General features: G+C 43.7%; 1 long non-coding RNA gene across 1 annotated transcript; it reads left to right on the forward strand.

Annotated features, from left to right (window-relative positions):
* The first annotated feature begins 359 nt into the window (after nucleotides 1-359).
* On the forward strand, nucleotides 360-15,066 carry LOC306807968. The gene is made up of 3 exons (XR_013775869.1): nucleotides 360-699; nucleotides 2,063-2,129; nucleotides 13,633-15,066. It is a non-coding gene; the product is annotated as an uncharacterized lncRNA (long non-coding RNA).
* The last annotated feature ends 57,023 nt before the right edge of the window (nucleotides 15,067-72,089 follow it).

The following is a 72,089-nucleotide window of genomic DNA, read 5'->3' on the forward strand; positions in this document are numbered from 1 at the left end:
AAAGCCATGGCATATATATATAGGATAGATTGTGAAAAACAAAGTAGAGAAGACTCACTGGTCAGAGAAGGCAGCACCTCTTTGAAAACATGCTTTCTGCAAAACATCACGAGGCACTCACACGGCTCGGTGCTCAACAGCAGGTGTCTGTCTGTGTTGCTCTTTCTTCCTTCCCTTGTTTTGTTTCGGAGAAAGATCCCCAGCATAGAAAAGATCCAAGCTGGAGCTGAGAAAAGTCAACAGCCTGGGAAAAAAACAGATTAGGTTTCTCCAGGAGCCTTCAGCAGTGTCCACAATTTAGTCCATGAGAGACTGTCCCCACTGCAGATACTGCTCGGTTGCCACTCTGACTGCTGTGTTACATTGGGGTGTGTGAGGAGGAAAAGTGGAGAATGACTTTTCCATGTGAAGCCATGTGAGGGCATTCAGCCAGACAGCATGTAATTACCCTAGCTGGAGCTGGGCCAAGCAGAGGATCTGTGGCTCCCCATCTGCAGGCTTATTTCCAGCACTTCAAATGAGGGATTTCGATGGAACATGTTGAAATTAATGAAACAAAGTTAGTTTCTCTCTGGATTTCTCCTCCATGAAACCCACATCAGAAACAACTCACCTGTCCTGGACTGCCCTTCAAAGGCTCATCTTACAAGCCCAAATGAAAGAGCTGCTGGAGGCAAGGATCCTTTCCTGCTCATTCAGGTGAATTGTGAAGTGGGTAATGAAAATGCTATTGTTTTCTGACATGGCCAGAATAGGTTATTCATAAAAATAAATTCTGCCTGTGATTCTTCCTCTTACAATACAAACTGTGGCTGTAATCCAGTAAAGCACTTTAGTTTGTGCTTAACTGGAAGTTTGTGAGCAGCCCTGCTGATTGCAAGGGATCAGCTCTCGTGCCTGAAGTTAAATATGAGGAGTGGGAGATGGCAGGTGGGTGATGAGCAGGGCACTGCCTTATTATCCCTGATTATATGGGCTTAGTGGTGGGCTGGATCCAGCCCAGTGGAACAAAGGAGCAGGATTAGCAGGCAAGCAAAGAGGGAGCAAAGCCAGAGGGCTCCAGCATTGTCGAAACACAACTTTGTTACTTTGACAGAATGTATAAAAGTGAATAGAAAGGATGTATGATTGCTGTTGCCACCCTGTTAATTGGGCTGAACTCATGCTTCATTAGTGCTACAATATGCTTCCATCTTAACAAAGCTCTACTGGGTGTATGAAGCCACTTTACTATTAGTAAAATGAAGCCTTATCAGAGAGCCCTGTAATTCATTTTGTAAGACAAGTCATGACATATATTGTGTTGAAATTGCACTGAAGAGACAGATTACTTGTTTAACACTTGCTTTTCCTAATGAACAGGAAGAGATGTTTCCAAAACTAAGTTATTTATTGTACTGGGAGCTCTTCTGACCTGGTGCCTAATTACATCACATAGTCCTTTAGCAGTGTTTCAAGTAGTTCCTAAATAACCCATATTGAACTGAGCTGCTTTTTCCCTTCATGTTCTCCCAGTGACACTGTGAAAACACCATCAAGCATTAAATTTCTTGTTTCCTGCCATCATTGTGAAGACTTTCGTGTATAAACAGCACAATTTCCCTGCGGCAGGAACGCAGCAAAAGCACTGGCACAATACACATTCCCTGCTTAAGCAGCACAGTGAAAACTTCGTGTTTGTAGGAGAGCCATGACAGATACTGACCTGGTGGTGATTTTTCTATGGATTCCCTGTGCTGGGAAGGAAGTTTGGATATAACCAGGGCACAGATCCACATTAGCCTCAACTGGAGAGCTGACTGAAGTCAGTCCCACACTAGCAATCATTCCTGAAGTGGGTTATGGATTCAACTCTACCCCAGCACTCAGATCTTCCTACCCAAATGATCTTAATTTGTGATTACTGCTCAGGGAAGGCAGATGTGTAGCAAAATCTTTTTCTTTTCATGCTTCTTCCTTGTACCATTCTCTAGCCTTTCTGTAAACATCCATGCTTACTCATGTTTTCTACAGGCGACCTAAAAATATCCTCCTTTCTCCATTTCAATGCTACCTACTGCAGACCTGAGATGACCCTAAATGAGAGATCATAGCAGTACAGTCTAATGGAGAAGAGAAATGGCAATGAGGTAATGTAGCAAAAACAACTGTCTGAAAGAGCATCTCTGAACTGCTCACCAATTCTTGTATTCTCATCCAGCTCCAGGGCTAAGGGCACTTCTTGGTGTTACCCCCTGAAATCCATGGATTTTATCCCAGGGTGGCTGCAGTCATTCAGGTGAATGTTGTGGATGATGGGCACAGCCTCACATTTGCTGCACATTTGTGCATCTCCAGTGAAATCAGCACCAGCCCTGAGGACCCAGGGGGCTTGCATGTGGTCACACTAAATCAGATCTGCCCCAGAGCTCTAAATCAGCGCAGTGGTGCAAAATTTGGAACAACAATTGGGAACCAGAACTGGTTTTGCAGAAAGATTGGTATTTACTGCTTGAATAGAAATATCTTGTTCTTACAGGCATGGAAAATGCAGTACTACAATATACTTGGAAACATCCTGTAAGATTTTGTTCCAAGACGGAATAATGGCTTTCTTAATGCCTTAGGGCCACCATAAGACACAGTTGTTGGTTTTCATCAGGGTAATTTGAATCTGGCACAGATCCCTTCTCTGTTTTGCCATGCAGCTGTAGAGATGTTTGACTGAAATGCAGGGATGGGACAGGATGGAGCAAGGCAGGACAGAACAGCTGTTTTGGTGGCAGAATCAGCTTAGAGTGATTTAAAGTGATCATAGAGCTCACATATAGAATAGGTGACAACTCATGTTCACACCTCTTTGTGATCAAGGACACCCCGTTCTCTAGTGTCTTAACCAAGTGATTTCCTCAGCTCATTTTCGTGTAGGTTACATATATAACCAAAAGTGAATAAAGAAAACTAATGACAATTGTAGGAAATTGTAGGGTTTAGTATATAGAGGCTGTAAGAACATCTAATTTCCCATTCTTCTCACTGTGTTTGTAAATGTGAATATGAAGTAAGTGACACGTTGTCGATGCTCTCCCACAGAATGAGTTCAACAACAGTGCAAGATGCAATCCACTTGCAAATGTCTAGCCAGGTTATTCTGTGGGGGTTATTTAGACAGCCTTCCTGGGGTAAATTGCACTTTTGTAGAAAGTGGATGGTTGAAATTTAGCATGTTGAGGAGCACAGACACCCCTTTCACTTCCCTGAGAGTGACCTGAGTTGGCAGGGGTGGTGGCTATTGTTTGGTACTGGGTATATTTTGCTTAACCTGTCATATGCCTTAACTCATCACAGTGTTTTGCATCTGGGTTGGCTGTATCTTTATCAAGCATTAACATGCATAAGGGTTTGCCAGTACTTAATAAAAATGCTGCTGAAAGCTGCTTTCTTTCACCTGTTTACTGAAGCAGATTATATTGTGTTTGAACTGTGTTTGAACTGAAGGTACACTCATGTGAAAACTGTTATATTCATAACCCACACCCAAGCAATAAGGAGCTCAGTTAATGAAAATCACTCAAAGGAAATCACTGCTCACCCCTTCCAAGATCAATTAGAAAGATTATTCCAGCACCCCTAATGCTGCCACACTGCTGTTGTACTGTTAAGCTCCTCTTCTCTTTGGAAGACTAAGGTAAGGAATGTGACAATAATGTGAAATAAAGTATTTATGATGCTGTTACTGTGGTAAAAAGTCTTAGCTGAAAACCATAAAACAACATTGCTAGAAGAGTTAAAAAGATTGTTGCTTACCTTATCGTTCTATCCACTCATTCGTTTGTTGGTTCTTTGATCAAGTTGTTATGTTCTTTTCCCCAGTTAAATGTAGTCCCTATGTAATTCAAACCCTGGTTTATTGTATTTCCCCTATCCCAGTTACTTCCTCCTTCCGCCCTTCCCCTTACCTCATTTCCGGCCTTACCATTTCCGCCCTTTCCCTTACCTCATTTCCGGCCTGCTGCTGCCTGCCTATCAAGTTAGCCACACCCTATATGTAAATCTCCAGAAGTTTCCCAGTACCACCATTACTGGAAGTTGTTGTTGAAGAAAAGATTCACAAAAATAGTCAACCAACACCGAACCCAAGTTCACAGATCATCTCAACTAACAAGCCAAGTCACCTGCAATATGTCCTTTGTAACTGTTTAATCACCACAACCTTAAGGGCAGTTAAGAAGAATGACACCCCCAGACCAATGAGCCACTATTGAGATCTCGGACGTGTCCGTGAGGCTGAGACTCCCATCCCTACGTTCGTCGGGATCGGCAGGACCTCCTCCCGGCGTTGCCTGGCAGCAGCAGCAGCAGGCGTAGGGCCTACTCCCTGTGACCCCCCATTAATAAAGAGCTGTTTAATAAAGGCCTTGGCCCTGCTACATTCGCTACAACTTGGGGGCTCGCCCGGGATAGGCCACGCCCAGAAGAGGACGTCGGAGGGGGCGGCGCCACCCCGAAGAGGCCCTCTGGGACAGCTGGCCACCCCGGACCCGGAGCTGCGCGGAACCAGGACAACGCCTGGAGCACCGGTAAGTAGACCGGTGGCGGGCACGGGAGGCGAGCGAGTGTGGTGTGGATGAGACGGGGGCTGGCAGCTCAGACCCCCGAAGCGAGTGTGGACCCCTGAGTACCGCGGTTCCGGACTCCCGCGAGGGGGCCGGCCGGGAAAAGGGGGAAGCGAGTGAGGCCTACCAAGGCCTACAGCGTGAAAGAGGCGCCTCCTTGGGGCCTAGGCCCAAGCTTGGGGAAGAAGGAGAACCTTCGCTAGGACCCAGCTTTCTGTCGGTTGGGGAAGGAGGGGAACCTTCGCTAGGACCCAGCTTTCTGTCGGTTGGGGAAGGAGGGGAACCTTCGCTAGGACCCAGCTTTCTCTTGCTTGGGGAAGAAGGAGAACCTTCGCTAGGACCCAGCTTTCTCTTGCTTGGGGAAGAAGGAGAACCTTCGCTAGGACCCAGGTTTCTGTCGGTTGGGAAAGAGGAGAGAACCTCACTAGGACCCACCACTGTGTTTATTTTCAAAGAAGGGGGGGTGCAGGAAGGGGCAGCCGGCGCCCCGCTGGGACCGAGCCCCCCAGGGACGAGGGTTTAGGAAGGGGTATCCGGGCCCCGCTGGGACCTTGCCTGACTCCCACTGGTGGAACTGAGAAGAGTAGAGGGAGGGGGCGACCGGGGCCCCGTTAGAGACCGGCTCTATCTCAGTTTAACTGTGGGCCAGGAAGGAGCATAGGGAGGGGGATATAGGTAAACCCCAGTAGTGACCAGCTCTTTCCTTTGCCCTGTTTTAGTTGCCCGTCATTAAATTTGCTTTGAAGTAGGGGCACCGTATATTTTTTTTTTTAAAGAAAGAAATTATACGTTAAGTTAGAAAGGGCCAAATTTTTTGTTGAGTGTGTCTTTAGTTGCCTGTCAGTTGTTTCCTTTCGAGTAGAGGCACAGTGAGTTTCTGTTAGGCCCGTTTGAAAAATCACTATGGGGTCTTGTATGAGTCAAAAGAGTAGAGCGAAAGAGAACAAAAATGTAAAGAACATCCCTCCTGATAGCCCTTTGGCGATAATGTTAAATAAGTGGGATACTTGTGAAGCTACTAAAAAGTTAGATAAAATAAAAATGATCCATTATTGTGTTGAAGTATGGCCAAAGTTAGATTTACCAGGAGCATGGCCATGGTTCGGTACCCAAGATCCATGGATGTGTACAATGCTGAATCAATATTTAAAGACTTGGGGAGGATCAAATGTGGAACAACTTGAATACGCAGCTTGTTGGAGAGGGAGTAGAGCAAAAGAAGAACCAATAAAGATATGTAAAGTAGTAGAGAAAAAGGGACAAAGGAACGAGGAAGAGAAAAATAAAAGTAAATGGGACCCCCTTGATTATCTTCCCCCTCTTCCCCCGCCTGTCAATAACCCCGATTACCCACTTCCCAACCTGCCTTCACCCCTAGTATCTCCACAAACCCCAATTCCTCCTGCCTTGGTTCAGGCCCCTCCACCAATAGGTGTCCCTTCACCTCCTTCCAATTGGGAACTGAGTCTATCTCCATCCAACAGTAGCTCTTCCTCCAGTAATCAACAGAACCCTGTACCGGCACAAGCAGAGGGACCATATTATAATACGAGGTCAAGGGCAGCAAAAGCAGAAAGGATGTTTCCACTCAGGGAAGTCCCTATGGGAGGAATAGAGGGCAGACTTGGGTTTGTAGACGCACCATTGACGGCCTCAGAAGTGAGAGGATTTAAAAAAGAAATTGGGAATTTAGTGGAAGATCCCGTAGGCATTGCCGAACAGGTAGATCAGTTCTTAGGACCTAGCATTTATACTTGGAGAGAAATGAATTCAGTTATAAATATACTATTCAACCCAGAGGAAGTTAGGATGATTAGAGAAGCCGGCCTACGCATATGGGAGAGGGAAAACCGGCAAGGACCACCGGGTGACTATAAACTACCTCTCACAGACCCGGGATGGAACCCAAACCAAGAAGAGGGGAGGCGGAATATGATTGACTATCGAGCTTTAATAGTGAGAGGAATAAGAGAGTCTGTTCCTCGCCAAAGTAACACCAAATTGGCCTTTGGAGCAGTACAAGAAAAAGATGAAACCCCATCCGCGTGGTTAAATCGGTTAAGGAAGAACTTTCAGCTGTACTCTAGTATAGATCCTGATAGTCCGGATGGCCAAGCAGTATTAAGAGTACATTTTGTCACCAAATCTTGGCCTGACATCCGAAGGAAATTAGAAAAGATGGAAGACTGGCAGGAAAAAGGGATAAATGAACTACTTAAAGAGGCTCTAAGGGTGTATCTGAGAAGGGAAGAGGAGAAAGCGAAATCGAACGCCCGAGTGATGGTAGCGATAGCTAGAGAATGTATAAATGCAACTGGAAATAAGCTAGAGAAGCCATGTGGATCTAGAGAAGGAGAACCTAAGATTGCGCCAGGCGCAGGAGGTTCTAATGCCAACCCTTGGCAGAAGGTCAGAAAATTTCAGGGCAGATGTTATTACTGTGGTGAAGTGGGTCATCTCAAAAGGTACTGTAAAAAGATTGCCATCGATGAAGCAATTGAAAAAGAACAGGAAAATTTAGAAAAGATTCTGAGAGGGGAAGATTAGGGGTGTCAGGGGCTCTTCCCTTTAGGGGACCCAATGAAACATCTAGATGAGCCCTTGATAAACCTCAATGTTGGTCCCCAGAATTTAAGTTTTGAGTTCTTAGTTGACACGGGAGCTGATCGGTCCAGTTTGAAAGATCTTCCAGTAGGAGTCCATATTAGTAATCGAACGTGCGAAGTAATAGGAGCTGAAGGGACACCCTTCAAAGCACCAATAATTGAAGGAGTAGACTTAAAAGGAAACTTTAAACAGTGTGTGGCAGAGATGATTTATTTACCACATTTAGAAAAGAATTTGTTAGGGAGAGATTTACAAGTTAAGTTAGGAATAGCAGTTATTCCAGAAAATGGGAGGATGGTTGTGCGTATTATGAAATTGACCGAAAAAGATATAAGTGAAATCAATCCCCAAGTATGGGCAGAAGAAGGGAAAACTGGCTTTTTAGACATCACGCCAATAAAAGTGCAAATGCAAGAAGGAACTACCCCAGTCAAGGTAAAACAGTACCCAATATCAGAAAAGGGTAGAGAAGGACTAGCCCAAATTATAGACCACCTTCTGGCGGAAGGTGTGTTAGAACCATGCATGTCCCCCCATAACACCCCAATTTTAGCAGTCAAAAAGGCAGAGGGAAAATATAGATTAGTCCAGGATTTGAGAGAAATTAATAAAAAAATCATCGCTAGACATCCTGTGGTGTCTAACCCTTACACTCTGTTGAGTAAAATTCCCAGGGAACATGCATGGTTCACCACCATAGATTTGAAAGATGCCTTTTGGGCGTGTCCGCTAGCAGAAGAATGCCGTGACTGGTTTGCATTCGAGTGGGAGTACCCAGGAGGGAAGAGAAAACAACAATTAAGGTGGACCCGTCTACCTCAAGGATTTACTGAGTCCCCCAATCTTTTCGGACAGGCTCTAGAAGAACTTTTAGACCAGTTCACCCCTGAAAATGAGACACGAATCCTCCAATATGTAGATGATTTGTTAATATCTGGAAAAGAACAACAGCTAGTTAGAACAACTAGTATAAAACTCCTTAACTTTCTGGGAGAAAAGGGTCTAAAAGTATCCCGGAACAAATTGCAGTTCGTTGAACCAGAAGTGACATACCTTGGTCATATAATTGGAAATGGATACAAAAAGTTAAGCCCCGAAAGAATTTCGGGCATACTAGCCATTTCGACCCCAAAAACTAAACATGACATTCGAAAACTTTTAGGCTTGTTTGGATACTGTAAATTATGGTTAGACAAATATACTCAAAGTGTAAAATTTCTTTATGAAAAATTAGTAAACCCTGAACCCATAAATTGGACTGCACAAGACGAAAAACAATTAGAAGAATTAAAAGAGAAATTATCTTCGGCCCCAGTCCTAAGTTTACCAGATCTCACAAAGGAGTTTGAACTATTCACGAACACTGAAAGGGGAGTAGCTTACGGTGTACTAACTCAGGAATGGGGGGGTTGTCGAAAGCCAATAGCTTACCTCTCTAAATTATTAGATCCAGTAGCAAAAGGATGGCCACTATGTCTCCAAGCAATTGCGGCTGCAGTAATTTTGATAGAGGACGCACAAAAACTGACATTTCAGGGAAAACTTAAAGTATATACTCCACATGATATTAAGACTATCCTCAGCCAAGGGGCCCAGCAATGGCTAACAGAAGCCAGAATACTAAAATATGAAATTATATTAATGAATGCAAGTAATTTAGAATTGGCCACCTCTAAAAGTATTAATCCGGCTCAATTTCTCTCAGGGGAACCCTTGCCAGAGCTAGAGCACAATTGCCTGGAGCTTATAAATTTCCAAACCAAAGTAAGGGAAGATCTACAAAGTACACCGTTGCCATATGGAGAAGTATTGTTTACCGATGGTTCATCTAGAGTAGTAGATGGAAAAAGGGTATCTGGGTATGCAGTAGTAAAAAGAGCAGAAGGAAAAGAGCTAGAAGTGATAGAAAAGGGGAAGCTACCATCCAATTGGTCTGCACAATGTTGTGAGATCTATGCGTTAAAAAGAGGTCTAGACTCATTAGAAGGAAAACCAGGAACCATTTACACTGATTCAAAATATGCATTTGGAATAGTCCACACATTTGGAAAAATCTGGGCAGAACGCGGGTATTTAAACTCAAAGGGGAAAGATTTGGTACATAAAACCTTAATAAAATCCGTATTAGAATCCTTGCTCAAACCAACAGAAATTGCAGTTGTGCACATAAGAGGGCACCAAAAGGGAAATACCTTAGAAGAAAGAGGAAATCGGTATGCTGACAAAGTAGCCAAAGAAGTCTCATTAAGTTCCGAAGGGCCTATAGAAGTCTTTAAATTAAATGAGATACCAGAGAAATCAGAAATTACAAAGCCCATTTTTAGTGAAGAAGAGTTAAAGATAATAAAAAAGTTAGAAATACATCAAGGAAATCAAGGAGAGTGGGTAATGAAAGATGGGCGCAAATTTTTAAACAAAAGTCTAGCCAGAAAGGTATTGGCAGAAATCCATGAACTGACCCACTGGGGTGTTCAAGGATTATGTGACCACTTCCTCAGAGAAAATTTTTGTATTGGGATATATAATCTGGCTAAATCAATAACTAAAGGGTGTTTAATCTGCCAAAAAGCTAATCAAAAAGTTATGCGAAAAATTGAATATGGGGGAAGGGAATTAGCATTAAGACCATTTCAAAGTGTTCAAATTGACTTCACCGAAATGCCCCCAGTTCAAAAATATAAACATTTATTAGTTATTGTGGACCATCTTACCCATTGGGTGGAGGCCTTCCCCACTATTAAAGAAACCTCAGAAGTGGTCATAAAAATAATCCTTGAACAAATTATTCCTAGATATGGATTAATTAATCACATCGATTCTGATAGAGGCCCACATTTTACGTCACATATATTACATCGAGTCATTGAAGCACTGGGAATGAAATGGAGGTTGCATACTCCATGGCATCCCCAAAGTTCCGGCCGAGTAGAAAGAATGAACAAAACCTTGAAAAATGTATTAACAAAATTAATTGAAGAGACCCAAATGAATTGGCTCAAATGCCTACCTCTTGCCCTATTACGCATTAGGACCAGACCGCGTGCAGACATAGGAGTTTCACCCTATGAAATGATGTTTGGGCTTCCCTTTTTAATTACCCCTTTTAGCTCTGCAAACTATCTAGAAGGAGAAGCTGCCACCCAAGAGTATTTAAGAATCATTGGAAGAACAATAGAGCAACTAAAGAAAAAAGGATACCTGCCCCAAACCTCTCCCTTAGATTCAAATGCTCATCAGATCAACCCTGGGGACTGGGTTCTTGTTAAATCCTTAAGTCACACATCTCTATCTCCTAGGTATGAAGGCCCCTTCCTAGTCCTCCTAACTACACACACTGCTGTAAGAACAAAAGAAAAAGGTTGGACTCACATATCACAAATTAAAGGACCAATTCCACCTCCCCCTGGTGAATCGGACTCCACAGTATTTCAGCCAAAGGCACCTGAATGGACCATTACAAAAGGAACTACAGACCTCCAACTTAAGTTTAAGCGAAAAGAAAAAGACAGCTGAAAAGACTTAGACAGTTCCAATTTGAAAGCAAAGTGTTACTGTACGCAGTTTATGTTAACTCTAGTTGTTGTTATAACGTTGTTGTTGCACACCTGCAGTAGTCTTTCAAGTTCCCAGTAGTTCACTAAAGTTCTTGTTGTTACAAAATTGTTGTATCATACATCCTTCTCCGATTGTAAGTATCATTCAATCCTCTGTCGAAATCGTCAAATTAGAAGTTTGCCAAACCATAAAGACCAATTCCCCTACAGAACACTTTCTAAAAACACCTAAATTAGTATAAAAAGGGGATGAGAGAACTCTGGGAAAGTAAAATCTTACCTAAGGGGACCCCCACCTCCAAGAGGCAAGCCCGGGTGAGACTGAAAGCAGTTCATACCGGACTCTTGAGAGGAGTGTTGCTGGCCTTGCTAACAAATAACCTGATAAGCAGCGAAGAGGTTAAATGCAGCAAGTGTTACCATCGGATATATGATGGGGAGACCCAAGAGTCCCTAATAAGAATTCACACCAACGTGAATCCCAGCTGTTTCAATCATTCCCAGATCTCCACTTGTCAAGAAAGTGGAAAAACGTATTGGATTGCTAAGAATACTGCCACTTTTCGGCAGCGGTTGCTCGGAGAATGTCCTATAGGGGAAGCCTGGTTTTGCTTTGAACATGAGAATAATCAAGGAGAATTAATAGATTTGATCAAAGAAAAACAATTAGTAATAAATACCAAAAAGGAAAACGAATTGGAAATACCTTTAGGGAAAAATTTATTCATAGATTTAGTTGAAAGAATTAGTAAAGAATTAAATATAACCAATTGCTGGGTATGCGGTAATACACAAATGTCTGAGATTTGGCCATGGGAAGGGATCAGTTTAAGCCCATTGGAAATTCTAAAATGGAAGCAAACTAACCAAACATCTCAATTACCTAAGCAAAAACGAAAGAAAGAACAATGGAATTTAAAATATAAACCTATTGGAGAAGAATGTATTAAAAGAGTTGGAAACCCATATAGAACATTTGTAGGAACTATGCCCCGCAAAAGGTACCTAACTATAAAAAAGTCAATTATAAGGTGGATACCTAAGGAGCCAAACAAATATTGGACAATACACCAAAAGGAAAAAGGATGTGTTTATCACGAAGGATATGATTTACATGAATGTGCTGGAAAGAAAATAAATCCCTTTTGGGGATTAAAGGAATTATCCAAGTATTGGTCATGTCCCACCGAAACCAACCAAACCTTTTGGACAGCACCCGAGTATCTATTCTGGATATGCGGAGACACTGCATATACCAATCTTCCAGGAGATTGGGCCGGGAGCTGTACAATTGGGATTATAAAACCTTCATTCTTCCTACTTCCCAAAAATTCGGGGTCTAAATTAGGAATTCCCTTGTACGATGATTTGAAAAGGGCTAACCGAAAGAAAAGGAGTATGATTAATTTAAGAAGTACTCAAAAATGGAAGGGACAAGTGTGGACACCTGAACGCATCATGGAAGTATATGGGCCAGCTACGTGGGCACAGGATGGGTCGTGGGGATACCGTACTCCCATTTATATGCTGAACCGAATCATCAGACTCCAAGCAGTATTAGAAATAATATCTAATCGAACAGCCCTCGCATTAGACCACATTACCGAACAGTTAACTCAGACCCGAGCAGTGGTCTATCAAATTCGGCTTGCAGTAGATTATTTATTGGCCGATGAAGGAGGTATTTGTGGAAAATTTAATACATCCGAATGCTGCCTGGAAATTGATGATAAAAGCGAAGTAATACGAAACATATCTAAAGAAATCCGAAAAATAGCATATGTAGGAAACCAACAATGGACCCCTCTAATGGACACTAGCTGGTGGGATGACTTCTGGTCCCTAAAAAATAAATGGTGGAAAAAAGTAGTGTTTTTAGTTGCAAGTGCAGTCATAAGCTTTTTATTTTTACCATGCCTACTCCCATGCCTAATTAGGCTTATAAATACCACTATACAAACCAGTATAAGGAATATGACTGATCAAACGAGAGCTAAAATTTTGATGATCGGAACCCAAAACCCAGAACATGATTCAGCTAAAGAAATCTTAAACCAATTTCTAGAACTACAAAAATTATACCCCCAAGAAACCAAAAATTGTGATTTGATGCGGGTCAAAGACCCGATCAAAGAGAAAGAGGGGGGATTGTGGTAAAAAGTCTTAGCTGAAAACCATAAAACAACATTGCTAGAAGAGTTAAAAAGATTGTTGCTTACCTTATCGTTCTATCCACTCATTCGTTTGTTGGTTCTTTGATCAAGTTGTTATGTTCTTTTCCCCAGTTAAATGTAGTCCCTATGTAATTCAAACCCTGGTTTATTGTATTTCCCCTATCCCAGTTACTTCCTCCTTCCGCCCTTCCCCTTACCTCATTTCCGGCCTTACCATTTCCGCCCTTTCCCTTACCTCATTTCCGGCCTGCTGCTGCCTGCCTATCAAGTTAGCCACACCCTATATGTAAATCTCCAGAAGTTTCCCAGTACCACCATTACTGGAAGTTGTTGTTGAAGAAAAGATTCACAAAAATAGTCAACCAACACCGAACCCAAGTTCACAGATCATCTCAACTAACAAGCCAAGTCACCTGCAATATGTCCTTTGTAACTGTTTAATCACCACAACCTTAAGGGCAGTTAAGAAGAATGACACCCCCAGACCAATGAGCCACTATTGAGATCTCGGACGTGTCCGTGAGGCTGAGACTCCCATCCCTACGTTCGTCGGGATCGGCAGGACCTCCTCCCGGCGTTGCCTGGCAGCAGCAGCAGCAGGCGTAGGGCCTACTCCCTGTGACCCCCCATTAATAAAGAGCTGTTTAATAAAGGCCTTGGCCCTGCTACATTCACTACAGTTACCACCATAAGTTTCTACAGCAAAGGACAGCATTTGGACAGAGTAAATATATAAGTTCTCTGTGAGTCTCCCATTCAAATGAGCACAAGAACAGAAGATTTGGGACCAGACAAAACTGGATTGGAGAATTGGAGCCACCTTTTCAGATAAAGGCTGGCAAAGTACTTTCCCAGGGGATTTTTCTCTTTGGAGGACACCTCAACAAGGCTTCCTAATGCTGAGTAGAGCAAGGATCATCTGGAAGATGGCTGTTTCTCCAAAGAGAGAAGAAAACATCCTTTCTGGCAGTACTCCAGCCCATTCAGATGCTGTACCAGCAGAACAGATGGAGGCTCTGCCAGAGAAGCAATACTGTTTCTGAGTTTCATGAGCATGGCAGTGTGGGCAAAGCCTTGGCTGCTGGGCACAGTGATGTTCCGCTGCCTTTGGAGACATACAGCAAATTATAACTGTTGGGAGCCTGGCTTTGCTGTGAGTGTTTCAGTTTTCAAATGTGTTTGCTTTCCTTCCCTTTTTTCTCTCCTCTGGTGTCTCTGCTGACAGCAACAGGTTTCTCTCAGAATTTATTTTTCCCACTGCATTAGTAAGTGGGCCTGAGCTTTAATGTACAGAGCTGCCTGCTTGAGTTTCTTAATAACTGGAAAAGGACTTAAAAGCTGAGACTCTAATATTTATCAATAATGAGAAACCTTCAGAACTGCTTTGAATATTTGTTTGATAGTAAATGTTCTGCCAAAAATAGTCAATTCTTTAACTATATGAAAAAATAGTATTGCCAAAGCATTGCTTCTCATTGCAAAAAATGGTCCAATCCTTCAAACAGCATTAGAGATATAATTCATTGACTTATGCAAATGAAAAATGTTCATAATCATTTTGGTAAATATTTCATCTAGTGTAAATACAGATCCATTTTAAACTGCAAATATATGCAAAAGCAGGTAAGTTTTATTTCAATCAGTTCACCACACAAAGAGCTGCAGCCTTTTTTGAGTGAATTTTCCTTCTATCCACATCTGGAGGCTACAAGGGAGGAAAGAGAAGAGAGCAAACTTTTTTTCTCCAATGGTTGTGACTAAATCACTGACTAACTACTTTTTTTGCCCTTTACAGCAGCGTTTTTTTATTCAGAGTGATTCATGTGCTGCACTATGAAGGGGAAAGTGCCCCAATCCAAAGAGCTAGAAAATAGAAGGGCTAATCCTCACTACCCCTGTGTTTAAATATGAGGATTTATGGAGCACAGTAGGAAAAAGTGAGGCAGTGGTTTCCTTTAAAGTAAACCCCCAGTTTTTGCTCTCCAGCCATACATACAATTCATTCACCTAACACATTCTGATGCATTAGTTTGCCCATGTTAATTCCTTTGAAATATGTTCTATCCCACTGTACCTTCAAAATCACAAAACAGTTGATTTAGCTGTTCATGCTCACGTGCTATGGGAAAGAGAGGACATTTCCCATTTGGCTTTGTAGCATCCATTAACCACATACTTCAGATTTCTTGTCTGAGCCTTTAATAAAAGCTTATGAACCTCTGACTTGTGTGATTACAATCAGGAAATGTCTTTTTTAAACACTGATATAGTTTTCTTTTGTCAAGCCAGAAAACAGGGAAACTCCTTCTAATTCCCTCCACTGATAATTTTTCATTCTGTCATCCCTGAATGCTGCCGAGTGCTCAGTGCTGTCAGTGGCTGCTGGAAACATCTCCAAACAGCTTCATCCCTGCTCTTCTAAGAGGTATCTCATTACCTGAAGTCCTGCACAAAGCCAGGAAGAAGCCAGCACCCCCTCTGTTCCCCCTTGCAGAGCAATGTGGCAAAGAAGCTGATGCAGGGTATGGATTTTCCCTCAGCCAGGAGTTCTGTGCAGCACAGCAGCAGGACCAGCAGCCTGCCTTGTTAGCATGAAACTCCCAGAAAGTGGGGAAGTGAAATCCTGGTCACCAAGGACATTTTACCAATAACTTCAGGAGGCTCAGGCTCAGACCCACCCTCTCCTGCAGTGAGAGGTGGGGTCCTGCTGCCCTGGTGCTTTGCTCAGCACCTTCAGGCTTGTAATCAATCATGTGTCTTCAAACTCAGCTTTAGTCTGTCCTTAAGATTTCCTGGAAAATCTTAGGCAAGCAGATAGTGTCTAGGTGATTTGTAACATAGAAGAGAACAGGCACATCTCTCCCATGGGAGGGGGAGAACTTTGCTGCTGTGGGAATTGCTTGGCTGTGGGAATCTCAGGACACCCTCAGTTTGCACAGTATAAACAATATCCAGAGTGCAGACCCTTGTTTGGATCTGCTGCCTGCCCCTAGCCAGGCACTGCAGCTCTGCCAGCTGGCACCCAACGTGGGGCAGCTCCTTTCCCTTCCCTTTCCCTTCCCTTTCCCTTCCCTTTCCTTTCTCTGCAGAGATGGATGGATACACAGCTTTTCCAATTTTAAAATATTAATAGAAGGATTAGCATCATTATTTGTTGATTGATAATCTCTCCCTGATGTACACATGTCAGAGCAGACACATGTAGACGGCCAGGATTTTTTTCTCTTCTATGTGGGGCAGCCCCTAATGTTCTCCCATGAGGGATTTAAGCAAGAAATCACTCATTTAATTGAAGCTTTATTTAACTTCAAAGTGCTTTCTACTACCTTAATGTGGTCAGCTGAGCTTTTCTGGTGACTGGAGTGGGATGAGGCAGACCAAGTTCTGGGTAAAGCCCTGCTCTGGCCAGGCTTTAAATGTTTTTCTTTTCTTATACAGAAGGATAAAGATATGAGCAGATCCCTTATTCCTGTTTGTGTAGACCCATCCAGGATTGCAGTATCTTGCTGTCCCTCCAGGTATCAGACCATTTTCTGGTCAGGGAACTGAGTTTGGCTGATGATAAAACCAGAGCCTCAGTGATCATCAGTGATAGTGCAGTCTTTACCACAAGGAAAAGAATTCCTGCATTTCTACATTCAGGTGAAAGCTGAGGAATTGTCTCTGCAGATGAGAAAAAAGCTGACAAGAGCATGAATCTCTCTGTTGTTCTTCCTTGTAGTTAAAAGGAGAGGTAGCTTGTATCTCAGTTGTTCCTCTGATGGTACCAAATCAGCCAACTACTGCAATAACATGAAAATGTCATTTCTTGCATGATAAATAGGGATGCTTCATCCTAGAAAGATACCCAAGTGAAAACTTGCCAGTGAGATGACCCAGGCTCGCTACCTATCAAAGTCAAGCTCGCTGGCAGACTGCTCATGGATTTCAGAAACAATCTAAAAGCAGAGCAAAAGCTCAGCCTGTACCTGAGATTGTCAAACCTGATGTGAACAGCAAAGCTGACAACTCCCTGATCTTAGAGAATCACTTGTGAGGGTTTTGCATTTTGTTGGAGTCTCCTCAGCAGTTTAGAAAAATAAATATAGATGTACTGAAGAGGTTTGCTTAGGCAGCATCCTATGCTGCTTGGAGACTCTGCACAAGATGATTCTTTTGGAGGTTTATGGACTTCTACTATGCCCATAATGATGGTTGCAGGGAAAGGAGAGGACTGGGAAGACACCACTAATAACCCAGTGCCTGGCAAAGGTGCTCCAGTAAGTGAGGTTCACCTCATAAAGTAAGTCTTGGCAAAACCACAGCATTATATTTCAGATGAGGAGGGGTGTGAGGAGGAATAAATTAAGAGGGGAAATAATAAGCACATGCAGTAGAAGGAAAATGTTTCACTCTGTAAAGGATTGCTCACCTGTAAGCAGATAACTCTCCTTTCTCTGATTAATCTTGCTCTGTAAATGTCATGGTCCAAGGTTCATTCTCAATCACCACACACAGGGAATTCCAGCTGGGGCAGAAGCAGCCAAGAATGACAAGGCAGCAGTGCTGGTGATCACCACAGGGCAGGCAGACTTATCCAGATGTGAGGCTGGATTCACATAAACCCAACTGGACCCAGACTCCAGAGAAACCCGTAAGTGTCTCCTGCAAAACTAGATGGGTAATGGCAGGTGCCAAAAAGATGCTAAAGTATTCAGGGATGTCAAGGCATTTGAAAGAATATTAAAATATTTGTTTAAAAAGTTGCCAATCTATACAAATAGCTCAAAATTTGCCTCTGCAGTGACTGAAACCTGAAAATGCAGGAAACTGCCTCAGGTTTGCTCTCTTATGAATTTTGACCTTTGACTCAGCTGCCCAGACACTGCTTGGATTTTACATTGGTTTACTTCATAATTGGATGAAGCTCAGCAGTTTCAGCTGAGTTTATGGGTTCAATCACATCATCATATATATGAACTCAGAAACTTACCATGTAAAACCTGTTGGGAATTCACATGGCAGCCCCAAACCCAACAAAACAATTCTCAGAAATGTTGAAGTGGCATCTTGTCAGCTGCCCAGAGGAAAGTGTTAAATATCTGTGGTGCTTTTGACATGACCCAGCATCCCCTGTCCCTGTCCCTGCCTCTGGCTTCCAGCAGTCCCCATCACAGCAGGAATTGTTTCCTGCTCCAAACTACTCCATGGAGTTCCTTAGCTTGCACTAAGCTTGATCTATTTTTTTGCCAAGCAGTGCAATGATTTAATCTCCTGGGGAAAGGCTGCATGAGTAGTCTTGTGTTCAGGTAAAAATTCAACTTTTTCTTGAAAACTTGCTTCTCTGCTCTGATGTGTGCAAGTAACACAGCAGGATGTTTATTCCACAGGAGCCTCCTGCCTGCAGTTTTCCATAGCAAACATTCTTCAGTTCTCCCCTGTCCTTGATTTCTGCCTGGCTTACATATGGGTGCAGGTCATCTGAAGAGTCACAGTAAAGGGAATTAGTTTTTTTTTAATACTGTGTCTTACTGGAAGTAGTAAGCATTTTGCTTTTTAAATTGTAAATTTAAATTTACCCTTTGTTATTCAGATGTACTTACAGAAGACTTTGGTCAAAAAACTTTGGGGTTTTGTGTGTTTTCTTTCTTTTTCTTTATTTCAAATAAATAATTTGAAAAATTGCTCTGTGTCAAATATTACTGTTGCATTTCTATTCTGTATGGTGATAAAGCATTTCAGTATTTGCATTGCTTGCTTGCAGCTCATGCTATGCCCCCAGAGGGTCTCTTAGCAGAAAAAGCATTTTCTGTAGAGGAGCCATATGTGTAGAAGAGATAAGATTTACAATTGCATATTAAAAAAAAAAAATACATAGGTCAAATGAGCAGCTGGTCTAACTCCTGTTCTCAGTGAGCTTCTCTGTGGCCAGGCTCAGCTCAGAGCATTTGTGGAAACGTGGAACCTATTGCAGCACTGGTGGCTGAGCTGTTACGAAGCAATTAGTAGGAAATAGCCCAGGTGAGAGACAAGGATCACAGGAAAAGCCTTGCAAGATTATTTAGGACAGTGAGTTTTTCTGGGTTAACAGTTTCAGTGGGTTACTGGGCCTGAAGGAACAGACTTGGCAGCTGGTGGTTTGAATTGGAAAAGTGAATTTAAAAGTTGGTGTTGCTCTGTTCTCATCTTTATTTTTCATGCTTGGGGCCAGGCAGTTTAGGAGTGCCACCTTGGAGTGGATGTGGGGCTGGGGAGCTCAGGGCAGTGCCCTGGGGGTCTGCAGCATCTCCCACCCGAGCACAGGAGATGGCACAGGGCTGTGACCTTGGAAGGGAGAGGAGAGATCTGCTGGTGGCTCAGATCTGCTGTCACTGTGCCTGCCATTTGAATTGCTCAGTCCTAAAATTACTGCTCTGGGTGTCATTGGTCAGAGGGGTTAATAGATTAGAGAGATTTTTCTGTGTGTGACTTACTGATTTTTGAATCACCTGAGCATCTCAGAGCTGAGCTGCAGGGCCAGAGATGGCCCAGCTGCCCATGGACACACCAGTTTGCACAGGGATTCACAATGCAGAATTCCTACAAATATTTGAGACTGTATGTGGTGATAAGAGTTTGGCTGGAGCTTTCAGTCCACTTCAGGAATTTGAATTACTCATGAAAAAGAATTGGAAACAAGAGGTCCAGCCCTCTGAGAGGTTGTCTGGAAATTGTGGCATCAAGGTTGCTGGAGGACAGATTTATGTGCTTTCATCACATGCCCCATTTCTCTTGTGCTGTTCCTTGACCAGGATCTCATTTGCTGAGATCCTTCTGATTTAGGATATGGATTGTTCATTCTCCTCCCAGCCACTCCCCTGCTGACAGTGACATGCTTTTTTGAGAGAATACCTGGGAACACAAATCCATCAGGAATTTCAATGAGAGTGGCTTGTTTGGAAAGCAGCAGCTCTAAGTTCTGTACATCTGTCTCCTTACAAATGCACTTTCTTGTGAGTGTCAGTGCTTCTCTGGAGAGGTGTTCACATACCCCCTGTCTGAGGTCTGTGCTCCAAAGGGACAGGATGGAATCCAGATCCCTTTCAAGTGATGAGATTCCTGCTGTTAGGTATTTCTACCTTTTTTCCACTTGCTTTTCTCTGTTTTGATGGTAATATGTTTATGGCACCTTCTCTATGATCTGTTTCTCTGCTCTTTTTCATCTCAGGACGCTAAATTCAGAGATGATGCTGCTCATTTTCTCAGATGAGAAGTGATAGCTGTGTATTGATTTATTTATTGCTTTTTACAAACTCAGGAAATGAGTGGTACAAGTTAATTGAGCTATACAGTGATGAGGGAATGTTAAATACCCCAAGCATTGTGTGCAAGTGGTTTCTTGTTAAAGGACTGGTCAAATTTAGGCCTTAATTGCTGGGTTAATAAGGCTGTTGTCAACAAGCTGGGATCTTTGGTGCTCTGTGAAGCTCCTGAATGAGGATGGATGAGGACAGGTTCCCTTGAGGGTTGTCTGTAGCCTGCCAGAGACTTGCCTGGGTGATCCAATAGGAAATGCTGGAGAGAGATGTTTCTGCATCCTCTTTGCTTGCTGGTGCCTTAAGCTCCTAATCTAAGGTGCTTATCTTGCTCTGCTTGGCTTCTCCTTCCAGCCCCAGATCCTGGAGGATGGATCTGGCTGGTGCTGAGGGAGGAGGCAGAGGTTCTCCTCTTGGTTTTGCTCACTGCTGTGGTCTGAACCTCAGCTAGGCATGGCAAAGACCAGGGGACAAGTCCTTGTGTGCCTGAGGGGATCAAACTCTGCTTGAATCCTCACTGCTTTGGGCTGTCCATCCCTTTAGTTGGTCTAACAAGGGAAGAGGTATGTGCTGAGACAACTGCCAGGCACCCTGCTCATCTCTTGTGCTGATATGAGGGGAAAAAAATGTATATTAGGGAGTGCTTCATCCCTAATTCATTTTCAGCTAATGGGTAAAAATAGCTGGCACAGCTTGAAAAGTGCAGCACGTGTAGTTCGGGCAAGTCTCAAGTCACAGTGGGAAGAGTTAAACTGCACTTAGTTAGTCTTGTTAATCTGATTTATTGTAAGCAAAGGCACTCCAAGCAAAACAACAAACCCTCAGATTTTTGTAAGAGGTCTGACAACTGTTGTGCAGAGGTATATGATAGCATTTAAGAGTACTGAAAAGGCATATATAATTGCCTCCTAGGAGAGATATTGTGCAGTGGAAGTTAGGAGAGTAGAAAATGGCAGATTTTATGAGTTACAGTAAAGAAAAGCTGAACTCTCAAAAAAAGTATTATGAAAGTATGATGTCTAAAGACTATCTTTATCCTGGTGAAATATTACACAAATATTTAAGGAGTAAATAATTTGTTTTCAAACTCAGAGACAGAATTTATTGAGCAAGAGACACAGACATCTCACTTTCTTGAGTAGCAAATATTGGACCTTATCTCTGTACTTCAGAATTCAATGGGCAGATAAGTAGATCAGATCTTAATATTAAAGATGGGGGAGAAGGTTTAGCCAGTGTTGTTTTATTTTATTTTTAAAAGTCCACTTGATCTTGAAATTTGTCAGAAATTTGACATTCATCAGAACAAAAAAAAAAAAAAAGTTCAGTAAAAAAAAACACTAGTAAATGTATTTTTCTTGGTAGGACAATGCATACTAAATTAGTCTGGGATGGGAAGAAACATGGACTTACTGGGTGTGCATCTGTGGGATGCAGGAATCCTTGGGGCACTGCTGCAGGGGAGCTCAGCTAACAAGGGGGTTGAGAAGATCCCCCACACATAAAATGGGAGATGTCTGAGCTCCTGTCTTCTAACTGTTTGCCCAAAGAGAGGATCTGTGGAAAAATTTCCTTCACCTGACATCAGATCAATTTTCTGAGCACTTAATATATGCAGTTTGTCACCCATTAACTTTCAGAGAGTCTGTTTAGCTCTGTGGGTCTGGCACACACTAATTCTTCAAAGGCCTTGAAACTAAATAGGCTACTCAGTCAGTGACATGTGAAAGTGCTGGAAAGATGGATGTGGTAAAGCCCGACAGCATCCACATTCTGTAGCTCTTGTGGAGGAGCTCTTTGAGAAGGCAGCAAGGTTGTGGGGCTAGAAAACCCTTTTTCATGGTGTCCTGGTTTAGAGGACAGGTTTCTGCCAAAAAAGGCAGGAGCTTCTTTTTGAGATGGAGAATGTAAACCCCCTCCCTCCAAAATTTTGAAATTAAGGGGCTCTCAGGCAAAGATAGGGGAAATAGGAATAACAGTTCTTTACTAGGAAAATTAAAATAGAAATGCAGTATTACAAAGAACAATCTCAAATGCTGATAGAGTCAGAACCCAAGCTGACACCTGTCAGTCAGTCAGGGTGTTGGCAGCAGCCCCATTCAATGGTGGCTGCATCCTCCTCCAGTGGCAGATGTGGTTCAGCTGGAGCAGTGCTCCTGCAGAAGGTGCAGATTTCCTCTGAAGGTTCAGGGATAATGTGGAAAGGTCTGGCTTTCCTCTGGAATCCAGTGGAAAGAAGGTACCTTGTTGTCCAAAATCTCAGACTTTTATCTAGGTAGGAAAGGCTTGGCTCCTCCCCTGGCTGGAGCATCTCCCAGTGGGATGATGTAATTTTATCAGTCATGCACTGGGACTCAATGGCCCAGGAGCAGATGATATCTCCTGGAGGGAGATTGGGCTGTGGAAAGATAAAGATGATTGCCCAGCTGGTTTAAAGATGGCCCATTAGCAGATGGTATGTGCCACGGGGATAAGGGTCACTGCCCCACCCACATCAACAGATGGTGACAGAATACACATTTCTGGTCACATCCTGCGTTGCAACCCAAGACACATGGGAGCACAGTGCCCTGTGGGGGTCCTGCAGATTTCCAGGAGCTGTCAGCACCCTGGGACAGGATTTGCCCTGGAGCTCTCAGCTGTGGGACTTTCAGGCTGGCAGGACGAGGGCTGAGCCCCACCCAAGAGCCCCTTCCACACTGTGGAGACCTCAGAATCCCTGTCTAGCTCCAGCTCTTTCCCCTGCAGGGAAGTGAACAAGTCCCAGGGTGATGATTTTAATTTTCACCTTGAGAAAGATGTTACTCAGAGTTGAGGTGGTTGTGTGTGGGTTTTGGTTTCATGGTTTTTCTTTTTTTTGTTTGTTTAAAACACAAGGTTCTCTTCCTTCTCTTTTCAGATTAACTCCACAGCATTTTTCTAAGGCTGAGGGAGCTGAAACTTGCAGGGACCAGTTGCACTTGATACTGCTTTGAATATCTTGAGACTAAGAAACACATAAAATGAAGATTTATGAATCACTTTAAAGACCTATGAGAGGAAAAAAAAAGGCGGTGAAAGGAAATTTTTAGTTGGGATTCTATGACTTGATAACACCTTCAACCTCTGTAATTTCTCTCATGGGTTAATATTTTTATACAAGTTAAAACTGTAAGTTCAGACATTATAATCCAAAAGTCATTATAGAAGAGGATAAATCTAACTTCCAACCTTTAATTTAAAATAAAAAAAAGTCCTAGGGGGAGTTTAATCGTACTGTACTAATCACTTTCATTATCACTGATATAAGCACAAGACTTTGCAAAGTTCTCTAAAGAGCAACTTAGGGCTGTGCCATCAGCTTTTACAGTTTTGGGTTGCTTGTTGCAGCCTCTGTGAATATGCTCTGTGTGTATCCTGGCTCTTTGGGGATGCAGCTCGTGCTTTATTTCTTCCTCCCTCTAACTCAGAGTGCTCTTCCAGGAATTGCCTTAATGACAAAACCTTGGAGGATCCACCAGAGTGGGAATTCTGAGGATTCTATAAAAATTTAACAGAGTTCCATAGAAATGGCTTGAAAACCCCCAGATAATGGGACTCTGTCTGTGGGGGGGTGGGGTTTAACCATCTAAAATAGGTCTCTTGTGGGAAGGTAAGTCTCAAACTCTACCCAATATTTTCCTATAAATTGTAGCTTTTCCTGTTGAGATCCTGAAGTACTGCCCTGTTCCACATAAAAGGAAACACAAGTATTTTATTCATCATCTCCTTGGCCCTTTCAGACTCAGGGTGCTGTGAACTGCAGTCTGCAGCAGAAGGCTCTTTCCAGGGTTTATTTTTCCCCTGAATGAGAGGACTCCAAGAGCTGCTGTAGCAGAAACACTGTGCAGAGCCCCACAGCAATACATGACATGCTGCAGACAGGGCTGCCTTCCAACACCCAGTACTCTGCACCACATTTCAAGTGGTATTTGAGTTCTTTTTCCTGCTGAAGCCTGGAGAATTGAGACTTTCAAAAATGGTAATGTCGTGTTGCGATTATGCACCATCCCTTAAATCCAGGGGTTCTAAGGCAGTGATGTTCAGCTCTGCAGGACTCAGGAGATGTTTAAGCTGCACCCTCACCAGCTGCAAGCAAGGTTAGCCCTGCTAGGTAGGGATGATGGCTAAAATCAACTATCTGTAAATTTTAACACTATATAGGGCATCACTCAGAGGAGCAACACTAGAAATATTTAAATGTTCTGCAAAAGCTGAGTTTTAGTACTGTGTTATTGTGCTCTTCAGTGTTGGTTTTTTTTTTCCTTAAACCCCATTTGGGGCCATTCTCCTCACTGGTGTGCATCACTCTGACTTTGTGAAGCTGTGCTAATTGAAAGCTGCAGAGGATCTGTGTCTCTTGTGTTGCGTTTAAAATATTCATACAATTAAACAGCGCTTTGAAGTGCTCCAGAGCTAGATGCTCTCTGCTTTACTTTGGGTGGTCAGGAGATGAAAATGGAAATGTTTTAATTGGATTTGGTCCTAAGAAACTGTGCCATGTCCTTGTTGGAATTCCCTTGCTAAGCAGTACTGCACCTTCTCCTCGCAGCTCGGAGCGCTCGGCCCTGTGCAGAGGGGACCAAGATAAATGGCTCATTTTAATCATCTCCACTTCCCAGGGAATTAGGAAGGAGGGGCAAGTTTTATTCACTGAGCTCTATTACTCCACAGAGAAGGATTTGTACCAAGCAAAGGACCCAAATGCATCTTGGCTGTAGGACAGGTTTGGATTTGTTTGTTTGTTTTGTGGGTTTTATTTTTCTTTGTATTTTTTTTTTTTTTTTTTTACAGTGGAAAAAGCCCATTTACTCCAACTTCTTGCAGCTGCATAATGAGGTGCCATTTTCTGATGTGTAATATCTAAAGGTCAGAGAAAGCCTTGCTGCTATAAAGCAATAGCTTATGCTCTCAGAGAGTGTGTGAGCACAAGAATTTACTCTCTCTACCCCAAGCCCCAGCCCAGGTGCAGGCAGGAGTTGTGTGTGGAGCTTTGGAACAATTCCCCCCATGGCTGTGCCTCTCAAGAAACTGCCATCACTGGTGACATAGCATTGAATTTTAAAATTTGTTGTGCTTTGGGTGAGTATGTTTGACACACTTGTCTCATTTCAGATTAATTTGTAAATCGTTCAGTCTGTTTTCACAGAGCTTTCACTCAGCTGTCACATTCCCAGGCTTTGTTGGGTAACATTTTGTTGGTGATATACCTCCAGCATGGCTGGGAAATAACAGCAGATGAAATGCATGTAGCTTTCCCTCTTTGACAACAGCAAACATTGATTTTCACAAAAAGCTTCTTTTTTCCTTCTGGAGTCCTAAAAATTTACATGTGTGTGTATATATATTAAAATAGTATGTGTATACACACATATATATACATCATACATAAATACAGTAAATGTCTCAGTAAATACCTCAGTAAAATTATGTATTATGTGTGAATATATACATTAACCTCTTGGTGATGTTTCTGGAAGGTTAAATGACATTGTAACCACTCAGAAGTTTACTTCCTTGAAAGTTTAAGCTGTAAATCTGCAGGTAACATTAAATCCACTGATTTTAGTCACCAAATGAACTTGCCCCTCAAATGTCTATTTCTGTGACACTCTCCTTCCACTGCAGGCCTGTTTTCTGATTTTATTTTCCTCTTTCATCTTTCAGCTCCTTATCTGTCCTTCCAGATTCATTACCTCTCCTTTCCTCTCTCCTTACTTCTTTTCTTCTCCTGCCGTGTTCCCATTTTTAATGATTTATTTTACACTTTATTTTATAATGTTTATATCTGCAGAATGAACTGGTTTTATAACCCCCCAAAATGAATGTCATAATTTATTTTGCTCACAGAGTTAAGGCTCACTGCTGCTGAGGAGACTCTTGCTGGTGGTGATGCACACCCTGGCTCTGCTGCCAGGTGACTCCTCTGCAGTTCCAGCCCCAGGTTTGGGCTGGATGGTGCCTTTGGGAGGTCACCAGGCTGGGGGAGGAACTTAAACAGGACCCATCTGAATCAGAGCAGTCATCCTTCCATCCCCAGCTCATGCCTTAAACAAGGTGCTTAAACAAGAGTATGATCCAGAGCAGCACTTCCCTAAGCATCCAGCTCCTCTGCTCCTTCTTGCAACCAGAATTTGGTGATTTTCTAAGCAGCAATTGCATCTTGATCATCTCATTTAGTAGCTGTTACTTGGTCCTGTCTTCTATAAATTTGTCTAATCAGCCAATGAATTTATCTTTCAGTCTCCATAATTCAATATGCATGGCGGGGAAAAAATATTTCCTCCTGACTGTTGTAAACCTGTAGCCCAATCATTTTACTGGGTGATTCTGAGTTCTTGAGATGTGGAAGAAGGCCAGGAACGTGCAATGCTGGGTTTATAGTGGATTATGAGCTTCAGTACAGTGTAAGGAACCTTTTTTCCTGCTCCTCAAGGCAGAAACACCTCATTGACAGCTGAAAACTGAACTCCATAAATGCATAAGCATTAGTGAGGGGGTATATGAGGGCTGCAGAAGGTGCATAAATCATTCTAGGTATTTTTAAATAATAGCATGTCTCACTACATTCATCTCCCCTGAGTTTATTCCTCAACCCCTAAGTACATTTTGACATTCAGAGTTAATCATACCTTCCAGTCAAAATATGCAGCACAGAACCATCTTGGAAGAGAGCTGCAGCTCCCCTGAGTCCAGGCTGGGGATCAAGAGGGCCAGGCAGAGCCAAGGCTGGGCTGGGGTTGTAGATTATGGCACTTATCTGGCACCAGCTTCTCAACATCCCTGGGACACCCTGGTGGCAAGCAGTACAGCTGTTCCCCTGGTTATCCCATGCCTGGTGGGAACAGCTTGGTCCTGCACTCTGTGTTCCTGCTTCCCTCTCCCTTTCTTTCAGCACAGTGGTCACTGAGCAGAGGATGGGAATAAGATGGTCCTGGAGACTGGTCCTTGTTCTTGTCCTGAGTCCCTGACCCCTGGCCAGGATTTTTGGGATTGTTTTCTTACTGGCCTGGTGTGCAATGAGAACTGTTTTATCTAAATGCAAATGCAGAAACATTTAGAAGCCAGAAGAAGGGAAGCTGCCTTCAGGAACAAGATGTGATTCCTGGTGGTCTCCACTTGAGTTTTATCAGAGGAGATGTTTTGCCCAGCCACTGTGACATGGTTTGATGGCAGAGGCAAAATGCACATGTCCCACTTGATCATCAATCAGCACTGAGCTTTGCTGCCAGAGCCATGAAAGAGAGACAGTGGGAGAGTGGGAAGAGCAGCAGGAGGCGAGCAGTGCACTTGCTTTCAATTTAGCCATGCAGGAGGAATGGGAAGAAAAGGATGATGAGGTGGCCTGCAGTGCTTTGTGGAAGGGAACATCTTTTTCAATTATCCATGTCTTTGCCTTGTGCAAAGTATCAGGAGTCCCAGTATGCACTCCCCAATATCCCACTTATGTCAACATAGATCAGCTTAATGCACAGAAATGTTATGTGATAGAATAGCTTACTCTGCACAGCAGGTAATTGCTGGGTGCTCCATCCAACCCACCAGCCAAACCCTGGGAAGACTCAGTACTTTGGCTGAGGCCCCTGGGAGTTATTTTAAAACTCAAAATCTCCTTTATCTCTTCCAATTGCAACTAGGAATAAGAATTATTTTCAGGAGTCATTGAGGCTAAAGAACCACTCTGTGAAGAGACTTTGCAAGGAAAACCGCAAAGGTGGGTGACCACCTCAGAAATATGGGATGGCAAAAGGAAAAGCTGTTGTTTGTGGCAGCATATAGAAACATTTCAATCAGAATTGCTCTCTTCTCTCTGTAGTCCTGGTCTGACACACACCTGCAGCTCTCAGGCTAAGACAGACAGAAATCCCCCTCTTGCAAAGCCCTGCAGAGAAGAGCATCCTCATAATATAGCAGTGTCTGGCAGAGACAAACTCTCTTTCCCCAGTGTTGCCTCTTGATTATATTGGTATATACTCCAAAATAAGATAAAAAGTCCTCTTAGCATCAAGGACACTATCTCCCTGGCAATTCAGTACTTACCATCCGGGGAAGCAAGAGCAGATGTGCTTTGTTGCTCTTGAAGTAGCAAAAAAAGCTCTGGCTGCAGGGTTATTAACTTAGGAAAGTTGTCCATCCACTGAGAACCATAAATAATCCACGACAGCCTCTCTGCCTGACTCCACATCCCATCTCCCCTGCTTATGTTGGTTTGCAGCCAGATGAGATTCTCCTTCTCACAGCTGCCCAGCAGATTATTTTGGGGAAAGATGAAGTCAGCTGGAACCACCTGCTGCCTCTTTGGTTCTTGTTATCTCCACACAGCTCTTGGATCTGGACTGGGCTGCTGCTCTGGGAGAAGGGAGGGTGTGCTGGTTGCACATGGAAGGGTGGGGGGCTGAGCCACTGGGGGGAATGGCTGTGCCCCCTCTGGGGGCTTCCCCTGTGGGATGAGGGGCCAGTTGGAGAAGGAATAAAGCATGGAGTCCACAGAAGACAGCAGAATGAAGATAAAGTTCCTGATGGGAAGAGATTGAAAAGATGCAACTGATGAGTAGCTGAAAACCTTTTTTGTGGGGCTATAAGGAGACTGTGACTACACTAAAATTCCTTTAAACTGTGAAATATACTTGGGGAGGTTTAAGTGCTTGAAAGGAAGACGTTTTTGCTTTGAGGAAATGGGGCTCTCTGTTTTGGGACTGGAAATATGGACAGAGACATTTAATAGAAAAAGAGATGAAGAGAATGTTGTCTTTCAGCATCTTGCCTTTAAAAGTGGTACCCCAAGTGTGTAACATAACCCATAGCACAGCTCTGGAAGGACTGTGGAGATGAGAGGAGAGTCATAATCTGCAATATTTCCTGGGTGGATGTAGATTGTGAAGGTGAAGACACCCCCTAAGCCTAAGCCAAAAAAGGGACTTTTCTCTCTAGAGTGAACTGAAATGATTATTTAAGTGGATAATTGACTGAAGTGTGTTCTGTATGTTGTTATTGTGAAATGTGGAATGAAGGAAGGGGAAGGAGGGAATAATCTAGAAATCTTATTCTGAATTCTTTTTGTGTTATTAATAAATTTCTTCTTATACCCTTTTAAGTTTTTTGCCTGCCTTGCCTCTGCTCCTGAATCCTATCTCTAAAGAAAACTAAATATATTAAAATTGGCAAACAAAAGTCACTCAGTGACAGAAGGCTGGACACACCTGATTACTGTCTGACATTCCTGAGGATGGCAGCCAGAAACAGGCACTCTGGTACCCTGAAAGGGGTTCTTGCCAGCTGGGAATTACATTTTGGCTGATTTGTCACTGCCTGGTTATCCTGGAGATGGGATCTCCCACCTGCTGCAAGAATGTTGGTGTCACCCACTGCTGCATCTCCATCTCTGGTGCTTCAGGGCTGGCAGCAACTTACAGAATTCTGATTTTAAAGAGATGTATGATGGAGGAGGGGAATAAAAATAAATATTGTGGTTTGATAAGATATTGTACCCACATAAATTTCTGCTCATCTCTGGTAAAACTATGATAGTAGAAATAGCCTGATTGTTTCTGTCTCAGTTTCTATTCCTTTTTCATGCCTGATGCTCAGACATGGCCTTACCTTGCCTGCATGCATATGTATCTGCTGAGATGGCACAAAGCCTACCTGCGTGTTAGCAACATGGCTCTTGCACTGGGAGAAAGTAGCTCTTTACACTTAATTACCTTAAATGAGGAGAGCTGCCAAAAGGGGCAGAAACAGCTTCAGCCTGGTTCAACCTTTGCTCCTGCCTTTGCCATGTCTCCCTGATCTACTTAATGTGAGAGACTTATAAAGGTTGCTGTGAAGAGGAAGAAAATTACATTTTCTTCTCTCCAGATAAAGTAATGGCTTAAATTTCAGCAAGGAAAATTCAGACTAAATAAGAGTAAAACCTTCTAATGGCAAGGATGAGAGTTTCCTGGGGAGGCTGTAGGGATTCCACAGCTGGAAGCCTCCAAGCAGAGGCTGGATAAATATTTATCAAAAGTGCCATAGCCATGGTTGAGTTTTCATAGGGGAAAGGACTAGAGAGAGTGAATTGCAGAGATGCTGAGGTTCTTTCCAGCCTTTTGCCTATTGAAGCAGGCAAGAAAATTTTCATATAAATAAATAAATAAATAAATAAATAAATAAAATGTTCCAGTTCTGCTGCTCATGCTGCTGCTGTAGGGCGCAGAGTCAGGATATGAATTACCTGTGCCAGGAAATGTGAGCTGAACAGAACAGAACAGGACAGAATCTGCTTTCCCAGCCAGTACAAGTCAGCAGCTGTGATATTACACAGTGGACCAGCTGCACTGTCTGAATGTCTTTGCTGTCCTAAACCAAGCAATAGGGCATTAAAAGAGAACAGAAGTTCTGATATTTTTTCTTCATGTGCTCATATCTTTTTCTGATATTTACTTTCTGGGATGATTAAAGCCATCCTTAGAAAAAATAGTTGACAGTTATTTGCTGAATTTACCTTTTGCTTCTCTTTGTATTTAAAACTTCCTGCTTTGGTTATTATAAGTCTTATATGCACCCCCTTGGTTAATATGCACCCCTGGCCAATAAATCTGAGATTGAGAATGGTATCAAAGCTATAAAACATCTTTCATGTTTCCAAAAGTCACAGCTATGCAGAAATGACTGCTGGGTGAACAACAAAAACCCATTGGGCTGCCTCAGGAGCAACCAGAGATGTACCCTTGACATTTCAATCTTCCTTCCTGTCCTGGGAGGGCAGAGCCGGCAGCTGTCCAGCACATGTTCTCCCAGCTCTCTGGGGCAGCTGGACCATCTGCTGCCAGTGAGGGAAGGAGCTAAACCTCTGCTTCTTGCAGGGAGAACATTTACCAGGTAGGGGGACCTGATTCTTTTCACTCCACAGCCTCTTATCTGAGGTGTGGGTGGCAGGATAAGGATGCACCCCCCAGCACAGAGAGCCCAAATTCCATCCTCAGTGAGCACTCCCATCCATGAATGCATGAGGTGGTTTATTTTCAGGGAGCTGGCACAAAAGGAGCCTGTGCAATTCACTCAGCAATCAGCACTTGTTTTTGGCAATGGCTGTTACCATAGCAGATGAGGCTTCCATGACCCCAAGACCATCCATCTTCTTGAACAGCAGAGATGCTGTGAGCACAGGGTGAGGTAACTGTTTTTTTTCCATTATTTTACCATGGTCCCAGCTGCTCACCAATTGCTGTTGCTCTTCTCTCAGTTGATTTGGAGCCAACAGCTTCTCATCCAGATCTTATTTCACCTGGAGAATGGCACTTTGTGGGTAAATCTGTGTTAGTTACAGGTCTGAGGAGAAGTGAGGAGCACTTGAAGGTTAGCAGGGTGTTGGAAACCTGGAAAGATTTGCAAATTTTTCTTTAAACAGACAGCCCACTCATGTGGATGTTGTCATTGCTGCAGGTCATGAATGTGTCCTGTCAGGTTGTGTGCCAGCCTGCAGGGATACTGATTTGGGACTGAAATAATGGCAGCTTTCTGGCCTTGGGCTTGACTGTGTACCTGTGTCCAAAGAGTCCACCAAAGGGGAAAATGAGCACTGCAAAATAATTGAGGGTAATGAACTTCTGCTTTATGAGGAGGGACTGGATTTCCCCATTGGGAGAGAAGAGAAAATGAGGGAAGAAAAGTGACTTGTACAAAATTACAAATCCAGAGTGAAGTGAACTCAGGGATTCCCAACATCCCACAGCACAGCACTGGTGTGGGAGATGGGCTCCAGGGAGCTTCTTCCATACTTCTCTTGCTTTTGTGGGCAGCAGTAGCAGTGCTTGGCTGTGTGGTGGGAGCCACTGAAGTTTTGCTGGGAGAAGGAAAGAAATTGCCCAATTTTTCAGCCAAACAGGGGCAAGCTGGGCAGTACTGGGCCAGATGGGAGTGCTGACAAAACCAGTATGGTCTGTATTGTGGGGGTGTGGAAAACAGAACAAAAGTTTTAAGAAGAGGAGCCTCCAAACTGCTATGCTCATGTGAAAACCAGTGCTGGAGGCCAAACATGTGTAAACATACTTAATGATAAAGGTTGATGCCATCCTTGATAGGATAAGTGATGGGAATGCAAGCTGAAAGCTTTCACTGTGGCTGTGTGTGGGATGCTGTGCAAACACAGCCAGTGATCAGTGTTCAGAAAGCTGGTCTTGAGTCTGTTCTTAATTTCAGTGTAGGCAGACAGGCAGACCATCCTCAAGTTAATCTGCCCCAGCACCATGGTATTGTCAGTGAATGAGTTCCATGCAGGCAGCAGCAGCTCAAAAATCTACAGCTTCAGGGAGATGATGTGCTGCACAGCTCACCTGCTTTAATATTCACTCCCTGAATTGCTCTCTTGGATGTGTTAATTCCAGCAGCCTTTGTCTGCTGTTCTGCCTCCCTCTCACAAAGCCAGGGAAGAATAAATAACAGTGTAATGCAATGTGCAACAGTATAAATGCCCTCCAAAGAACAACTGCTGAGACTGTTGACATGAGAGTTTGTAAGAGAAACAAAGGAAAATATGCTGATTCTGCTGCTTTGCTGCCTTACTCATGCTGTGCCTGACTAAATGTTATTCCAGGGTTTCATTGCTCATGGTTTCCCAGTGTTTCACTGAGGAATAAGTAATTGTTTAAGTTATGCTGGTGAATCTCAGGTTGCAGGGTAGGAGGACTCACCCCTCTTCTATCAACGTCTGTCTAAACACTCTTTAATGAAGTACAGACATTAGGTGAGAAATCTTACTTTGTTTCACAATATTGTACAATTATTAAGAGGAGGAGAGAGATACACAGACCACCCCTGGCTGCAGCCTCTCCCACCCACCTGTCAGTTGTGCTCAGCATCACCCTGAGGAGGGGATCCTGCTGCAGGCACCAGCAGGACTGGATCCTCACCTGGTCAGAGCTGGTGTGGGACCACTGAGACCTGGGTCACAGCCAGGTCAGAATCCAGGAGGAGATGGGGCTCAAAAAATAATGTAAATATATTTTATATTTATGGGGGATTTTATGGAGGAGATCTGTATCATCCCCACCATCATCCTCAAATGGAAAAAGGGGAGGCACAGGGAAGTGTTTAACCCAAGGTCACAGAGTAAGCTGGGACTGAAAAAAACCTTTGAGCCCAGGTCTGAGCATGGCTTGTTAAGACAAAGCAAGAATACTCCCTAATTCCCCAAATACATAAGGAGGAGTAATCTTACATGGCTGCCCTACTCATGATGACTTGTTCCCCAAGATGGTTTCTCTCATTCATGCTGCACTTGCAAAGCTAAAATAGCAGTGTCCTCTATCAGTGCAAAATTCCAAGTGACATATATTTAAAAGATGGGCTGTGGAAGGGTTAACATATTAATTCACTTTGGAAGGGCATTCTCATGATGGCCATGACACCCCTGAGTCTTCTTTGCTCTAAAACAGTTCATGTCTGGAGAGTTAATGGTATTGGATAAGTGTATTACAACAGAAGCAATTCCCTTGCAATTAATGACAGGAGATTAATAAAAGTGAGGAGCTTAAGGTGGTCAGCCCTCCATGCTTTCAGCCCTGGTGACAGCCAGTGCCATCACATCCAGGGGTCTCAGTGGAATATTGACCCCTGGTGGGCTGCAGGGAGCAGATGTTCCATGCAGAAGATGAGTCACCCCCACATTGAACAGCAGAGAGCAATTCAAGGTCAGTGACAGAGTTTTGGACCCACCTTTCCTCTTCCAGCTAGGTGTTTGCTTAAGACCCACAGTATCTCTTTCCCATTACATATTTTTATCTTCCCACCTAATTATTGAAGGCTTTAAAAAGTGGAGCAAGGCTTAACTCCAGAGACAGTGCTGATAATAATAACTTGGCTTTTATCCGGTATTGTCCCACTGGGCTGATCCTTAGAGCTCATTGATATTGGTTACCCTCATCTATCACTCTGGGAATTTATCAGGGTGCAAAAGCATTTGGTCAATAATCTCCACTTAAAACTACCACAGAGCAGGACATTACTTGGATGCAGGCAGTTGGACCAGGGGGGTTTGGCAGAGTTAAACAGAGTCTGGGCTCACAATCTGCTGCTGAAACAGAGACATGAAGCAGCAGAAACTTCAGGTGAGTCAAACTGGCTTTGAAGATTCACTGCAGAGAGGTTTGGGTACTTGGCACTGGGTAGATGCTGATTTTGTAGTCTGACTGCCCAGGTAGGTGTACTCAGTGGTATTTTTGCACACCTGCTGTCTCTCTTCGAGTGGGATCTGCAGAGGTTTCATGTTGGGTGAGATGAATCCAGAGCTCAGTAATTTTGTGTTGTAAACTTTGGATAACCCCCAAGCAGGCTGAATGTTTCTGCCCTGGGGCAGTTTTACCACAGCCACTGAGTGGGAAAGGAAATTCTTCCAGCCCTTGGAGCAGCTCCTGCCCTTCCCTCAACCTGGTTGCTCTGGGCAGTGTTGGGGAAGAAAGGGAGCAGCTCCTGTGCTTGGGAGTGGGGTGGGATTTAATGGCTAAGTGGTCCATTTAGGGATTACCTTTGGTTGGGGAGGATTCTTGATCATCCCTAAAATAGACAGATACAATCTGATCCACAACAGGCTTCCAAAGTCTCTGTGACAGCTGAATTAATTGCACAAAGCCTCTCACAACAGCAGCACCTGCACATGTAAAACTGAGTGGCAACTCCCGTTAACTGCATCTGGCAGTTTCAATAGAAGTGTCAACAATCCATGCAAAGGTTATTGGAATTAAAGGGAATTACAGAATTGGTTTGAAAAACTTAATAAGCTCACAAACTCAGAAGATGGGAAACACAGGCCCTGGTTTTCAAAGCTGTTCTAGTGCAACCTTCTGGCAGAGGTTATTTCTTTGACCATCTGTGAATGTTGAGCACAGAAATAAGGCTCTTGGCAAACTGCTTTCACTCTTTCCTAGAGCAACACTCTTTACAAGTTCCATAGGAATAGCAGGAAGTCTTTATAGGAAAAAAAAGGCAACATTGGGTGTGGGTGGTGCAAAAGTCCACATCACTTCATGTCACAGGAATTTAGTCATGACTTTTGACAAGCATTTCATTTGTGTAGTCTGCTTATAAACAAAGTGCAGCACAGCATCCAGAAAGGACATAATTTCAGTGGGTTTTGTCCAGCTCCAGCCCTGGACAAGAAGCTTAGGACTGCTGAAATCAATGGAATTTTTACTGATGATATCAGTAGGATTTAATCTACTAACTTCTGCCTGATTCTGAACTGGGTTTTGCAACTTTTATCAGGCAAGCTGGTTTTAGTGGAGTAGAGACTGTCCTTTCTTCAGAGGCTGCTTTCCTTCATAGAGACAGCAGAGATGAATAGAAGCTACTCACTGAGGGAGAAATTCTCTGAAACTTCCCATACATTTCCAAGCCAGGTTCCATCATTCCTTACTCTGCTGTGTTAAATACCCACCACACACAACACAGGAGCTGCAGAGGGAGTCTGGATGTTCCCATGTAAATTGAACTATTGGAGATTTACCACAGTGAATATGCAAAACCTCCTCCACAGTGTGATGACAATGATGTGTCCTCATACCTGTGCATCTCACCTCTAAGCCAGAACTTTTGTTCCTTCCAAAATCCTCCCAGCTACTGCAAAACCAGACTGAGCTACTCACAGATACTCATAGGCTTGATGAACACACAAACAAGCCACAACATTGCACTCCAAAGTCCTTAACAATCTGCAAACCCTTTTAATTTGAGGCAGAAGAGATACATGTTTCCTCTGTGAGCTGGGAATGAAGGAGTGAATGCTCAACCTCCTCCCCATCAGCTCATCAATCTCTCATCTGAAGTTGTCATCCTAAGTGTTTCTATTTTTTATATTAAACAAAGAACAGATTTATGGGTAAACAGGCAAAAATAAGTAAAGGGAAGGGAAATGAATTGCCATCCCTCATTAGGGCACTCCCTGGGTCCTTCAGCAGACATGAAATATGCCAGTGTAAAGTCTTTGTTGCTTTGCATGCCTGCTTCAGGAAAACTCTTGCAAACATTCCCTTTAGTATTTCTCTTCATAAACTGCATAACTGAAACTTAAATTAGTATTTCTAACAGAGGCTGCAGGCAAGGAAATGCCAGCTTTCCTGGCCTGGGGAAGCAATGCCTCTTACCACTCTTCAACAGCTTAAAGTGAAGAGAGGGGACCACAGGCTGCGGGTTTCCACCTACAATTTGGCTGTCCTGTGCTGTGTAGCCTTGGGCACATAATTTAGACTTCCCATCCTGTTTTTTTTTCTATTGTAAAGCTGCAGGATGAATATCTGCCATCCCTGCTGCTCTCTGCTGCCAAGGGTTTTATACAGCATAATAGAAATGGGCTCAGTTTTATAGAAAAATGAGTTAAAGACCCAGGCAGTACCACTCTCCTTTTAGCACTGAGTTATTTGTCCATCAAGCCCAGCTTTGGGCAACAAGGAGCATAAAGTAGAAATGTCACATTGCTTAGACACCTGGTAACTGCACCATTTGTAAAGTTTCCCCAATATTAGCAGGGAAACAGAGGAAGAAAGGCAAAATTTTGGTATATCTGCAATTTGTGCTTTTCTGCTTTCATTGCAAATTCTTCTTAAAGAAGCTGAAGGTCTGGCTGGCCTTGAATATTAGAAGGAAAAAGGGAAATCTCCTGCTTCCTTTTGATACATGTTTCTTCCCTTTGAAAAAGTGCAGGGAAAAGACAAACATTTGGAATGTGCCTGTAATCTGTGCTCTTCCTCTCACCAACTGGCAGCAGAAAAACTAAATACACAACTGACAGTATTTCAATGAGTTTTTGAATTTTCAGGATAGGAATAATGTCATCACTGTGCAACATTGCCAGATTCTCTGATCTCCACAAAAATAAACTGTATCCATAATGTTAGAGAACACTTCTCATTTGCAAGAATTTGCATTCCTAAGAAGTGCATTAGAAAGGCAGAACTCATTGCTGGTGTTCAGAGTGTGCAGGGCTGCCCAGTGCAGGCATGTGCTCACAAATGCTGCATTCCTGAAGGAGAAGGGAGCAAATAAGGGGGAAAAACTAGATCCCAGGTGCCCTTGGAGAAAGTTTCAGGGGCTAAGAGAGCTGGAGGGTGGGTGGCTGCAGAGCAGCTGCCTTGTGCCCTGCAGGATGTCAGAGCTGGGGCTGTGGCAGCAGCAGGGCTTTGCTGCCTGCTGGGTCACTCTGCTGGCTGGGAGTGCCAGGATTGGAGCCCAGGATTCTGAGGAAACCATCCCAGCAGAGCCAGGACACCCAGCTCAGCCCAGCAGCCACATGGAGAGCCCTAGGGGTCATTTTCATCTCCTTCCATGAGCCATCCTCAGAAATCCTGTGGCTCTGCTGCCCCCAGAGAGAGAGAGAAGGCTGCTCTGATCCTGGCTAGCTTAAGAAGAATTAGGGATTTGCTGTGGTCACCTCCGTGGGAGCTACTTATATCTGTTTGGTATTTAGGGTTTGAGGGACCCCTCCCCTGGGCTGGGTCAGTGTCTTGTTCTGTGCTCGGGTTTTGAGGCTGTAATGACATCAGGGCACTTATCTGGATTCCTGCTTGACATGTCTCCTAGCAAAAAAAAAAAAAAAATAAAAAAAGCTTTTCAGCTGCACTGCTGCAAAATGTGTGTCTGTTATTTTAAGTCAAGGCTAATAAATGCAAAGCAGATGGGGAGGTGTCCTCTTCACCCCTGAGAGACAATTCCACCAGCTGCTGGCACACACAGCAGGTCACAGCTTGAGCAGAAACATTGATGTCCTCTCACACCTTTTGGGCTGGTGGGCAAGGACAAACATCTTATTGACTTTATTTATTTGTGCATAACAATTTAGGGATGAAAAAGTAAAAGGCAGGATCTGAAATGAACTTTGGCTACTCCATTCCCAAGGAAGAAACAAACTAATTTTTGCTTCCAGGCTCAGGCTGTGCACCTGGTTCCAGCACAGGCAACAATTTTTAAGGAAACTTCTTGAAGCGAAAATTTTAATGAGTTCTCAACACCATATCACATCCCTTGGATTTGCATCATTTGAACCATATTTCTGGAGGTAATTTTTCAAAGTGTTGCACAGCACTTTATCTGCACGAATGCCTCTGCATGAGTGATTCATACTTCTAAACTATGGATGTACAAAAGGGGTCCAGGCATTTGAACAAAAAAAGTGTGGCAATTTTCTTCTGTTTCCAGTGGCTTATCCGGGGAAGGTCAGTTTATCATTTGTTCAGGAGAAAATTACACAACTGTTTCCATCCTCCCCTGGGGCAAAGGCTGTGCTGGACTGCAGAGGGTTGTGCCCTGCAGAGCAGGCAGGCTGGAGGGCTGCAGCTCTGGTGTGTGCTTGAGAGGGATGCTCTGGGACCCTGTGCCATGAAAGCAGCACACTGACTTGTCTGATGAATCCATGGCTAATCAGATCCCAGCTTGCACCCTGCCCAGGAGCAGTGGGGCTGCCTTGAAGGGATTAATTCAATTACTGTTTTGCAGGAGGTTATCAGAGATCCTGTGGATGGAGGTCTGCTTTCCTCTGTGCCTTCATCTCCCTTGTCTCTGGGGTGTGTCCACAAACTGGAGTTTACTCCGAACAAAAATGAAACCTAGGAGAGCACAGCAAAGTTTCATTCACTAATGTGATCCTGTCCTAAAAGAAAATAGCCCTCTTGTCCTGGAAATGGATCTATTAAATAACTCTCCAGTGCTCTCAGTTCAGTACTCAGTCTGAGCATTTAAACCCTTTAAAACAACCAGGGAAGCCATCTGATTTCCCTGTGTCAGTAATGATGCCATTGCTTTGAGAAATTAATTTCTTCCCCACTGCATGCTCTGTTTGAGAAATGATATCACATTGTGAGGTACTGCACCAGGCTTCACTGATCACATTGCATAACAGGATGCTGGCTAATGATCCAAGATAATAGAAGGCAAAAGCTGAATACATTTTTAAAAATCATCACATGGTACAAAATAATGCCAGTACTTGATGCTGTGCAGGAGAGGAGAAACTCTGCTAAATGTGCTGCCCAGATGCTTCATCAGAAAACCACATTTTCATAATCTAAACTTGAATGATTCTATGATTTATTTTTTTTAATGGCGGAATAAACAAAACACCTTAGGCTGGGTGCTCAGCAGGTGTAAATCAGCACTGCTCCACTGGAGCTGATGGATCATTATTTTCTACTGCTGGAAGAGGAAACTAAGAATAGACACAGTCAGCAGCTAAAAGTTCTCCAGTCCCAAGCAAGTGCCTGCAACGTTGGCATCATTAACACCCAGAGAAGAGCTGCCCTCAGTGTAGGTTAATAGCAAATTCCCATCAAAGCAGGAGCCCGGGGTGGGATCCAGCCGGCGTCACTCGGTGCTGGGGATGGAAGTGCTGCTGTTTGTTGAGAAGGTGAAACTGCACCAAGGACACTGCAGCTGCTGCCAGCCCTGCCTGGCCTCGCCTAACCCTGCCTGCCTGCTCCTCAGAGCACCACCCAAAAACTCCTGCAAATCACACTCACCCGGGAGCCCGGGGACCTGCTGCTTTCCAGAGCTTGGTGGTGATCTGGATTTTACAAGGATGAGCATGTGAAAATCAAGAGGAGAGGACAAGAAGAGGAGACAAGAGAGAGGAGTAGCTCTGAGTCACTCTGCCCAGTAAAGCAGCCCAGTCTGGTCCTCGGGTGAATGGATTTTTTTTTCCCTCTTCAGAATAATCCTCAGATCTTCTATTAAAAAATTCAATCAAACAGGAGTATGCTGTTCAAGTTTTCCCGTGGAAAATTTTCAGAGTAATTAGGAAGCAGAAAGAATACATATGGCCAGCCATATAGCTGGAATAATAATCAAGAACAGCAGGGGGTGGGGAAGAAAGAGACGGACAGAGCAGCCTGTGAGACAGCCCGAGCTGTTTGGAAACTCTGTGCCCAAACAGCATCTGGTCAATTATAAGACATGCATCAAATGATATTCAAACTCATTCAGAAATGAATTAAGATGAGATGAAAAGGGAAACGTTTGCAAAGTATCTAATTGGAATGAATAATTCAGTCCTACCTCACCTCTTCTAAATACTGTACAAATATTTACTCATTTCTCAGGCACAGGAGAGTGGTGGTGCCCACCTCACTGCTGCCACCAGGGAGGGGCACCTTGGGGTTATTCTCACAGCCTGGTGCCTTGTGTGCTGCAGAGTAAGTTCCTCAGAGTTACCATTTTGCAAATTTGTACATATATAACATGCAACAGCAGGGAAAGTTGCCTTGTGGTACTGTGCAGGAAAAAAATACCCTGTGGTAATGACAAGGCTGGAGGGTCTCAGTGGGAGTGTGTCCTCTGTGTGCCTGGGATCACTGCCTGAGCCAAGCATCCCTCCTGCTTGCTTTGGAAAGCCTCTCCCCAGGAAAACCCACAGATGTTCATCACCTGCAAAACCCATTAGATTTAACAGGTGGCATTTGGGTACCAAATGGGGTAAGCAAAAACCCTGGACAGAGATTTTTTTAAATGAGATTCTGACTCATGTTACATAGGTGCTCCTCTTTCTCCTCCCCCCTCCCCTTGCAGCGTGTTGTGGTTCAGGATGATGCTTCTGCATGTACTTGAACTCCTGCATAAACAGTTTAATTTTAAACATAAACTTCAGCATCATTCTGAACCAGTGCTGTGCTTGCTCAGCACAGGGAAACAAGAGAGCCCATTATCAAAGAGTGGTTAAAGAACAAAGACACTCTGCAAGTGAGTGTTTAGTTTTAATATTTCCTCTACTGCCTGTTTCCCTGTCCCTCCAGGGTCAGGCACAGAACCACACCTCCTGCACTGCAAGCTCATTAGCCTTATTTCATCTCTGGAAGGGGTGGATACAGATTCTGACATTTGCCATGGAAAAGCAGAACTTCAGCACCAACCTTGAGATTAATTGTTGACATTTCTCTCCCTTTTTCCCTTTGATGTGAGAGGGGAAAAATAAATATATATGAAGATTGAAAGGGAGGTGAGTAGGAGAAGAGCAGCCCAGTGAAAGAACAGCCTGGTGCAGCAGAGCAGAGGCCACCAGGCTCCCCTGGGACATGAACAGTCTGGTGATTGCTCCTAATGAGAGAGCAACTGCAGTGCTGAGCAAGGTGAGACTCACAGAGCCTGCTGCATGTGGGAGGTGTCAGAGAAATCATTTATCTCCCTCTTCCCACTGTTCCCTCCAGCATATGGCTCAGCTGGGAAGAGGTCCCTCACACCAGCACTGCACACATGGAGCCAGCACAAACAAGTGGTGCCTTAACACTGTCTCTTCCTTGCCTCTCACTGCTTTTCTGTAGGGCAAAAGGGAGGACCAGAGCTCCTTAGGCTGTTTTTGATGTTTGCAGCAGCCTGGGTGAGTGTTTGTATGGTTTGGTAAGAATAGACAAGGACAAATTGCAGTTCAAAACCAACTAAACTGGACTCATGGCTTCAGTCACCTGCACCTTACTTGGGCCAGCAAAGGCAAGAGACATTAATGAGCAAACATAGCTTGAAAGCCTGGCCCTGCTGAAATTGGCATCAAACAACCAAGCTTCAGGAGGTGCAGGATTTCCATGGCAATAAGGTCCATCTTCCTGCCCCAGGGCAGTCCCAGGGTCAGGATAAAGGCTGGGATGGGGCAGTGCTTGTTCAACCCTGAGACCAGCCCAAGGCAGGTTTCTGACACATCACAGCCTTAAAGTCCTGTCTTGGTGCAATGAAATCAGATTCCCAAAATTTTATCTGTTTTGGACCTTCCTCTGATATAGCAGAAAAATAAAATTTATTGCTTTGTTGTAGGTCCATAATTAAGATTTTTTCTTGTTGCACATCCTGCTGGTTTTCAGCCAGCACAGCAATTGTCTCTCATTGCCTCTAACCATGACTGTCAGGCACTTCTTTCAGCACTGGAGCTGAACCTTTCCCAGGAAGCAGCAGATGTTTGCCTACTGTGTCCTCCCAGAGCATCCCTGAACCGCCCATGGGTTGCTGCCACATGGGCACTGATAGCATGAAAATCAAATGCTGCCTTCAAACACAGAATCACTCCCAGGAAAACCTGCCTCATGCAACAGAATAGCACCAGGTGTGATCTTTCCTGAAATAACACTGTGGATAAGGATTTGATCTTCCCAAGAACAGGAAAATTAGAAAAGTTGCTAGAGGGACTATGAACCTAAATCTTCTAATGAGGAAAAAAAAAATTATCATTACTGTTACCGTAGCAGACAGGAAGACATTGCCAGACAGTAAATCTGTTGTGGTGGTTATTGCCATTTAATATTGAGTCAATATAAGTAATGTCTTGGAGTCTTTCCACATAAACTGATAAAAGAGCCAGGACATGGGCTGCTCTCCAAGTAGCAAGTAGTTTGAACTTGAGATTTCTGCAATATTTTTTCTCACTCTGTGTTGAGGAGGAAAGGGTAGACTTAAAGGCTAAGGCATTTGCTGGAGAGCTGGATTGAAATCTTGGCTCTGGCTTTGGCTTCCTATGTGACCTTGGGCAGGTCACTTAATCTCTCTGAATTGCTGTACAAGGGAGATCCCCCTTCTGCCACTCTGGGTGATTTATTAAGAGTATCCCAGATACAAGTTGTCTCTTATTTTAGTTAGAAGTATCTCAGTTTGATCCAAGATCTGGTGCATTCTTGGATTTGGAACATAAGAGACATCTGTGAAAACCTATATATTCCATAAAATTCAGTTCACAACAATCTTTTAACAGAGACATTAAATCTTTGACCAATTCAGAAAAATCTGGTGGTGAATGAGGTTTTATTTAGTTGTGCACAGTCTTGGGAAACTCAGTAACATTTCTTGCCTTGGTGTTGGGTTCAAACTGTGCTGCTCATTGCTACTGACAAGCATCCTTAGTGCTGCAGCTGTTGTAAGGACTTTTTGCTGTAAATCATATCCCAAAGCTATTCCCAAGAAAAGACTGTATGCAGAGATCACTTTGCCAGTGCCTGTGCCAAGGGAATCAGATACCAGTAAGTCTTCAAAGCACAGGGATATAAAACTTGTGCTGGAGAAGGGGTCCAGAGCAGATGGGGAAGGGCAAGGGAGGTTTTGCAGCAGGGGAGGGTCTCATGCCAGGCTGGGGTGCACAGTGACAGTGGCACACACAGGCAAAGCCTCCTGCACTGCTCCTCCTCCTCCTTCCCCCAACACCCCAGCACAACCAGACCAGCCACAGCTGACCTGGCACAGCCTTGCAGGTTCTGGGGAGCCACTTTCTGTGCTAACACAGGATTAAAAGGAGGAAGGAAGCACTAGGTTTTGCTGTCAGTGAGCTGTGGGATTTTTCAAACTATGGGTGACTGAGTCAGACACAAAGTCTAAGGACAGAAAATAAGCCAAGGAACCAAATGAGACAGACAGTGGTGACAAATAGAGTTAAAACACTTTGGCATGCTGTAATCTTCATCCCCAAGTTCACTCTTCATCCCAGCAAAACCCTCCTTGATGGTCCAAAGCCCCAGACTGATGTCCCCCTTCCTCCACTCTCCATATGTGTATTTGGTTGACTTCCTTGCTGTTTTGTTTTGTATTTTCCCAGCCATCAGCACCAGTGTGATTCCCTGGAGACCTGAAGGGAGGGCAGACACTGTTTGTTAATAAAACTGCTTTTCTGCAGCTGCCAAGCTGCCCTGGTGCTCCCTGCCCATGGCTGGTGGGGTGATGCAGGGGTGCTGCACCCAGCCCCAGCCACCTCCTGCAGCTCAGGCTGAGCAGTAAAGGGACAGGATGACACCAAGATTTGTCTTTGTTGCCTTAAGAAATCTTTGCACTTTCCTTTGTTCAACATGAACACGAGCTCGACTCAGCAAAGAGGTCTAATGGGGTAAACTTGGCACTACACTCAGATAAAACTGTCCCAAAGGGAAAGCAGCCTCAATATTTCTGGTGTGAAAAAGCTTTAGTCAAAGGTTTTTGTCAAGATATTGAATTGATGTAGCAGTTTAACCCTTATTTAATATTTATATATTCATGTGTGGCATCCAAATAGGTCAGGAGCCTATTGTGCTCCATAAGGCACAGACACATCCACATGCACCAAGTCCCCAACATATTTCAACAGCATCACTGATACCTCCAGACTGTTGCTGCATCCCCAGTGCTTGCCTAATGGGAAAAAAGGGGGTTGAAGGTGTTGCTTAATGCAATGAAAACCCTTTGTGGTTCCATTGAAGCATTCAGATTATTGAGTTTTCTCTGTAGTTCTGCTTTTGAAAGCTTCATTTCAGACAAGGAAGTCTTCTGAATTGGTGGCTTTTAACTCCTGTCACAGTGTGAGCAAATTCTGTGTTTTAATCGTGACCCAGCCATGCTGCAATCAGGGCTCTGGTCTGGGACTGTTCCAGAAACTGTGCACCACAGTTTACATTTCTCCTTTCCCTTCCTTCTGCCTCTCTCTGCCCCAAACCTGTGCTCAGGCTGCTTACATGCTCTTGTACATGACTGCATGCAGGCATTCCTGTATTTTTATACAATAAATATATTTATAGGATAGAAATCTGAATAGCATGATGCTGGGCTCTGACTAGTTTGATGTTATTGTGTCTGCACATTAATTTAGCAGCCCAGACCTTTGTAGCCCTTGAATCAGTGGAGGTAGAATGTGCCCAAAGGGAGCTGTGAGCATGCAAACTCGTGGCAAAGCAAAAAGGGAAAAAGAAGGAAGACAAACCATCTCTGGGCATGGCTCCTCCTTGATAGCAGCACAGCAGATGGCAGAGGGTTACTAGACAGCAGTTTCTTGAGGCTTAGCATAAGCCAAGAAACAATAAAAGAAAAGGAAAAAAAAAGAAGATAGGAAAAGGAATTTAAACAGATTGTGGTGTCACTGTTTTATTCCTGCCACCTCAGCAGGAAATTAATCACATAATGTCACGTAAAAAAGATAGCCCTGAAGGTCCAGTGTGAAAATGGCTCTGCCTGAGGGCAGGAGTGAATCAAACCTCAAGGGAAGGACAAGGAAAATGAGGATGAGGGAGGGCAGCACTGGCTGTGCTGGGAATGGGGAGCAGCTCCAACAGCCAAAACCCAGATCTGTCCCATCCATGTGTCCAGTGGCTCTGAGGAGAGGGAGAAAAGAGCTGCAAAGTCAGCCTGGGGAGATGCAGCTCCCCTGTGAAAGGGTTTTTTTGCCCTGGGTGGGGTGGCAGAGTGTGGGGCTGCAGCAGGGAAGGGCAGAGGGGCTTGGTGGCTGCAGGAGCCTGCCAGGAACCAGCACCTTGGCATGGCAGAGGAGTAAATGGAGCGCTCTGATAATTGCAGATTTACAGCCAGGACGGGTACTGACGAGTCCATATTTCTTCAGAGGAGTTGGATGGCCGTGGAGAGAAGGCTCCCTGGAGAGATATCTGGGATATGGATGGACATTACCCATAAATACAGTGAAATAAGCTTCCCATTAGACTTAAATCCAGTGAGGCGGCATGAATCACCTTAAACATGCATATAACTCTCCCTTATATATCACCTCTGCTGAAGCATTAATTAACCCATAACATCCATCCCCAGACACTCTAAAAGATCTCATCCTTCGCTCTGTTCCAGCACAGCAGCTGGAAAAACAAAATAATGTTCTGGGTCAGACTGTAACCTGTGTGTTTGGTACAGCCAAAGGCTGCAGAGAATCCTCCCCTCTTCCTCTGGGAAGGGGCTAAGGATCCACGAGACCACAGGGCCCCAGTGAAGAGGTGGATTTGAGGGATCTTTATTCTTCAGGGTACTCATATGCTCAAGCATTTTGCATGTTCAATGCTACTTCTGTTGGCAGAACCTGGTAAGCCCAAGAGACCTGCCTGAAATATGATTATTTTTCCTTTTCATTTATTGGCTTTATACAGCTCTAGCATAAAAAATCATGCTGGCTTGCATCAGGTTGCACAGACTGTTTTGAACTGGACTTCCAATGACAGAGAGGCAGCTGAAAGAGCAGAGCAAGGGAAATAAAGAAAAGGCACAAAGCAAATAAAAGGTTTAAGGTGGCTGCATCCCCAACTGGAGCTCTTAGTAGTTGTGTTGGTGCCAGGAGAAGCAGAAGCCAAAAAGCAAAGAAAGGAAGCTAGGTGGAAAAGAGAAATTAATCCTCAAGTAACTGAGAACAGGTGCTTCATTTGGGCTTTGGATGTGAATGTGCTGCAGTTGGTTGCTCTATCGACAGGGGAGTTCAATAAGCGAGTCTGGTGCACTGATGACAGAGCTCAGAGGATGAAAACCCATGTAAATTAACTCCCTTCCACCAGACTGTGCTTTATTAAAAAGCACAAGTTGTCAAGGCAATACCTTGAAGGTCACAGCTCCAGCAGCTTGGGCAAAAAACCCTCAAATCTGAACCTCCTAAATGCCTTGTGTGACTAAAAGGAATTTTATTCTTCCTTCAGGAGGCTGGTGCCTGCCTGGCTCCTGTGGTGAGAATGTGCTTGCTCAGCTCTCCAGGCCATGAGAAAAGATGAGGGAAAGAAAGGTCTCTGCAGCTTCCTGCACCACCAGGAGGGTGGCAGAGGAAAGCTTGGCAGGAGCCCCAGAGGCATGCTGCTCATTGCAGGGCACCTGAGCCACTGCTGGAAGTGCTGTAAGGATCTGCTAAAATGAGCCAACAACAAATTGCCTCTCTGCTCCCAGAGCAAGGAAGCAGCAGACCAGGAATGGCCCTTCCCTCCCAGCAGGGTCTCCAAGCAGCAAGGCTGAGCAGCATCCCTCGATTTATCCACAGCTGAAGGACCAGCCCAGTGGGTTTTTCCTGTTGAGCTGGGTTCTCTGTGGGGCAGGCAGAGGGAGCTGGACAAGCAGCAGCCAGGACACCCAGGCCATGCTGTGCCTGATCTCTGCAGCTGCTGACCAAGTTTCAGCATCCTGACTCCCCTCAGCGCACGAGGATGTTTCAGAAAAGAGTTAAGAGCATCATGTCAAATATAATTATGAGACAATAACAGCCTATTAGTTCCAGTGCCTAATTTTAAACCTCAGACTGTCTAAAAAACCTCAGTCTGCTTTTAGAAGAGCTGTCAGCTCCTTGAGTTATAAATAAGAAGCAGAGAGAATGGATAATCTCTGCCTGTCCTAGGGCCAAATTCCACTTTCCAGAAAAGGTAGAATTCTCATTTCATAATTTACTCATTGAAATTTTTATTTCTGGCTAAATGTGACCAATTTCTCCTGGGATGAGCAGGCTAATACAAGGACTTTATCTGCTTTGACTCTGAGCCACAAAGGTGTAGGAGAGAAGCACCATGCTCTGAGCAGCTCAATCCATTCCTCACTTATCCCAAATTTGAGCAGTTCTTCCTTCCTTCGAAGCACCCCCCCTTTCATCTCCCCTTCTGTGCACTCTTGCCTTCCTGTACTCACCCCAACTCTTTGCTCTGTGTAATTTCGAGGTCAAACTATGGAGAAAAAAAGCTAATTGGTCATGTGAGCATGAGCTGATAGCAAGGTTTTTATTGTTTGAAAGTCTTTAGTTAATGTTATACATATGCAAATAAAACCATTTAATTTTAAAACAGTGTTTGGATAACTGTAATAATTTTCTACACAAAATACACCCCCAGCAAGCCTATGATGTAGAGTTGAATATTGCATGTATGAATGATGCATCAAAAGTAGCCCATATACTGAGTCAGGATATCTTCCACTAATGAAGTCCCTAAAGAAATGCACCACAGACCTTCTGAGCTGAGACACTATGATGGCTTGGATATATCAAGAGATAGCTAAAATAGCATTAGATATAAGATCTTCCTAGTAAAATTCACCAAAGAAGCACATAAACATCAAAGAGCCTTAACTCATAACTGCTATAAAATATTCTTATGTTTGGATTGATAAGAAAGTAGGGTAGTGCCCTAGATGCATAGCTATGAGGAGTAGTATAGTCTTAAACTGTTGTGCCTTTGTCTTATAGAATTGCAAACATTTTGAAATTAATTTTTTCCTGGCAGAAAAACTAATTTTTTAATTTGCAAACCTACAGTCTCTGGTCAAATACAGTTGATTTTTCACTGTTGACCAAATGCAAACACTAATAATGCTCAAAGGTTGCACATTAAATTGATCTAAAAATTGTCTGATGTTTGCTCTCAAAATACTCCTACTCATATGAGTGAAATAAGCTAATTTTTTACCAGATTAGACCTTATAATTTGAACATAGACCCTGTCACAGACCATTCCACACGATGAAATCGTAAGTTCCCATCTTCATTTCTTATCATGAAATAATTAGAATATTTCATTTCTGCACACTGAGTCACAAACAATGATAAAGAGCCAGTAATTCAATTAGAAAGCAGATTATTTTTTTTAATGAGCAGCTATGCATTATGATATCAGTATTCAAGCATAATGTTAAAAAGTAAATGTTTGCAGGCTTGCTAGCAACTTCACCGAGCTCTCTGGAAAATATTGACTTTTTGGTGCTCAGCCTGGAATGTTACTGGCTAAGCCATGGGTCCCTGCTCTGCAGGGTGCTCAAGGTGATGTATTCAGGTCACATTTGGCAACTGGAAATTAGGTGGTTATGGAACCACATTTCAGTAGCAACTCTGTGTGTGGTTGTTCTTTCCAAACCCTCCTCCGTGCTGGAGGTGCTGGGATGTCTTGGGTTGCAATGCAGGATGTGACCAGAAATGTGTATTCTGTCACTATCTGGTGAAGTGGGTGGGGCAGTGACCCTTATCTCTGTGGCATATATTATCTGCTAATGGGCCATCTTTAAGACTAGGTGGGGCAATCATCTTTATCTTTTCACAACCCATCCTCCCTCCAGGAGGATATCATCTGCTGCTGGCCAAATGAGTCCCACTGCATAAAATTACATCATCCTACTGGGAGATGCTCCAAGCATGAGGAGGAGCCAAGCCTTTCCTACCTAGATAAGAACAGAGATTTGGAACACCAGAGCAGCCTTTCCACTGGATTCCAGAAGAAAGCTGGACCTTTCCACATCATCTCTGGACCTTCAGAGGAAAACTGCACCTTCTACAAGAGCACTGCTCCAGCTGAACCACATCTGCCACTGGAGGAGGATGCAGCCACCATTGAATGGGACTGCTGCCAACACCCTGACTAACTGACGGGTGTCAGCTTGGATTCTGACTCTATCAGCATTTGAGCTTGTTCTTTGTAATACTGCATTTCTATTTTAATTTTCCTAGTAAAGAACTGTTATTCCTAATTCCCATCTCTTTGCCTGACAGCCCCTTAATTTCAAAATTATAATAATTTGGAGGGAGGGGATTTACATTCTCCATTTCAAAGAGAAGCTCCTGCCCTTCTTAGCAGACACCTGTCCTCCAAACCAGGACATGGGAGCACTGAGCACCTCCACACCTGCTCCTGGGGCAGACACCTGGCACCACGCAGGGGGAGCTGAGCCTTGTCTCCTGCCTGCCCTGTGCCCCTTCCCCAGGGGAGCACAGCAATCTCTGCTCTTGCATTCTGAGGATGTCCTCTCCCAGGAATTCCAGCCGTGCTGGGCGAACCGCCGCAGGAAGGTTCTGCCGCCTGCGCTTCAGCACGTGGCACTTGAAAACAAAGTTATCAGAATAAAGCTTTTAGCTATAAATTGCAGGTATTAAAGATCCATGTGATAATTGTCTTATCTGGCTCCAAATGTGCTTATGATGCTGAGAGAGGACAAATTGGATTAGGCCTGAAACAGGCTCTTCCATTTTCATAAATTACCCAGCAAAGCAGCGAGGGCTCAAAAATGCAGGCGCCTTTGCTCTTGACAGCCTGTGATTTTGTTGAAGGATCTTGTGGAAGAGAACAAGCAAACAAACAAATTGAGAAAGGCCTTTTAAGGAGGAAAGGATGTAGAGTTAAAAAACAAAGTGGTAAAAAGTTAAATGAAAGTAGCAAAGCTGCAACAGAAGAAAGGGGAAAATATTATAGTAAATATCCCCAGTATAGGAGAATTTTGGAAGGTGTGATAATTAGAGGAGAACTAATTTGTGTTACTCAACTCCCATAATCTGGAACCCTCAGGTATAGATATTTTCTTCCCTCCAGTGCTCTGCATTTTGCAGTTTGCTGTTGGAATGTGCAGATACAGGCAGTGTCAGCTCTGGTCTTCTGCTGCATGGCACCAGCAGGGGACAGTTGTCTGTGCTCCCAGCACCCTGAAAATCATAGGGAACAAAATATTTCACTGAGTTTCCTCAGCCTGGAATTAATTTTTGCCCTGATCATGTTGGTTAAGTGAAGACTGACAGGAGCCACCATGCAGGGGCAGCACCATCAGCATTATGAAAAATATTGGGCCTGGTCTGTGCCCCACTGGCACATAGGAAATGCACATAGGAAATATTAATATGTTATTTTACATGTATTATTCTAGCTGTCGAAAGGCAAGTGGGAACAAAAGTGACAGAAGATCTGAATGGTGTTTTAAACCAGGGAAGCTCTTTCAAAACACTATAAGGAATTCAAAATAGCTGTAATAAATATGAAAGCTTTTAGGCCTCTGGTATACATTAAATGTTGAAAGTATTTGGTTAGTGATTTGTCATATCCCTGACATAGATTTTTTTTTTTTTTTTCATTTCTCCATCTTTCTTACACTTTCAAACCCTCTTTTTGGAGAAGAAAGGCTAAAATATTTATCTCAGAACAGGCTCCTGAATTAATAGAATATATTTTAAGTTATTTCTCTCCTTTTGTCAGCTCTTTGCAAAAACTGCTTGGTAAGGTCTTTGGAGATCTTGGGTGGATTTTCCACTGATTGGTTTGCTCACAGTGCTTACTGTTGAGCATTTTTGGTTAAAAATAAAAAGCAACCAAAAAACCAAAAAAGCTTTTAGAAAGAGAAACTTAGGAAGGAAACTAAGACAGAAAAGGAAAGGGTTAGTACTAAGGGATATACTGAAAATGTAACAAGGCTCCTATAGCAGCAAGGCTGGATCTTCATTTGGAAAACTGACTTTTGCAAGTTCAGGGTGGCTCTGGGACAGTCCCACCCCCAGGGGACCAGGGATGACCCAGCTGATCCCTCTTTGTTCTGCTCACCTCCCACTTGTGCAAAGGGAGGCCAGGCTAACACATATACTGAAATTTTACTATCTTCAAGGCTGCTCTGTCTAAAGCCAACTACTTTCATTTTTAGGGCAGTAAATTGCTGGCAGCAGAGAATAAAAAGACTGAACTTTCTTTATTAGCCTGAATTTTCTTTATGGGTCTGCCAAAGAGCTGGGTTTTTTCCATTCAGTTCTGGCTCTCTTCATGCTCCCTCCCCATTTTCTGCTGATTTTTCTTTGCCAGCAAGCATAACTAAAGTCCTTAAAAGTTAGTGTGGGGCTTGTTTCTCCCTCTCCTACCTGCTTACCCTAGACAAAGTCATTGGCACCTGGCAACACAACTGAGCAGCTGAGCAAATACACAATTTATTGCTGGTTGCTTCCAGTTGGGAGAGAATTGAACATCAGAGACTTACAGCTTCAGAATAATCCTATTTATGCATTAGGAATTGATATGAAAAGTATTGCTTTCACACACAAGGAAACCAGATTAGGAAGCTCTGTTGCTATGCTCAGCACCCAACCTGACTCAGCAGTGGCCCCCAAATTTTCATTCCAGGCTGTACTGCAGCCTTGTTTGTGCCATCACCTCTCATGCATCTCTTGCTCCTCTTCTTCCCATTCTCACACACTTACAGCACCCCTTGCCCATCACACACACCCATACATCTTCCAAAGAGTATCCCTTTTCAGTGAAAACCCTTTTCCCACATCATTCATGTTCTCCTGCCTTGGCAGAAATCCTTGTGGCAGTGTCTGGGTGCATTTTGGGGAGGGATCCACACAGACCAAAGGACAGGCCATGGAGTTGAAGAGAGCAATTAGAGAAAAAAACCAGCAAGGAGAGGGTGCTTTGCTTAAATCTTTGCACATTTCCCTCATTCATTCCCCCCAAGGCAACATCTTTATTGTGGTCTTTGCTCCTACACAAGCCCACACATCATTATAGTTGTTTACATACCATCACTAGTAATAATAATAATAGCTAAGTAATAATTCTTCATTTGAATGTGATGAACGGCTGCATCTCTCAGTAAAAATAAATACATGGGGAAAGGGAAAATACATCATTGTTACTAGCAAATGAGGCATAGTGCAAGAAATTAAAGTATCTGGCTTATGGAAAAACGGGGGGAAAACAACTTTGCAATGAAGTGTTAAACCAACAGGCATAAAGGATCATTTATTGAACATAAGAGAAATTAATAGGGAATAGGGAAAATTAAGAGAGATATAAATGTTCACTGATGTTGTATATAAGTGAGTACCAGCAGGCATAAAATTAGAGCTCAAATAAGAAAATAGGTTACAGTTTCATTCTTCAGCTGACACACTGAATTTGTACAGGTTTTTTAAGGTTTTCTACATTTTTGAAGGATAAAACCCATCCCATAGGGAGAGACTCTGTAAGTTACCAAAGACTCAAATGACTAGCTCTGTAATACAACAGATGAAGCTAAAACTCCCCTTTCTGAACTGCAGAAAGACTTCAGCATCCCTCTGCCCCGAGCACTGAGGCAGCCACAGCCCTGCAATCTCCCAGAACTGGGTCAGCACCTTCCCAAACCCCAAACACGTTCCACAGGGCAGCAGTCCTCTGCCACCAATTTCTCCATCATCTGTGGAGCAATCCAAAGAGACAGGGGAGAACATCCCACCCTGGGGTGCCCCATGCTCTCCCTCTGTGGCAGGCACTGGCAGCACCCTGCCTGCTGCCAGGTCTCACTCCCAGTGTCCTTGGACAGCCCTGCTGAGCCAGGCAAAGCTGAGATTTCAGGGGTTAGTGCCCTGTCAAGGTTCACGGGCAGTTCAGGGAAATGCCACCAGAGGAGGGCTAATGAGGCAAATCTGAGCCTGCTCAAGCTCAAGGCCTTAGGAGGAAAGGAAGGAGAGGTAAGCAGCCTGTTTGCCTGGGGCAGTCAGTGGTGGGTCATGTTTTGTGCTGCTCTTACACCTTTCAGCATCTTCAGGCTTGTCAGGTCCATGCAGCAGGTGCTCTGGCCAGACTGATGCCTCTCTGCTTTGGGCAGACCAGGCTGTAGGCTCACAGCTCCAGCTCTCACCTCCTGGCCCCTCTGCTCTCCCCCTTTTCCTCCTACAGGAGAAATTGTGCTGCAGTGGAGGCAGAAAGGTGCTGGGCAAGGGGAGATTGACACACCAGGGCTCTCGAGTGCTCCAGGCATCTGGCACGTCAAATTATTCTCTGGTGGGATCAAGTTCTAGTTTTCAGTCCTCAGATGTTTCAGTTTTATCTGGTGATGTGCCAGTGAGAATTCAGCTCTCTCTCTGAAGCTGGAGTAGCTGGATTCATGACTTTGATGGAGCTCTCTGTACCAGCAAGGGGGGAAAAGCAAATAGGTTGGAAATATCATTTAATAGCACTCTAAAGCAGCTTGTCCACAAACTGCTGCACAGCCAGAATATGTAGTGGTGAGAGGGCATAATGTTTCAACTTATTTTCTTTTTTTAATTGCTTACAAGCTCATGCTGAAAAACTCTCATGCTTGTACTCTCTAGTATAAATACGTCAATATTGAAATCATGCTGTTATTATACTTCTAAGTATTTTTCTATAAAGAGGCTGCAGGATATCTGCCAGCATCTGTCTTGAAAAGCTGAGTTTTATCACAGCAGAAAGCAAGAACCTAAGACCTGTTTCATCAAAGGGAGTCTATATTTCTGTTTAATGTTTTTCTTCCCCTCCTGAACTGTTTACAAATGGCAATTTAGCCCCTGGTCTCTGTTAAGATGTTCCATCCACAAAGCCTTCAAAAATGGCCAGAAGTGCTCCTTTCCTTTTGCATTAGAGATGAATTATATTGTTTGAAAACAAAAATTCAGGAATGAGTCAGAGGCATGAAAGCAAGTGATAACAATTAGGAGCTGATACTCATCTTTGATGTTCATGGGCTTGTCAGTATTTTGCAATTACCCCAAGCCCTGCTTGTCCTGCCTGTATGGTCTGGAGGGAAGGCAGAGCAGCAATCTGTCTCAATTTGCAGCAACAGGGAAAAATAAATTCAAGGGGCTACCAAAGTGAATTTTACATAAATGTTGCAATAAACTACCTTCTGCGGACATATATATTTATGCCAGAAAGCAAGAGAGTTTTAGCTGTGTCTCAGGAGTGTGTGTCATCAGTTGCTTTACTATTGCTATTATCACATGTGAGTCCAACCATGCTGGAAAAAGGCTGAGATTTCTGTGTTTTGGTAAATAGTGGCAGAGTAAAAGAACCAGCATTTATATTTAATGAAGCTACATCATATCCTTACAACACTTTTCCTGAGTTAAACTGCTCTAGCTTTAGTTTCCCTTTATGTTAGCAGGAGAGAAGTCTCTCGGTGTGCCCATAATAAATCATGAGCCCAGACTATCCTATTTCAGTTTGGCAAAGATCTAGACCATGCATATTCATTAAAACTTAGTTCAGCCTTCACATTTATTTCCTAGTGATGGCACAGAGAACTGGAAAAGGTCTCTTTACCCCTGTAGTAATGGAAAGGCTGAATCAGGCTGGGATCTTGCTCTGCCATTATTCTGTATCAAGAACCAATTTCTGACTGAAAATTTTTTACTATAACAACACATGAGAAATTGGGTACTGTGATTTTTTTTTTTTTTTTAATAAAGTGTAAGCATCAGAACACAAAAATGAAGATTTCTTAGTTTAACCATGAGAGGAAATATGGGGTACAGGGAGGTTAAGCTCTGCAATAAAAATGGAGGAGCACAAAGTTCAGTGATTTTATTAAGCACAAATAAAACACAGACTGCGACCTTCATCTTTCAGGGAGCAGAAAAGTCTCCTGTTAAAGGTGAATTTGCCACAGGTGTCTTATTAAAGGAGATGGTTTAAACTTCCAGGTAGGAAAACAGCAAGTTGGCTCCAGTCTCTCACACGCTGCCATACCAGCTGTCCCAATCCATGTGGGATTTCCTGTAGTACATCCACAAATCTTGAACCCTTTGTTAAAATGGTGTTACTTGGACAGAGTTTTCAGCAGAAGCAATGTGCAGAACCACATGTGGTGACAATAGGTGAATTTATTCTGAAGTCCTCTTTGGACTGTAGAGCTTGTAGGATCCTCATCATCACCTCTGTGCCTCCTTGATTCCTGTGCTCTCCTGCTTGGGTCTCGTGGCTCTGTGTTCTTCAGTGGTCAATGCCACATTTTAAAAGCTTTAAATCTGGCAACCATATGGTTACTGCAGCCAGAGGAGATGCAGAAACTCATAACTTCCACTGCATCTTCCTTCACTTCATGCATCTCAAAAATATCCCATCATTTCCTTTCCAGCATCACATGGCAGAAGTTGCTGTGAGATTAATGAAGACATTTAGCCTCAGTAAATAAGATGGTTGGGCCATCTTAATTTTCTCCAAGGACTTTATAACCCCAAATTTAAATCTGACTTAGAAAAGGTCACAGAAAGAGAAAACCTAGGAGAGGAGTGGGGTGGCAATTAGGAGCATGTAACTGGAATAATTCTTCAATTTCCATGCATGATGAAATGAATCTGTCCTGACACAGCTAGCATGAAAAGAGGATCTGCTGCTGTACGTGTCTGTGAAATGTTTGTATCATCCAGCAGGAAAGACAAAACTATTTGTGTAGCAGCATGTTGGCAACACTTCCACATTTGATCTGTTCCCTTAAAATGTTTGGGTGTGTGGTTGTGCCAAGGTCCAGATGGTGGATTCACATCCATATCAGGAAAAATTATGTTTAGGGCCTGATGAGGAGTTAGTTTTTAAACAAGTTTAAAACTGCTCAGAGCTAGGAATATTCTACAGGTGAGAGTCTTGCAATAATCTAATTGGAAAAGGCACAGAAAATTCCATAAAACAGCTGCACCATGACTGAGCCTTAACTCAACACTGAAGAAGGGCACAACACATCCCTTGGTTTGGATCCCTTTAAAAAATGGGAAAGAAAACTAGCCAACAATGTGCAGTCACACAGTACAGAACAGAGGTCCTTCAGGAGGGATGTAGGTGAAGCTGGTCACCTTGGAGATAGATGAGAGTCTCCAAATTAATCTCATTTATATTTTCCTAAGGTGCATGGAGATGTTCAGGAATGGCACCCATTAGACATTGGGTCCAGAGAATTTTTGAGGGCAAATGTTTGTCCCTTTCCAAAGTCCATAGGCACAGAAACTCACAAGGTTCAAAGCTTGAGGGGGTGGTGAAAGTCAGAATGGATTCTCTAGAATAATTATCATTTCTGGAATATGATCCACAGAGTTAAGGGAAGCTTTTTGCAGTGGCTGGCAGCTGTGGGCTTCCCAGGGCTCCTCCAAGCAGTATTAGACCAACTTCACTTTGAGGTTTCTTGCTGTTCTTGCTGCACTGGGCCAGTATTGGGCTATTTGTTTTTTTTGTTTGTTTTTTGGTTTTTTTTTTTTTTTTTTTTTTTTTTGTTGTTTGTTTGTTTTTGTTTTTTTTTTTTTTTGGTTTGCTTGGTTTTTAATTTGAACCTTTTTGAACTTTTGAAATATGAGCCTTTTCTGTGCATCGAGCCCGGGCTGCACCTGCTTTTATCATCTCTGACAGCTCATTTGTACTCTTGTAAGGTACTGTATCCCATTCTTAGCAGCTGAAAGATTAGTTCTGGGAGCTATTTACCATTTGCCAGTGGATCCTGAGGCATGTGATCCATTCAGTCATGATCAAGAAGCTGTAATAAATGGGGCACTTCTTCCACTGACCCTCTCTATCCTCTTGATGTAGCACTCTTGCAGGTTTGCTAAGGTGCTCAGGGATTAATGTAGACAGGAGGAAACCCAGCAGGGACTCAAGCTTAACCAGTCATTTTGATGTAAAATGTGTAGGAGCAGTAGTTAGGGTGACAGCCTGGGATTTAGGAAAGCTGTGCTCAATTCCCTGCCTCACCATGTCTGACGTTGCATCTCTGTGCCACAGCTCCAAAACCAGATAATGGGACAACTGCATTTTCCTACTTCATGTGGCTCTTGGGAGAATAAATGTCTTTAAATCTGTAAAGTCTGCAGTTAACCTGACAATGAGATCATATAAGTGGATTGCATAGAGAAGGCAGAATCCAGTGAAGGTGGCTTTAAAATAATATTAACATCTATCTTCTTGAGTTTGATTCTATGAGAAGAGAATGTTCTTCATCAGTATTTCAGGCTATTCATCATCTTCCTGATCCATCCATTGCTCAAGATGTTCCCTGGCCCTGAAAACCCAAAAGAGCTTTGTCATGAACTGCATATTAGAAGAAATATTTCTTCCATTTGACACAGCTTCTGGAGATGACATTTTCTTAAGTATCTTATATTTTCTCCTAAACTAACAGCAGTTAATAGAATACAGTGATGATTTCTACAAGGTGTTCTGTAACTCAGAGGAATACTTCTCAGATCTGAATTTTGCTCATCTTTCTGGATGTGTTTCCTGGGCTCTAGAGATGGGCCAATTCCAGTGATTAAGAAGTTCTGTTAGTATCAGCACTATTCAGAGTTTTGGCTGCTTTATCTCTGCCTTGCTTTCAGTCCCAGCTGAAATCATGAAGTAGAAAGGCAAATTGAATGAGAGTGATTGCTATTAATTAAAAGAGAAAGTAAAGGAGTTATTCAAAGTTTCTTGGTGTCTCAAAAAAAACAACCCCTTTCAGATATGTGATGTCTCAAGCTTCTTGAACAAGTGGATTTCTATTCCTTTTTTATCTGAGTCCACTCAAGTGTTCCAGAGTTGGTATGGGCTCCATGTAGCTTTATCTGAATCAGTTCTCCCATAGTCTTAAACTATGTAATTAAGCTCTTTTTAGGGACTGGAAAACTGCCACTAAATTTGAAATCTGTCATGGTAATTTCAAGGCTAAAGGAATTAAATTTAACAAGAGATATTATTCCTAATCATTACCCTATCTCCAGCCTTTTGCACTTGCCTAAATTCTTTAAAAGTTTTGTTCCTTTCGTAGCCACCTGATCATCAGAATTTTAATTAAGGCTAATCAGGATGCCTGAACCATGACTGCCCATAGATTACTCTCTTTGGCTTCATAGTGTTCATCTCAAAGCCTCATTGTGTTTGTTACTTGGGGTGACACAGCTGTCATGGTTTCCAGTTTTGAAATAGATTTTCCTTCAATTAGCTAAATTGAATAACTGAACTTAAATAGTAATTTCAGAGTAGATTGCCAATTTTCTGTGTTATGACAGTTTTGCAACTGGCTACAGCCTTTTGGACATTTACTGTGGCCTCTGATACCATATTTAGATGCAGGGCCTGTTTTTTATCCCAAGAAAGTAGAGATGAACTGCTTATACTGGCTACTTTTTTTGTTAGTAAATTAGGTTATTGACTCCAGCAAATATCTTCATTGATTCCCTATAATTGCTGGTGTCATATGTTTTTCAGTGGTATTAAATAAACTCCTCTGAAGTTCTTCTTATTAGTATGAGTATTATTACAAAGAATAAATTCACATGTGTGAAGAAGAGAGTGGGATCCATGCATCTGTCCTTTGAGGGGTGAATGTCCATCCAAGAACAGTGGTTGCACATCCCTCAGTGAATAGGGAAGGTTGGATGGGACAGATTTGTCACCAGCTAATTTCTATTTATGGTGTTGTTGCCATGGCAAACATTTTGCTTTAGAACCATTGTTTTATCTTTATTTCATTTCCAGTAAATTATGCCATTCCCAGAGGAGCACAGCTGTCCTGGTTCTGATGATGGTTCCCAATCCTGGCTGTCTCTGATCAACCAGGAGCAGGGCAAAGACACTTTAGCAGCTACTGGTACATTTCTAACACATTCTCCCAGCTCTTGGCAGCCAAGACCAGTGACTTTCTGAGTTGGAGACACATTGTACTGGTCTTCAACTGCCTAAAATATATTTTCTTGCCTGAACTCTTCACAGGAGTTCTTGCTGTAGGATGGGAGGTCACTGTCACTTCCTGGGTGATATTCTCCAGAGGATGAAATGAGCAGCTTGGCATTGTACCTGCTTTTTGTAAGTGATACTCTGGGAAACACAAAACTTATTACCACCACAATATATTATCTGAAGTTGAACAAGAAAGTAATTATGGTACCAGATTGCCATTAGCAGGTAGAAAAAAAAAAAAAACAAGCCCAAGGTTTCTTCTGCATCTCAGCTTGTGGGCTGACATTCAGACAAGATGAAAACATCATAACTTTCAGTGCTTAACTGTGAAACATTGGAAATGAGTGTTCACAAGTGAATTTGTCCTCAAATACAGCCTTAAATACTTTCATCTAGGCACTTCTTTTTGAATAGCACAGCCTTCTGTGACACCATGGAGCATTTTTATGTGCAGACTTAATTGAAACAGTCTTATTTATAGCCATGAATATTCATTCTTCCTAAAGGTGATTCTGAGGGAGGCTAATAAATGTTCTCACTTTCCTTTGCATTAGCTAACGATCTGGAAAACAAATATACTGCCATTCCCTGGGAACCCAATCTTGCTGTGCTGGACTATACTGGATGAAAGTTGTATTTCACCTTCCATTTATTTATTATTATTCATATCTCTCCAGTGCCTCAAGCTCCTGCTGTGAAGCATCAGGCTCAGCCCCAATGTCCATGTCCCAGAGCTGGGAATTTAACTCTGAGGCAGGAGACGACAGATGGAGCCAGAGAGACAAAGAAGTACTAGGAGAAAATTAGGCTGAATCCATCAGTGCAACTGGTCATGGTCTGTGTGCACTGCCATGGTGGCAAAGGATTTTGGCTGAAGAGAGTTAAAGGGGAGTCCTGTGAGATGCCACAATGGCAAAATATCACCTTCGATTCTAAGAAAGGAAATTCTAATCAATGAGTTATTTTTATCACTGATCAATAATGGTTCTTTACAGTTGTCAGTTTATCCCTGATTTTTCAGGCTAAAGCTTGGCTTACCCCATATCAAAGGAGACATCAACTTTGTGCAGCTATAGCTCAACGTGGAGCTGCAGCTTTTCCCAGGATGAGGTACCACAGCATGGATTTATCAACTGCCCAGAGCTGGCTGTGCCTTTTTCTGTAAAGTTTTGCTTCTGCAGTGATGATGTTTCACCATTTAAATTGTCAGAAACAACCAGGACACATGGCAGTATCCTTAACTCTGTTTTTTTTACATAACTGAATGCAACATTGCACTGCAGTGAGGGATTTGGGGAATCTAAGCCTATCCCTGGCACTTATTGCCTCCTTCCTCAGCCAAGGAGAGAGGAGTGATACTGGCACAGTGAGCTGATGAATTCTGAGATTTCACAGATCAGTGCTCCCATGAGCTGCCTGAAGTGCTGAACTGTGTTGTCTGGAAAAGTTCTGCACTGGAGCTGCTTTTGCATGGGGGTCCCCAGCTCCTGCTTGGGGAGCTCCCTGGGTAAAATGAGTAATAAATGATGAAAAATCATCTCAGTCAGCACCCTCCTCTAATGACTCTTGGCAAGTGATTTCAGTCTGCCTCATGGACATGTGCTGAACCCAGCCTCCATTCTCAACAAAAGCCTTTTAATAATAAATGTTATTAAAGCAGGAGAAGTGTAATGCAGTGAAATTCAGAGGTTAATGCTGGGAAATAGCTGTTGGCTTCCAAGATGTTTCAGATACCAAGTGTGGCTCTTCTCTGAAAACATGAGGTGCAGGGCGTTTATCTACAAATGCCATTTTGTGCCTCTGGTGAACTGTGCCCAGGTAATTTGGCTGAGACCATTTTTAGGGAGCACCAGAGGTTCCACCTCTGTCTCAAAGCAGAGAGCTCACCCAAAAATCAGGCTGGTGTGAGGACTCAGTGGAGCTCAGGTGAGCTGCCATTCCTGAGCACTGGGGGTCACAGGTATTGACAGACCCCAGCAATGTCTAACTTTTTAAATTATATCCAGCTCTGACAGAAGCAACTTTGGAAAGTCACAAACAGACCAGCAGTGGAACAAAAAGCCCCTGAACAGTAAATCCAACCTTGCTTACACCTCCTCTAATTCTTCCCTCTCCTTCCAAAAGTGCCTCCCTCTGCGAGCTTTTGCAATTACCTCTCATTAGCCATTGACAATACAGGAAGAGAAAGCATAAATTGAAAGAATGAATCATATCCCAATTTAGCCTGTCTCTTCTGCTAATAAAAAGGCATATGCCTCTCAGATCCTCCCCTGCATTAAGACTGAGAAGGAAGGCAGGGGAGGGAAAGTTGAACTGTGCAGAATTTTGCAATGAAGTGGTTCCTGTTTTCCTTTAAACAAGAGAATAATAAATTAGAAAATTTTCTTCTTAGAAATGTCTTCATCTGATACATTCTTTGTACCAGAAATGTGCCTAAGCAAGCTCTCCATACCCAAATGCATGAAGGAAGTTTGTTTTCTGGTGATGTGTCTGTACATCTGGGGTTAACTGCAGCCCAGGTCCAGATTGTGTGTGCTGGGCATCCTTATGTAATAATTTGCATTTTACAGCTGAGGAAATAGCAGTGCCCTGACACAGATTGTGGAAAGGGCTCTAGGAGACCATTGCAGTAAGAGCTCTTTGTGACCTGCAAAGCCCTTCTAGCCTTAAATTCCTGAGCTCACAATCTCAAAATGAGCATGAATATTTTTGAGGGTTTCCAGCACATTGATGATGGAATAAGTCAATGGAATAAGGAGACTTCTTTAAACACACAGTAAGGATCTAAGAAACCAAACAGCATCAGCTCCAAGTATTCAGTCCTTTCCATGAAGCAACACAGGCTCTGTGGGTTAGGATGAGTTTGTTGGAATCAACAACTGACAGTATAAAGGCAGCACCTGTGAAACCATGCAGAGATCTTTCAAAATCACTTGAAAAACACCAGTCAATGATAATATCCTAGACAGAAATAAAGTAACCCAGATAGGCTGAGGGCATAGTGGAATAATCCAAATTATTTGATTTGGAAAAAAAATAATATTCTGCTGTAGTGTTTGGTGGAAGCTTTCTGTAGAGTGCTATTGTAATAGCCTTTTCTGCTGAAGATCCTTGCAAGTACTATCTGATAAGTTATGAAACTCTATATTTAGTTTACAGAAAGTTTAAACAAGTCAAATCTATTGTAGTATCAAAACACAGATTAAATATTGATGGCTGCCCAAATTCTGCAGGGTAGTAAAACAACCTTTGGTACTCAGAATAACAACAAGACCACTTAGAAACAGCTCAGAAAAACTCAGTGAGGATCTGTTGCAAGGCAAATACTTTAAATCATGTAAGTAGTTGCACCAGTTATGTTATTGCACATTTTCAGGACAGAAACAAAATCAAGGCAGATGACTGTGTGCTCTTGAAACTCTATTTCTTTTCATTTATGTTCCTACCAATGTATTGCAGAATAAGAATCTCTCAGTTGAGTAAGTGCTAAAAATGAACCTTTGGAAAATGTGTTACAATTCAATGCATTATGAATTCCAAAGTCTGACATGAGTTGCAGTCAGTGGTGTGTTGGGAACTGCCTGGGAAGCAGGTAATGAATGCACAAAGTCATTGTCTCTGTCTCTCTGGTGAGGCAAACTGAGGTCCTGATGTGACTACAACAAAGGGCATTTGGCCATAGTAAGTAACAAAACTTAAACACAAATTTTGGGGTATAGTGAGTACCATCCTGTGAAAGTGTCATCACTGCTCCCCACAGTTCAAAAAAGTCCCTTTTTTCCCAGAGTGACACAAACAGGCAAACTAAAGAACCAAGAGCTTGGGACAGCAATTTTCCTTCTCTAATTCCTCTACTATGCTGAAAATATACAGAAGTGAAAGTAAACAGAAAAGTACATTTTCTGAGTATTGAAAGTCCAGTCCTGTCCTGGTGCTCTCCAGTTGTGCCACCACTGGCCACAAACCCCAGCTGCTCTGAAGGAAGTGAAGCTGTGCTATCTTCTCCACATTTTCTCTTTGCTGGAAAACTTCCCTTGGACTCCATCTGTCCCTGGGTCAGACCTTCCTGGAGCTCCAAAGGCTCTGGGAGGCTTGGAAAGGAAATAACAACAGGAATGAGCCTTTCCCACTTCACAAGTGACAGAAGAGTCCCTTGGAAATGGCTGGGTAATAAAAGCAGAACAGCTCAGATTAGAAGCCCACAAATCCCCTTGACTGACACAACTCAGGCCAGCAGCGACAGATAATGAAAGTTATTTGAAATAACAACCCTTATTTTAGAAGTTAATGCTTGTCTTCATCTCCTTTAAGTTCTTTCCATGAAAACTATAAATGCTCCATCCTTCCCAGAGCCTTTCCATGCCTGCTGCATGGACTGTATAATAGGCTGATATTTAAGACTTTTTTTTTTTTTTTTTCAATTTTATACTTGAAAGGCTGAGTCCTCAGCTCTAATCAGCTAATGCCTGATGCTTCTGGAGGAGAGACTATGCAGTGAGCTCTGAGGTGAGATGCTTTCTGAAAAGCTTTTTTGGGTGTTTGGGTTCTGGACTACTGGCACTGATTGCCCAGGGACAATATTTTTTAGGTCATAGCTTGAGAAATTCCTGTTGGGGTAGTTTTGCTGGAGTTGCCTCTGCTGTGGTCAGCTGCCACACCAAAGAACCTCTGAGGAGATCCAAAATCCTTTCCATCATTCACCATTACTTTCTTGCCTTGGTCAAGACGGTTTAGTGCTCTCTGCTTCCCACCCATGTGAGTTTTTAGAAAAGAGTAGCTAATCCCTCAGTGTCCTTGGGACACCCCCTTGCTTCACACATGGTCCTGCAGCCCTTTGGACCAGGCAGGATCATCCTTCCCTGGAGAAAAACCTGTCCTCTTCACAACAGAGAGGGAACAGTGCAAGCTCAGGGAGTGAAGCACATCGTGTGCTTCTCTCTATTTAAAAACTGAACAGGAATTCCCATGCTGTTTTCTTAACAGATAAAAGATGATATTATCACTTGTCATGGGAAAAGAGGAGGAGGACTGAACCCTGATCTCCTGGGAAACACAAAATGTGAACCTGCATCATGTGAGCTGTTAGGTGGATCCAACAGACTAACTTTATTTCCTTTTTTATGAATTTCAAGGGATAGATAAATAACCCCCCTAAAGAGATCCCTGCTGAAGGGCAGCTGTTTCCAGATCTTTAGGAGTTACTGATTTCAGCCTTAAGTTGTATTGAAGCTTCTCTTAAAGCAGAGATTGCTGCTTCTGCCAGTGCTACAGAAAGTTGCCTCAGGCAGGTGCTCTCTCTTCAGTCCTCAGCAACTGCCAGAGCTTGCTGCAGCACCTTCACCTGCAGTCTGAAAGGACAAAATTTGTCTGGCTGCAGAACATCCATCCACAAGAAAGGGAGTTTAATATTCACTGAGTGCCATCCATCAACTCAGAAGTTCCCACTTTCAGATATGAATTGATTTATTCTTCCATTGTCCAGGACAAGCATGGCAGGCACCTCGCTCTGTCTAGGCTGCACAGCCCATCCCAGAAGCACTGTCAAGTTAACAAGGTTTATTCATCACCTTCCCTTATTAGATAAGCTTCAGCCAGTTGGGAAGATGTCCTGGGAATGGAGTGAGGGTGGGAACCCACCACAGCCACGTGCCCTTGATTTGACACACAGCTGCAGGGATGAGGAAGGCAGAAGCTTCCCATGGACATGGATAGGATAGGTTTCCTTTCCCATCCTGTTCCTGCTCCTGCCTATGTTCTTCTGGAAGAAGAGGACAAAGCCCAAATGCCCACAGCAAAATGGTCAAGGATGAGATCACTATTTAAAAATATCAAGAAGAAGCCCCAGTAATGACTTGGCCACTGCTGTTGTGCCCAAGTGTTGGGTGGAGTGGGGTTCTTCTCCCCAAGCACTGAGAGTGTTCATTTGCTGACAAGTATTTTCTCCTGAATGCTCGAGATACTTTGAAATGCTGTCAGGAGTGCAGCCAGTTCCCACCTCCAGCTCCCCCCTGCCTTTTCCTTTCCCTGTGGGCTGTCCTTGCAGCAAATAAACACACAGGGAGGGGGAGTTGCCCCTGAAGATCACAGACATGAGGGGGTTTGTGGTGTCCCTGGGACAGTGCCCTGGGTGCCAGCAGCATCTCCTGATTTCTGTACCTACTGACAAAATACACATCTGTCAGCACTTCTGGAGAATAGTGTTAATATTTGCATGTTCTACCAGACTGATCAAGCATCAAACACCCAGCAGGTGGAAGAGCAGATGAGAGCAGACAGAAAAAATTGACTCAGAGATCTGAAAACAGTGAATCTTGGAAGTTCTTGGGGACAGACTGAGGCTTGTATTAGTGCCTCTCTGAGCCTGGACTGATATGGATGGGCTTTAAACCAGAAAAATGGAAGAAGCTTTAAACCAGCTTCAGAGCTCATAGGGCCAGCTTGTACATCACTCAGACAGCAGTTCCACTCCTGCTTTGGAGGAGGATGCCCATGGTGATGAGAAAACCAAGGGAATCATAAGTCTCTAGCAGCTTTTACAAACCAAAGCCATTTAAAGCAGCCTGATGGTTGTTTCACTTTGTACTGGTGGCACATTTGGCCTTTGGCCCATGCCAGAAGCAGAAGGAGTCAGAAATGTCCCTGTCTGTCTTTGCCATCCTACAATAGCTGCACTGGATGCCTCTCTCCTCTTGAATCTGATTTCCTCAGTGCTATTTCTGCTATAAAAGCACAGGGTTATTGAAGTTACACTGATTACAAAACCAATGTAAAAGCAAGGAAAATGAGGTCTGGTTTTCTGTTAGGCAGAGTCTAATTCAGAGTGTTAGAATTCTAGTTCAGAATAATTCTGAACTGGAGTGAGCACGGTGCCAGTGATCACAAGAGTGGGGATCAGAATACCTTGGGGAGGATGTGCTCACTGAGGTGTGAAATGCCTCCTGCACCACCCCAGTGGCTCCTGGAGGCCCCAGGGACGAGCCAGCAGCTGTCTGAAGGTTCTGGGCAGCACTCAGCACCAGGGGCTGCGTTTCAGGAGCACACTGGAGTGAGCTGTGCTGCTCTCACATCAGCTGTGCTTTTGTCTCTGTGCCTCCAGGAAGGTTTCAGCACTCTTGTTTTTCCTCCTGCACCCTGCACTGCCTCAGCCCAAGTAAATCTCAGGCTGCAAGAGACACAATTTTGGTTGCTGTAAACCAAGGTTAGATGTTTCATGCTGTAATCAGAACTGGCAGCTCCACTGAGCTTCTTTACTACTTAAAAGCAGAATTGATTGCATAGTAGCAAGGCTGAGATCATGAAGGAGCAATTTCTCTTGCACAGACACATCTGGGGTAGTTAGATGACCTGCTCTGTGAGCTGTAATTTTAAAACAGTGGGATAGACAGCTAAACATACCACTAAACCTTAAAAGAATTTCTAGGATGCTCCCCAGACCCCCCAGCACACATTAAAAAGCCCCACTGCTTGTGGATTTCTGGATGTACAATTCTGGCACTCAGAGCTTTCCTTGTGCAGTCAGCAGATGTTTTTTGTTGTTTGCAGTCTGCATTCATCTGTCTCTACTCCTTTCTGCTCATCTATAATCAAGTTCTGAAGCTACAAATGTGTTACTCAACAACCCACAGCCTTCTGTTCGTATCATAACCCATTAATCCTGGGCATGCTCTATTTCTAGAACAGTGGAGAGGGGGTTAATGGCTGCTGCACACACAGATTTAACACAACCATCTTGTGTTAAAGCTGGGCAAAATCACACCACTCAAGGTGTTATTGGCAGCAATCAGTTATGGTCATAAGCAACATATTGACCTGCCAGACTGTATAGCAGTCCAGAACATTTGATTTTCCATGTATTGAAACAACTATTAATTGTCCATTAGCCCCTTATAAAGTATTAATATACTCATGTTTCATATAAAGCATGGCTGTAATGATAATATATTTGACCTTTAAGTACAATCAATCACAAAAATCAGTAACAAACAAGTTTTTGGGGTATCCACACAACTCTGGCTGAAAGACTTGAAGATCTGCACCTGGTCCCAGATTCATTTGGATGGAAGACCCTTTCTCTGTCTAAACACTGTCTTTCTGAGTTGTTCTGTGTTCCCTTTCCTGACAGAGGAGACACAATGAGAGCAAAACAGAGCCCCTTGAATTCAGATCCAGAATCAGGATGGGTTGAAGCACTCACTTGCTCTGGGATGGGCAACCTGGAGAACTCCAGAGAGCTGGGGTGAAGGGAGAGCGTTCCCACCCTTCCTGGCACTGAAGGCTGCTCTGATACTTGAGGATATTCTTAAAGTGAAGAGTTTGAAGGGCTGGATGGAGCTATAGCATTTAGCCAGGACAGGGGAGGCACACTATTCTGAGAACAGAACTGTGGTTTGAAGGGCATCTAAGTGCACAGGGATCCTGAGGATATTTTGATGTCCACATGTGGAGTGAGGGGCTTAGATACCAGTGTGGTACACTCTTTTTCACATCAAGAGGTCAGAGAAACCTTGGAAATTTCAGCAGGACATTCAATTGTGAGGCATATTTGTTGAAAGCTCTTTTATCTTTGACTGCAGTGACTTTCTCTCTGGCTCTTAGGACTAATAACAGCAAAGCTAGATAATGCTTTTGAAGATACTTTTTACAGCTTCCAAGCTGGGCACTGCACTCTTCCTGATGCATTTACACTCCTCCTTCATCTGCATGTCCTACCTCATCAGGCAGCAGTGTGTCACAAGATTACACATCATGAATTAAGCCTCATAACAAGCTGTTCTGAGCTGCAAAAGTACAAGAAATATATTTTGGCAAATTGTATGAGAAGCAGAGGAGAACAGCAGATGTTGCCAACAGGCAAAGGCTTCCAGTTTGGCCATGAGTCTGTACTCTGGACCAGTCTCTAGAAAACATCCTCCAGCATTGTGCCAAGGGGAACAATGGCTTTTGTGATCCCAGTGCTGTTCTGGTGTCTGAAAACTCTGGAAGAGCTGACTCAGATTCCTTCCAACCTCATCTTCAAACAAAGACACCCAAGAATTTCTTTATTCTCTGTCCCTGACTATAACCCAACACCTGCATTGGAGCCACTGGAGGCAAAGATCCAGAATATTCAGGAGGGGAATGGAGTAGGGAGGAGGTGAAAGGCAATCTGCCGTGACATGAGGTGGGTAATTCCCTGCCCACGCCTGAGCTAACACACAGACACTGTGGCAGGGAGCCTGACAGATGGCTAAAGCAGAGCAGTGGGGTTCTATTCACCCAGACATGACTGCCTGCAGTTCCACCTGGAAACAAAGATGTAATGCAGTTATCCCTTCTCTGCTCCTCCACTTAATGGGGCCCGAGTCGAGTAGATGCACGTTCACATGGGGTGCTCTGAAACCAAGCAAGGTCCTCCTGGTTCCGTCTCTACATCCAGAAATGCTGGCCCATGTGTCCATCCTGAGCTGCTGTTTCCAGCCCACCATCCCTTTAGGTGCTGGCACCATGAGCCTGGTGCTCAGGCCAAGCACAGCTCAGGTGCCAAGGACACAGCTGCTGTGCCTGGGCATGGCACTGCTGCCTGATCACAGCCTGGCCTGGGCATACAGAGCTTATCTTCCCTTCAGGGATGCCTCTGCTGTCCTTGGATGCTGCCCTGCAAGGGGAGGCCAGAGCTCCTTTGCCCAAGGGGAGCAGAGCACCTGCCACCAGCCCAGCCCTCGAGCAGAGAGGTGGCACTGGGGATGGATGGGGGAGAGGGCTGAATTTGTCCCATTTTCTTTGTAAATCTACACGTGTGCAGGCTCATGCAGCCCCCTGGGGTAGAGGCAGACAGCCCTGCAGCACTGCTCTGAGCCATGCTCCACAGGCAGAAAATACTTTGAATGCTTTTCTTTTGCTCATTTGCTCTTTTGTTTCATCAAGCCATCAGCGCAGGCACCGACCTCTGATGGCGCCTTTCAAATGATTTCCCTCGCCACTTTTGCAAACATGAGTTTATCCCTCCTGGAGAGGTGAACCAGGGATAAGTTTAATATAAAAAGAGAGAGGCGAGGTAATCAAACACCTGCTCCCACTAAAACAAAGCCTTTTCCTCTTCACAGGCTGTTGAGCACTGATGAGGGAAGGTGAAGGCTCACAACAGCCCTAACCCAGCACAAGGTCCAGCCTTCAGAGTGGGCAAATCTGGGTTGTAAAAGCAGAAACCTGAACCACACTGCATCCTCTTGTCTCAGCTGCTTTGCCCAGGACAGAGGAGGTTTTGCAAATATTTCCAGTTGAAAACTGCAGGTTCTTTCCCTGCTGCCTGTTCCCATCCTCAGAGGGGAAAGCACCAGTGTTAAGTGGATAAACTTAAGAAGAATTGCCTTTGTTATTCTTCCTGGAAAACCCCTGGGGCTGATTTGCCCAGGCATTGCTCTGGCCAGGCATATTGCAACCCTTCTCCTTCCCTCTCTTTCTCTCTTGCTGCCCACATAACACATATCCATATCTCCCAACTCTGCCCCAGTTGCAGCTGGGGGAGCCCAACTTCCAGCCAAACCTATAGGATGGGCATTTCTTACTCCCCTGAAGGACTTGTCTTAAACAGGTTTTCAGACCTTCACCAGCAGCTAAACTGTGACTTCAGGCAATTTGGATTTTCTTGGAGAATGATATTCTACAGTGTGTGTTTTCCCCTCTGTTGAGGGGAAGAAAGGAGAGGGACAGAGGGAAAAATATCTACCACCAATAGCCAGGGGGATTTCTATACCCAAACTTTGTCACTTTTCATGTAGCAATGGACATTATAGAAACAGCTAAATAGTTTGGCTGACCCTAATACTCCATCAGGTGCCCTTTGCCTGCCTGGTGAAAGGCAGCAAAGCCCTCACAAGTGCCAGAATATCCTCAGGCAGATTTCTGGTTGCCCACGAATTTGAGATGGTTTCTCATTGTCTCTAATGGCTGATGTGCAGTAATGGGAGGGAGCTGCAGATGATGCCCATCAGCAGGCAATCAGGCATCTCAGATTTCTCTTCCAGAATAATTCTCCATGCAGGAGAATGCCACGAGTCCCCTGGTTCTTTGGCTATTGCCTTCATCAAGTTTGCATCTTGAAAGAACTTTCTGCACACCAGACAACTGTTAGGACCCAGTGTCAGGGAAATAAACATATCTGTGTCGTGTGGAGTCAGTGGCATCAGCCCTACAGAGCTCTTTCCCAGAACAGATGCCTAAAAATCCCCATCTGATGCAGACTGCTCTGCAAGGCTCAGGATGCAGAGGCAGATATTTCAGACAAGCAGCCCAAATGTGTCTAACTCTCTGCAGACTGCACTAATGCTTGGGTTGTAACCAGAAGGAAGCAGGCTGCCAGGATCTAGCAGGGCCCAGGGATGTTTCACACAGAGCTGTTTTATGTACTCACCTGCACGGAGAGCACTGCTCACCACCCCCTGCACGCTCTCCTTCCAGCCCATATTTCATTACAGGGCTGCCATCTCCCAGTGAGTAAAAATAGGATGTGCTGGCACAGCTTACTTGGTGCTAGGAGCACCATGGAGAGGCACAGCAATAGCTGCAAGGGAAATGAGGAAACAGAGGAGTTCTCCTGAGCAAAGGGCAATATCCAGCAAATGCTGAACTGACAACTCTGCTGCTGAAACCCAAGTGTCCTGGCAAAAGCCACCACCCCCACATGCACACAGCAACCAGCAGCCCTGAGGAGGATGGCACATCTCAAATGCACTCAGCAAATAAAGCTCAGCTGTGTGATGCACTGCAGGCAGGAGGATCCTGCAGTTTCACCCATCTGAGGAAAGTTAGGTCAGGATTTGGAAGGCAGCTTTCCCTGGGTTTCCACCTTGCTGGTTCAAAGGCAGATGGCAGCCCAGTGGTGCAGGGATCAGAGCTCCCCAGAGGCCAGGATGGTTTGGGGTAACTGGGAGGGAGGTGTGGATTCTGGATGCACTGAATGCCCTGTGGGTTTGCTCTGCTGCAGGCTGGTGCAGCATTCAGTGCTGCCCAAGCTTTCCCCACAGTACATCCCACACAGGGGGTGCTCCTGGTGGCCTCTGTTTGACTTTGGGATGGTCTGACCAGCCTCATCGTGGTGGTGCTCAGGGAACAGAGACCTTCTGCTCCCTCTGGGGGCCCTGATGGAATAAAATTGTGTGTGGCTGGAGGAAAAGGAAATAAGGAGAAATTTGATTTGGGGTGATTTTGGAGGCTCATTTGCCAGTATTTTATATATTTTGGATAGCTGACAGCTTGGCTCTCCATAGGCAGAATTTTGTCTGAATTCTTTTTCTTTCCTCAGGTGATATTTACCTCTGTTTTCTAAACAAAATAGTCAGACCCAGACTATCACAGTGCAGACTGATTGACTGCTTTCAGACAGCTCTCCAAGCCTCCTAAATGTGTTAAACCCCCCTTTTCCTGGTGAAGAGGGACACAGTTCTGCCAGGAAGTGAAAAAGTGAAAACAGGAACATTCATAAAAGCTGCTCAGTATTTCTGGCCTGAAATTATTCACAACAATGTTTTTTACAATTCTGTTTTTAATTTCTAGTAGTGGGCACAAGAGTCACTCTTTCATCTGCACAGATAGCTTTAGTTGCTATCTAACATGGTAACAGGTTTTCTTTCCAATACTATTTTGTAAATAATAAATATCGACTTTGTAATGAAAAGGATCATATTTATGCTTCAGAGTAAAAGGCTGTGGGGTGTTTTGCATGTAAAACTGAATCTCATGCACAAATAATAAGGAATAAAAGGACAGAGTTTAGTTAAGATGTTTAAGCAAAAGGTAGTAATGAAGTGGAGGGGGATTCTTTTGGCTAGAAAGAAAAATATGTGGAATATATAAAATTTCCCAGAACTAGCAAGTAGAAGGTAATTTTCCTCCCCTTTTCTTCCAGAGTTTTCAAATCACTGCAACTGGATAGGAAAGGGAACTTTGAGAGGCCAGTAAGCAACAAACCCCAAAATATCTGGACCTGCTGGACCTGCTCTAAAAGTGATGAACTCATAAACGAGAGATCCAGACATGAAGT

The sequence above is a fragment of the Erithacus rubecula genome (assembly GCF_903797595.1).
Source record: "Erithacus rubecula genome assembly, chromosome: 14".
Lineage (NCBI taxonomy): Eukaryota > Metazoa > Chordata > Aves > Passeriformes > Muscicapidae > Erithacus > Erithacus rubecula.